Source organism: Budorcas taxicolor, chromosome X (genome assembly GCF_023091745.1).
Source record: "Budorcas taxicolor isolate Tak-1 chromosome X, Takin1.1, whole genome shotgun sequence".
NCBI classification, from domain to species: Eukaryota; Metazoa; Chordata; class Mammalia; order Artiodactyla; family Bovidae; genus Budorcas; species Budorcas taxicolor.
In genome coordinates this window covers 99,033,618-99,105,706 of record NC_068935.1, presented here as the reverse complement: position 1 = coordinate 99,105,706, position 72,089 = coordinate 99,033,618, and the positions used below count along the sequence as shown (strand labels likewise).

The 72,089-nt window shown below is 43.3% G+C and overlaps 1 protein-coding gene across 2 annotated transcripts; it reads right to left on the bottom strand.

Moving 5' to 3' along the window:
- Positions 1-24,492: 24,492 nt before the first annotated feature.
- DIPK2B (divergent protein kinase domain 2B) lies at positions 24,493-66,590 on the bottom strand. 2 transcript variants are annotated; one of them, XM_052663004.1, is made up of 6 exons: positions 66,266-66,590; positions 59,727-59,991; positions 34,881-35,054; positions 31,222-31,510; positions 27,731-29,481; positions 24,493-27,285 (listed from the first exon to the last, which is right to left on the bottom strand). In XM_052663004.1, the coding sequence occupies exons 1-5, from the start codon at positions 66,496-66,498 to the stop codon at positions 29,141-29,143; spliced, it is 1,302 nt and encodes a 433-aa protein (XP_052518964.1). In that variant the 5' UTR covers positions 66,499-66,590; the 3' UTR covers positions 24,493-27,285; positions 27,731-29,140. The 2 variants fall into 2 exon arrangements, with proteins under 2 accessions (XP_052518964.1, XP_052518965.1); XM_052663005.1 differs by lacking the exon at positions 66,266-66,590 and adding an exon at positions 63,229-63,280.
- Between the last annotated feature and the right edge of the window lie 5,499 nt (positions 66,591-72,089).

Genomic DNA, 72,089 nt, shown 5'->3' with positions numbered 1-72,089 from the left:
TTCAGTTGTCTTCACTCACCACTGATAAGTAACCATTTTCAATTTGTTAGCTCATATTTCCTGTTTCTTTTTCCAAAAGTAAATTCGTGTATGTAGTTTTAGTTCCCTTCTTTTTTTACACAAGATGTAGCATGCTGTATACATTATTTGGCACCTTGGTTTTTTGCTGTTGTGGGTTTTTGTAGCAGCTTTATTTGACATAGCAAAAATGAAACAACCCAAATGTTCATCAGCTGATTAATAAATTTTAGAATAACCATATAGAGAAATACTACTAAGTAATTAAAATTTATTGAAGAAAAGATTTTAAAATCTATAGTGCTTTAGAATTTTCAAAAGTTTCACACATGATTTCACATAATCCCATAACCCTTTTTTAAGGAAAAATTATTCATTTTTCCACCATACCTAGCAGTATGTGGGATCTTAGTCCCCCTTGTTGTTCAGTCATTCAGTTGTGTCCAACTCTTTGCGACCCCATGGACTGCAGCACTCCAGGCTTCCCTGTCCTTTAGCATCTCCTGGAGTTTGTGCCAACTCATGTCTATTGAATCAATGGATGCCATCCAACCATCTCACCCTCTGCCGTCCCTTTCTCCTGCCTTCAATCTTTCCCAGCATCAGGGTCTTTTCTAATGAGTCAGCTCTGCACATCAAGTGGCCAAAATACTGGAGCTTCAGCTTCAGCATCAGTCCTTCCAAAGAATATTCAGGGTTGATTTCCTTTAGGATGGACTGGTTTAGTTCCCCTACGAGAGATCAAACCCACACCCCTGGAAGGGAAGTGCTGAGTCTTAACCACTAGACCACCGGCAAAGTCCCACCCATAACCCTTTTCAAAAAATCCCCTACCCCTATGTTGACCCTCCCCCTCTCTCCTGCTAGCCACTAGTTTCCACTAGTTTGTTCTCTATAGCTGGTATATATATATATCATATATCAAGGTATATCTCTATACCTTGGCTTTTTTTTTTTTTTCCCACTGAATATATCCTAAGAATTTTTATCAATTCATGGTACTTCACTGTTCTTTGCATATACCATCTCCTAATGGTGGACATTTGAGGAAATATTCAGTCTTTTCCTGTTTCAATTAATGTCTCAGTGATATTATGCATTTATTTTGTCTTTATGGAGGTATTTATCTTCAGGATAGAGTCCTAGAGGTTTTGATTGCTGGGCCAAAGGTAAGTGCGTATATAGTTGTACTTGGTAATACCCTTCATAGTTAAATTGTGTTGCACTTACCCAGCAATATATGAACATGGCTGTTTTTCCTTCAGTCTTGCCTACAGACTATACTGTGGAACATTCTGATATTTTGCAAATATGGGTGGTGAAAGTGAAATCTTAGGATAGCTTTAATTTATATTTCTTTTATAACTAAGGTTGAGCAATTTTTCATATATTTAGAGACTATTTGCCTGTGTTTTAAACTTGCTTTTTTTTTCTTTTGAGATATGGTTGCATACAGTAAGCTGAACAGCTCTTAAGTGCAGTTTGGTGAGTTTTGACAAATGTATACATTATACCTCAATCCATAATGTATTGCCTTTGCCCTAGAAAATTCCCTTTTGTCCTTTCCATTCTATCACCTCCTCCCTTGCTATTCCCCTGGGAACCACTTTTCTGATTTCCATCCCCATAGATTAATTTTGCTATTCTTAAACTTCATGGGCTTCCCAGGTAGCACTAGTGATAAAGAATCCACCAGCCAATGCAGGAGATGCAAGTGATATGGATTCAATCTCTGGATCAGGAAGATCCCTTGGAGTAGGAAATGGCAACCTTCTTCATTATGCTTGCCTGGGAAATCCTATGGACAGAGGAGCCTGGCAGGATACAGTCCATGGTGTAGCAAAGAGTCAGACCTGACAGCACACACACACAAACTGCATAGAAACAAAAACATGTAAAATGTACTTTTTTTGTGTTTGACTTCTCTCACCAAGCCTAATGTTTTTGAAATTTATGTGTGTCGATGGGTGTATCAGTAGTTCCTTTTTTTTTTATTGCTGAGTATAATCTCAATGTATGAGTAGAATACAATGTATTTATCAATTGTCCTGATATTTGCATTAGGTTGTTTCTGATTTTTGCTTCCAATTTTTGTTTTTCTGAGAATACACATAGCTGGATCCTAAGTAAGTATATATTTAACTTCACAGGAAATTGTTAGATATCTTTTTGAAGTGGTTGTACCAGTTTACACTTCCTCCAGAAATACATGAGAGCTCTAGCTGCTCTGCATCCTTACAGACATTTGGTGGTGTTAGATTTCAGAAGTTTAGCCATTCTAGTCAATGTGTAGTATCTCCTTGAGGATATAATTTGCATTTCTGTGGTAACTAAAAGTTGAGTGGGGCTTCTTGGGTAGCTCAAATGGTAAAGAATCTGCCTGCAATGTGGGAGACCTGGGTTCAATTCCTGGGTTGGGAAGATACCTGGAGGAGGGCATGGCAACCCACTCTAGTATTCTTGGCCTGGAGAAAGTCCATGGACAGAGGAGCCTGGCGGGCTACAGTCCATGGGGTCGCAAAGAGTCCGACACAACTAAGCGACTAACACTTTCACTTTCTTTCAAAAGTTGAATATCCTTTCATGTGTATGTTGATCATTCGTATATCTTTCATGAAGTGTGCAAATCTTTTGCTCATTTTAAATTGGGTTCCTTTTTTTGTTGCTGATTTGTGGAAGGCTCCTTGTATAATCTGATTATAAGATATTTGTCAGACATTTGCGTTACAAATAGTTTTCCCAGTCTGTGATTTGCCTTTTTATTTTCTTAATGGTGTCTTGATGAACTAAAGTCTCAATTTTGATAACGTCTATATTATCCATTTTTATAACGTTTAGGGTTTGTTTTTTTTTTTGTCTCAAAGGTATTCTGCTATATTTTCTACTAGGAGCCTTATAGTTTCAGTTTTTACATTTGAATTCTTTACCTCTGAGCTGTAAAAACTGGGGAAGCCAGTTTTTACATTTAGATCTGTGAGTCATCTCAATTTAGTGTTTGTGTTTTGTGAAGTCTTTCAATCAGCTAGTGTAAATTTTCCAACTATTCTTTTTCAAAATTGTTTCAGCTATTCTGGGTCTTTTCATTTCTTGACGAATTTTAGCTTGCCAATTAAAAAAAAACTCCTTTGGAATTTTGACTGACACTGTATTGAATCTTTAGCTCAATTTGTGGAGAACTGACATCTTGATGGTACTAAGTGTTCAAACTCATGGAAAGCATATTTCTCCATTGATTTAGATCTGTAATTTCTCTCAGCAGTATTTTATAGTTTTCAGTAAACAGATCTTCATATTGCTAAGTTTTTTATATTTTTGAGGCTATTGTAAATTGTGTGCTTTAAAAAATCTAATTTTCAATTGTTTGTTGCTATTTTATAGAACTATAATTGATTATTGAATATTGACCTTATGTCCTGCAACCTTACTTAGCTCATTTATTAGTTCTAGTAGCTTTTCTGTAGATTCCTGACGGTTTTCTACATAAAGAATTATACCACCTGTGAATAAAGTTAGTTTAACTGTTTCCTTCCCAACCTGGGTACCTTTTATTTCTTTTTCTTGCTTTTTTGCACTGGCTAGAACCTCCAGTACAATGTTGAAGTGGTCAGAGCAGACATCCTTGCTTATTCCCAGTTCTAGTTAATGGAAGGTTTTTCATAGATTCCCCTTGAAGATTGAGGACATCCTCTTCTATTGCTGGTTTCCTGAGATTTTAAAAAATCAGAAATATATGTTGAATTTAAATAAAGTGATTTTTCTGCATTGATTGAGATGATTATATGTTTTTTCTTTTTTCTTTTGCTAATATGGTGAATTACATTGATTGATTTTTATTAATAAAAGTTAAGCTAATATTAAAGTCTTGGGATAAAGCCCACTTGTTCATGCTATTTTATTTTATATATTGGTGGATTAAATATTGCCAATTTTTTTGTTGAGATTTTTATATCTGTGTTCATGAGGGATATTGGTCAACAGTTGTATTTTCTGATAATGTTTTTGTTTGGTTTTGTTATCAGGGTAATTTGGCCTCAGAGAATGAGTGGGAAAGTATTTTCTCTCCTCAGTTTTCTTGAGTTTGTATAAAACTAGTGTTATTTCTTCCTAAAATATCTGATAGAATATTGTAACTACAAGATTATTTTCTTTAATATATATATTTCTTCTGGAGTAAGCTTTGGTAGCTTGTGGCTTTCGAGTACTTTATCCTTTTATTATCTGTGGAATCTACAGTTCTTTGTCATTCCTGATATTAGTGAATTTGTCTTTTTTCCTCCCCATCAGTCAGGCTAGAGGTTTATAAATTTTCTTGATCTTCTCAAAAAATCAATTTTTTATTTCACTGTTTTTTCCCTATTGTATTTCTGTTTTTTTGTCCTCAATTTTCCCTCTCATCTTTATTATTCTCCTTCCTTCTGTTTACTTCAGGTTTCTTTAGCTGCTTTTATTTTAGTTTCTTTAGGTGGAAACTGAGATCATTGATTTGAGACATTTTTTAGTACAGTAAATCCCCAACATATGAACAAGTTCTGTTCCACGAGCGCATTAGTAAGTCCAGTTTGAACAAAGTTAGCCTAGGCACCCAACTAACACAATTGGCTGTATAGTACTATACTGTTATAGGTTTATAATACTTTTCACCAAATAAAACATAAAAACAAACACAAAAAATAGAACGTTTTTTGATCTTACAGTACAGTACCTTGAAAAGTACTGTAGTGTGGTATAACAGCTGGCATTCAGGGGCTGGCATCGAGTGAACAGGCAAGAAGAGTTACTGACTGGAGGAGGAAGAGGAGGTGGGAGATGGTAGAGATGAAGGTCTGTCAGCAACAGGAGATGGAGGGCAAGCTGCAGTTTCACTCATGACTGACACTGACTGGACTGGTTCCTTGCTGGATTCAGTTCTATCTACCCTCTTGAAAAAATGATCCAGTGGTGTCTGGGTAGTAGCTTTTTTTTTTTCTCATCATAGATTGCATTCTGAACAGCTACTGCAACCTTTGTGTACCATTCTGTGTTCTGTCTGGATCCTATGCCTCAAAAACTAACAGTGTCTCCTCACATAAAGAAAATCCCCTTGCTATTTCCTATCTCCTAGAAGAAAACCTAGGTAAAACATTCTCTGATATAAATTCCACAAATGTTTTCTTTGCTCAGCCTTCCAAGGAAATGGAAATAAAAATGAAAGTAAACAGTGAAACCTAATCAAACTTACAAGCTTTTGCACAGCAAAGGAAACCATAAACAAAAGACAACCTATAGAATAAGAGAAAATATTTGCAAATGATGTGACTGATGAGGGCTTAATTTTGAAAATATACAAACAGCTCATACAACTCAACAACAAAAAAGCAAACAACCCAATTTAAAAATGAGCAGAAGACCTAAAGAGACATTTCTCCAACATGAAAAGATGCTCAATATCACTAGTTATTAGAGAAGTGCAAATCAAAGCTACAGTGAGGTACTACCTCATGCTGGTCAAATGGCCATCATTAAAAAGTCTACAAAACAAATGCTGGAGAAGGTGTAGAAAAAAGGGAACTGTCCTGCACTGTTGGTGGGAATGTAAGTTGGTGCAGCCACTGTGGAAAACAGTATGGCAGTTTCTCAGAAAAGTAAAAATAGAATTACCATATGATCCAGCAATCCCGCTCCTGGGCACATATCAAGACAAAACCATAATTCAAAAAGATACATATACCCCTATGTTCATAGCAGCACTATTCACAATAGCCAAGAAATGGAAACAATAAATGTCCATCGACATATGAATGGATAAAAGTGTGGTACATATATACAATGGAATAGTACTCAACCATAAAAAGGAATGAAATAATATTTGCAATAACACAGATGCAGCTAGAGATGATAATATTAAGTGGAGTCAGTTAGAAAGAGAAAGACAAATGCCATATGATATCACATATATGGAATCTAAAATATGACACAAATGAACTTATCTATTGAAACAGAAGCAGAATCAGAGACATGGAGAATAGAATGGTGGTTACCAAGGGGGAGGGCAGTGGGAGAGGCTTGACTTGGGAGTTTGAGATTAGCAGATGCAAACTGATATGTATAGAATGGATAAACAAGGTCCTACTATGTAGCACACGGAACTATATTCAATATCCTGTGATAAAAAATAGTGGGAAAGAATATGAAAAAGAATGTATATATATATATATATATATGTCTGTGTGTGTGTGTGTAACTGAGTCACTTTGCTGTAGAGCAGTAATTAATACAACATTGTAATTCAACTATACTTCAATAAAATATAAAGCAGTGAAAAGAATGAGGTGGCTACTGAAAAAAGCTCAGGCCACCAAGATATGGATCTCAAGGTTGGAGGAGGGGGACTGTCATTGGATTCCCTCAGGCGGGTTTGATTATATGGACTTCCAAGAGACCATGATAGGCCATGGTGTCCTTTCTATGTCTGAGTCTAAGGAGGTGTGAAATGACCTTGGAGAAGGAACATTTCCTTCTAGGGCTTCAGCAGGGAACTGGAAGCCTATCTGTTTCTATAGGGAGCCCCTGAGAGATGAGACCATACTGTCTTCTACCACTTTGGGGTCTGCTGCTGCTGCTGCTGCTAAGTCGCTTCAGTTGTGTCCGACTCTGTGCAACCCCAGAGACGGCAGCCCACCAGGCTCCCCCGTCCCTGGGATTCTCCAGGCAAGAACACCGGAGTGGGTTGCCATTTCCTTCTCCAATGCATGAAAGTGAAAAGTGAACGTGAAGTCGCTCAGTCGTGTCCGACTCCTAGCGACCCCATGGACTGCAGCCCACCAGGCTCCTCCATCCATGGGATTTGCCAGGCAAGAGTACCCTCCATATTTTAATAACCAGGCTTCAAGCCCCAAGTAAAACTGACTCATCTAAGAAGTCCCAGAAACTAGAGAAAAGATAATTCAGATCAAGGATAACACACGTCCAGCACAACTTGTTCAAGATAACCATTTGAGTCAAAAAATATGAACATGGGAGGAGTCATTTTCAGTGCAAAATATTTTCTGAGTCAGCATTACTTCCCAAGTGCTCAATTCAGGAGCTGATTAGAGGAAAAGGATGGTTGTTGTTAAGGCACAACATGATGGCTTGCAAACTCAAGTTGAAGAAATACTTTAGTGCATAGCACAAAAACACAAAAATGGAAAATGAGGGACATGTCATAAATTGAGGTGAATGTATGCATGAATTTCTTTAGTATATACCCAAGTAGAACTGCTAGGTCATAGGATATGTGTATCTTCACCTTTGTCATGATATGCTAAAGCATTTTCTAATGAGATGGTACCAATTTGTAACTCATCAGCCATTCTGAGTTACTTTGCTGCACATCCTCCCCAACATGTGGGGTGATCAGACTTTTAAATGTTTGCCAATATGATATGTGTATAGTGTTATATCATCGTGGTATTAATTTGTATTCCTTCTTTAACATGAAGTCAAATAGTTTTTCATAGGCTTATTGGCTTCTTATATTTACTTGTTCAAAATGGCTATTTCAGTGTTTTCCACATTCTTATACTGAGTTGCCTTTCCCCCTTCATTTGTATGTATGTATTCTTTATATATTCTGAATGAATCCTTTTTTCTTTAAAAAAACAATATTTTTGGCAGTGACACTGGTCTTGTGGGATCTTAATTCCCTGAAAGTGAAAGTCACTCAATCATGTCTGACTCTTTGCGACAGTCCATGGAATTCTATACAGTCCACGGAATTCTCCAGGCCAGAATACTGGAGTGGAGCCTTTCCCTTCTCCCGGGGATCTTCCCAACCCAGGGATTGAACCCAGGTCTCCTGCATTGCAGGCAGATTCTTTACCAACTGAGCTATCAGCAAAGCCTTCCGCAACCAGGGATCAAACCTGGGTCTGGCAGTGAAAGTGATGAGTCCTAACCACTGGACCGCCAGGGAACTAACTCCCCGTGAGTCCTTTGTTAATGACTGATTTGCAAATATCTTCCCTCATTTTGTGCCTTCTTTATGTAGTCGTCTAATGAATTAAAATTTGCAAAATTTTAGTGTAGTCAAATGTATCAATCTTTTACTTTGTGATTATTGCTTTTGTGTCTTAAGAAAATGTTCCTTCGTCTCATGTCATGAAGATATTCTTCCATATTCTATTCAAAAGTCTCAAAGTTTTGTCCATATTTAGTTTCATAATCCACCAGAATGCTTATGTAAGCTATAAAGTAGGGATGAATGTTGTTAGCCTCTTCCAATCTCCCAGATATCCTCACATAAGTAGTAATCTTTTATTATCTCCTCCTTGTTCTAATCAAGGACCTCAACTGAACACTCTTTGGCACTTCTCTTCCCCCCCCTGAATTTTCATTAGACCAACATAGCTCAGACCTTCTCTTTCTCTCCTAAAGAAAAATGTCTCATAGAGACAGTGAACAAGATAGTGAACATGAGGCTGATTGTATAATTGATCATGAAGACAAGAAGTGTTTGATAAGAGGGAGACTACTGAGGGGCAGTATATACAGGAAAGACCCCTCCAGGAGCAGGTAAGCTTCAGCTGGGTTTTGAAGGATGGTTAGTCCTAAGAAATCCCAAGCAGGAAAAGGAGCAAATGCAGGGGTGGGCTTGGACTTGGAGTCTGGTGGTACATTTGGGTTGGTAGTCCTTGCCACTGTGATCTGACCTTGTGGCTTGACACTCAGGATCTACCAGGCTGTATCCCATCCCAATGGTTGGTGATAGAACATGAATGTGAGCAGAGGTCTTGATACCATCAAAGCATTATATTATAGCATGATGGTTAAGTACATGGACTCTAGAATCAGACCTAGGCTCAAACCCCAGGTCCACTGCTTACTAGTGTGTGCCATGGACAATTGACTACTATGCACTGAATTGTGCCCTCCTCCCCAATTCATATGTTGAAGCCCTAACCCCCAATGTGATGTATTTGGAGATGGGGCCTTGAGGAAACAAGTAGGTTTATATGAAGTCATAGGGGTGGGGCCTTCCATGATGGAATTAGTATCCTTATAAGCAAAGGCACCAGAGAACTTGCTCCCTCTCCCCGCTGTGTGGGGACATGGCAAAAAGGCTCTGTCTACATGACTGAAGTGACTTAGCACACTACAAGCTAGGAAGAGAGTTCTCACCAGAACCTGACCGTGTCAGCACTCTGATCTTGAGCTTCCAGCCCCTAGAACTGTGAAACCATAAATTTCTGTTGTTTAAGCCACCCAATCTGTAGTATTTTGTTAAGGCAGCCCTAACCTAAAATGTTTATTTTCTCTAAGCCATGGCTTCCTCACCTGTGAAAAGAATAACAGAATATTTACCTCTCAGGGTCTATATAAGAAGTAAATGCATGCAAGAAGCGAACAAGCACACAACAAAATGAAATGATTTGTTTCTGGCACACAGTAAACACTCAATAAATCTGTGAAGTTACCCCTGAGGAGTGGAAATGGGAGGAGGGCATCATTGTGACTGTGGGGAAACTTCTTCAGCAACATAGATTCTGCAAAGGAGATTAGATCAGTTTCCTTGGTCTCCATGGCATGGGTGGAATCAGTAGTCCTTTTTCTGGACCCATGGCTAATACCCTCTCCTGAGTAAAGGGATAGGGCAGGGTCATCTATGAAGAGGTGGGTTCAAACCCTATAGATGAAGTCATTTATGTTAGACTTGCTAGAGTCTGGAGAAATCAGCCAAGCACAAAATTTTAATCAAAAATAAAAACTTGAGCTCAATCACGACTCCCATTCATTGCCGTCAGACACAGCTGCCTTTGAACTGTTAGGAGCATTGGACAGCCTCCTTGAGTGGGAATACCTGGGACACTTCTTTGATGCTCTATATCTATTTGTGAGCCGGGCCTCTGGCCATCCTGCCAATGTCCTGTTGCTCTCAATGAAGATTTTGGACCCAGACCTAACTGCCTTGGTCTTCCCTAGGAGAAATGGATTCCTCTGTACAACAAGAGTGTACGTAAGTCACATGAAGACATGTACAAGAACACTGACAACAGCTTTATTTCTAATAATCTTGAACTGGCAGCAACTCAAATGTCCCTCAATGGATGAATGGATCACGGATAGATGATATCTCCACTCAACAATGAAAAGGCACAAAGAACAGATACACACAACATGGGTACACCTCAAAAATATGTTGAGTGAAAGAAACCGGATGCAAAAGAGTACACAGTGTGCAAATGAGGTGCACTTCAAGAACAGACGAAACGGATCTATGATGGAACCATTTGGAATTATGATGACCTTCATTGTAGGTGAGAGGGGCAGAGTAGTGAATAGGAAGTTACATGGAGGAAATTTCTTGGGAAATGATGGTGCTCACGTGGGTGAAGAAATCTGAAAATTCATCAAACAGTACACTGAAGATGTGTGCCTTTTAGATGTCTAAGTTATACCTCAATTAAAGGAATAAGAAAAAAAGGATGGGAAGTGAGAAATGGAATCATCAATTAAACCAGTAGAGCACAAAAGAAGGCTAGATGGAAGAGTCACATCAGCATGTCCTCTGTGGAGGGGGACAGCCAGCTGCAGTGTGGTCCCGTAAATGGAGCCAGTGTTCCCAGCCACTTCTAGGGGGTAGGAGGGCTGTGCAGAGTCATCCCAAGAGGGGAGGCCTGCCTTTATCTGAGTACAAGGATTGGGGCTACTCAGCCAGAGACGACTCAGCCTCCAGGAACAAGTTATCACACAGTCTTTCTGAGAAGACAGACAATTTGCTAAAAATTACATGAGATTTTGCCAGCCCTATTCAGTCTCTTAACCTCTTGGCAGCTGCTTCAGGCATGTCACAGAGCCAGTTGAGACAGTTTCCAGAGTGGAACAGAGTGGGCGTTAATCCCACAGATTTGCTGCCAAATGGGAAGAAAAATGGCAACTTAAAAAAAAAAAAAAAAGTAATAGTATTTACAGGCCAAGACTGCTTTACTGAAGGGACCGAGTGTCTCCCAGAGCTTCCGCCCAATTCTGGGTTGGATGGAGTTTCCTCCTGTTCTCAGGGGGCCACTCCCACCAACACTGTGGCCTCACTTGCTTGTTCCGTCAACACTGAGCCACTTTCTTCATGAGCAGAGGTCGCTTGTCCCCTTTCACTCAGCCTAGAGTGGCCCCTGCTTCCCTTTCTTTCCTCCCAGAGGTCCTGAGAGTGGCAGGGCAAATTGGATTTCTCTCTCTCTCTTCTTCCATCTCCAACATATAGTTTCCATGCATCTCTCCACAAAAACCTCTATTATGGACACTGCAATGGACAATTACTCTTTGATATGAGTAGCCCAAAATTATGTATGTGCAACCTTACCAAAACTTTTTTAATGTATAAATATTATCCCCCTTTTCTATGAGTACACCAAGGCAATATAAACTGACTCCCATGTGACTCACGACTCTAAGGAGCAGCACAAAACTCAAATGGAAACTGAGAGACAGCAGGCTGGGGGTTTACCCTGAACCACATAAAACAAAAGAAATGGTCAGTGTGAAAATTATTTGTTCCAACTTTCATAGTTAGTCACCCAGTTTCTGAAATTCTTCTGAAACTTTGTGTGGGTGACTTTAGTTTCTAGGACTTAACTGGAAACTCAACATTAAAACTGGTTCAGTTTTTTTTTTTTCAATAAGATTTTATCTTCATTTTTTTTTTTAAAGCAATCTTGGCACTGAAGATTAAGTCTGTCTCAAAGTCAAGGCCAAGTCTTGGAAGCCTTGGTCAAGTCCCGGTTGGCCAGACCATCTTGGACATGGCTGCTCCCAGGCCACTGAGCATATATGAGGGAGAAATCTCTGCTCTTTAATATGTCTGCATTTTTTCATAGTAAAAAAATAATTTTCCATGCCTTTTCTTTTATTCTAGGTTCATGTTAATGCTTTTAATTTTCTATAGTGACCACATATTTAATATTGTTATTAAAATAGTTTTAAAGCTCCAAAAGAATATTTATTAAATTAAAAAATAGAATTGGTTTTGTAAAGAATCCAAAGCCCCTTTATCTAAATCCAACCACTGTTAATATTTTGTTGCCTTTACTTCTAGTCTTATTTATATGCAAAACTTTTTATTGAAAAAGAAACAAAAACCAAAAACAGAAACAGAAAAAGCTCAACATATATAGAGCAGTTTGGTGACCTGTTAGTTTCACTTAGCACTGGAGTCAGAGGCATTTTCTTAGGCATTTTCTTCAGCCATTATAACTTCTCTGTAAATGGTATTTTAATTTACTTACATATATAATTGTGTGGCTGCTGCTACTGCTGCTAAGTCGCTTCAGTCGTGTCCGACTCTGTGCGATCCCATAGACGGCAGCCCACCAGGCTCCCCCGTCCCTGGAATTCTCCAGGCAAGAACACTGGAGTGGGTTGCCATTTCCTTCTCCAAAGCATGAAAGTGAAAAGTGAAAGTGAAGTCGCTGAGTCATGTCCGACTCTTAGCGACCCCATGGACTGCAGCCTACCAGGCCCTCCATCCATGGGATTTTCCAGGCAAGAGTACTGGAGTGGGGTGCCATTGCCATTGTGTGGGTGCAACCCTAAATACAGGCTTCTCTGGTAGCTCAGCTGGTAAAGAATCTGCCTGCAATGCAGGAGACCCTGGTTTGATTCCTGGGTCAGGAAGATCCCCTGGAGAAGGGATAGGCTTGCCCACTCCAGTATTCTTGGGCTTCCCTGGTGGCTCAGATGGTAAAGAATGATAAAGAATCCACCTGCAATGCGGGAGACCTGGGTTCAATCCCTGGGTTGGGAGGAAGGCATGGCAACCCACTCCAGTATTCTTGCCTTGAGAATCCCATGAACAGATGTGCCTGGCAGGCTGCAGTCCATGGGCTCACAGAGAGTTGGACACCACTGAGCAACCAAGCACAGTACAGCAGAACCCTAAATACACGGGCATTTCTCTACTCTTGGGAATTTGAATTACATACAACTCTGCTATTTAAAATAATAGTGTGATTGTATAATTTCAATGCATACATCTTCTGTTTCTTATCTTGAAAATCTTTTAGTGTTGCTTTGGAAAAAAATTTTTGGCAAAGTTATAGATGTATATACTTTGGAGAGTCATATAATGATGCAGGGACTGTTAAAAAAACAACAGCTGCCCCCCCCCCCCCACCTCTTCTTCTCCATTTGCCTTGTCACATGGTGGCAAAAAAATATCTTTTAGCTAATTCTTCAGTCTACTTACTACCGCTTCTCTAAATACCAGGTTTGAATGAAGACGTCTTGTTTTTTTTCTATTGTCTGCATTATCTATTGAATCTCTGCTATGGAAGATAAAGATGTTTTGCTTTATTTTTTTCTTCCTAGCCCTCCCTTCCTATACACACTCTTCCCATTCTCTGAAAATGAATATATCACCATTCTGGCTAAGTCAATATGTAGTGTTACGAAAAGAAAAATTTCCACAGACAACGTGCTATTCCAGTAGGTTTTTATTCAGTGATTCATGAATTAGGCATCATCCAATCTAGCAGACAGAAAGGAGCTCTGCAGAGCTGTACAAGGTGAGAGTTCTTTTTTCTTTCTTTTTTAAAAAATACTTAAATATTTGGCTGTGCCGGGTGTTAGTTGCGGCATATGGGATCTAGTTCCCTGGCCAGGGATGGAACCCAGGCCCCCTGCATTGGGAGTGGAGTCTTAACCACTGGACAGCCAGGAAAGTCCCTAGGTGAGAGATTTTAATGGAATAAAGGGAGCAGGGACAAGGAAGTCATACTAGGCATTTGACACAAAAAAAAGTGTTGGACCAGGTTGGGTACCTTGTGTGGAGCAGACAAACTCTGATTGGTTGGTTGACCTAGGTCTTTTTTCGGGAGAGCGGAGTGTAGAAACTTAGTTAAATTTTGATTTGCTGGCATGTGGCTTAGCATGAATGACTCCATCTTGGGCCTAATCTGGTTGTTGTAACAGTGTTTCAATTATTGTGTCTACGTAAATGCCATTTAAAGCTGAGCCATGTAGTACACAATGCTCATTTTTTCCTTTCCTGCATAATTTTTTTTTCCCCTCAGAAGTTGTTAATTGCATGGTTTATTCCTTTGCTTTGTTTTCTATATATTTACTGTTAATTCAAATCCAAATACTTCGCCAGTGGTCTACATCTTCTCTCAAAGCATTCAGATGCATCAGGTTTATATGAGTTGCATCTTCCCAAAGGTATAACTCTTGAAGCCTTCTGACCTGCTCCCCTGTGGACTACATAGCCCCATGCCTAGTGCACAGCTATGTCCTGGGACCACCCTTTGCCATCATCCAGGGATCTTTTCTCCTTTCTCCTGTGCTGGATCCCTTGTTTTCTATATCTCTGGTCTCTTTTATCTTGGTCTGTGTGTGTGAAGTTGCTTTAGTCATGTCCAACTCTTTGTGACCCCAGAGACTGGAGCCTGCCAAGCTCCTCTATCCATGGGATTATCCTGGCAATAATGCTGGAGTGGGTTGCCATTAACTTCTCAGGGGATCTTCTCAAACCAGGGATTGAACCCAGGTTTCCTGCATTGCAGGCAGATTCTTTACCATCTGAGCCTTCAGGGAAGCCCTTTTCTTGGTCTACTGCCTGCTTTGGGTAGAACACCTCCTCCAATAGTTTCCTAAGACAGAGTGCTTAAAAATGAAAACATTTGAGAACTTGAATGTCTGAGATTGGTAGTTTGAACAGATTTAGAACTGACTGATAATTTGGGTAGAGAACTGAAGGTGAGAAAAAGTTTCTTTCAGAAATTTGAAGTCACTGGCTTCTGGCTTCTAGTGCTGTTGAGAAATATGAGGCTCTTCTGGCTCTTGACCCTTTGTATGTGGTCATCTGCCCTACTCCCCAGCCTCTAGAAACTTTAGGGTCTTTCCTTTGTCCCTAGAGCTCTGACCAGTTATGTATTGTAATGGGCTTTCCAAAAGTTCTTCCAATGTAAACACTTTCATTTTGGGAAATTTAATTTTCTTGTTGATGATTTCTTCCAGTGTGTGTGTCCATGTTTGTGTCTGTATCTGCGTTTGGGTATATGGGTCTGTGTCTCTGTATATGTGTTTGTGTGTGTCCCTATGTCACTGTGTAGTGTCTGTGTGTCTGTGTGTGTGTGTCCTCTTTGGAAGTCCTATTATTGGATGATGGACCTCTTGGACTAATTTAATTAGTTTTTAATTTAAAAATTTTAATTTTTTCTCTCATTTTTAGTCTGACGTTTTGCCCTAGTTCCTGGGAATTTTTCCACTGGTCAAACCTGGAAAAGTTTGGATCACCAAAATCAGTTCAGTCACTCAGTCATGTCTGACTCTTTGTAACCCCATGAACTGCAGCACACCAGGCTTCCGTGTCCATCATCATCTCCCAGAGCTTACTCAAACTCATGTCCATCAAGTCAGTGATGCCATCCAACCATCTCATCCTCTGTCATCCTGTTTCTCCTCCTGCCTTCAATTCTTTCCCAGCATCAGGCAATGACTCAGTTCTTCGCATCAGGTGGCCAAAGATTGGAGGTTGAGCTTCAGCTTTAGCATCAGTCCTTCCAATGAATATTCCGGACTGATTTCCTTTAGGATGGACTGGTCGGATCTCCTTGCAGTCCAAGGGACTCTCAAGAGTCTTCTCCAACACCACAGTTCAAAAGCATCAATTTTTTGGCGCTCAGCTTTCTTTATAGTCCAACTCTTACATCCATACATGACTACTGGAAAACCATAGCTTTGACAAGACAGACTTTTGTTGGCAAAGTAATGTCTCTGCTTTTTAATATGCTGTCTAGGTTCATCATAGCTTTTCTTCCAAGGAGCAAGCGGTTTTTTTAAATTTCATGGCTGCAGTCACCATCTGCAGGGATTTTGGAGCTCCAAAAAATAGTCTGTCACTCTTTCCATTGTTTCCCCACCTATTTGCCACAAAGTGATGGGACCAGATGCCATAATCTTAGTTTTCTGAATGTTGAGTTTTAAGCCAACTTTTTCACTCTCCTCTTTCACTTTCATCAAGAGGCTCTTTAGTTCTTCTTCACTTTCTCTAATAAGGGTGGTGTCATCTGTGTATCTGAGATTATTTATATTTCTCCCAGCAATCTAGATTCCAGCTTGTGCTTCATCCAGAGTTTAGTGTGATGTACTCTGCATATAAGTTATATAAGCACGTTGACAATATACAGCCTTGACATACTCCTTTCCCGATTTGGAACCAGTCTGTTGTTCCATGTCCAGTTCTAACTGTTGCTTCCTGACCTGCATACAGATTTCTCAGGAGGCAGGTCAGGCGGTGGTATTCCCATCTCTTTAAGAATTTTCCACAGTTTGTTGTGATCTACACAGTCAAAGGCTTTGGTGTAGTCGATAAAGCAGAAGTAGATGTTTTCCTGAAACTTTCTTGCTTTTTTGATAATCCAGTGGATGTTGGCAATATGATCTCTGGTTCCTCTGCCTTTTCTAAATCCATCTTGAACATCTGGAAGTTCACGGTTCACATAACCGTTGAAGCCTGGCTTGGAGAATTTTGAGCATACTTTGCTAGTGTGTGAGATGAGTGCAATTGTGCCATAGTTTGAGCATTCTTTGGCATTGTCTTTCTTTGGGATTGGAATGAAAACTGACCTTTTCCAGTCCTGTGGCCACTGCTGAGTTTTCCAGATTTTCTGGCATATTGAGTGTAGCACTTTCACAGCATCATCTTTTAGGATTTGAAATAGCTCAACTGGAATTCCATCACCTCTACTAGCTTTGTTCATAATGATGCTTCCTAAGTCCCACTTGACTTCACATTCCAGGGTATCTAGCTCTAGGTGAGTGATCACACCATCATGGTTATCTGGGTCATGAAGATCTTTTTTGTATAGTTCTTCTGTGTATTCTTGCCACCTCTTCTTAATATCTTTACCAAAATAATATCACCAAAATAAATGATAATAATACACTATAACCATTGAATAAAATAAGAATCTCCAAGTCCATATGTATATAAATGTATTAATAAGTAAGTAGGAGGGAAGAAAAGTTTAAAAAAAAACAATAGAATGCCAGCTAATAAATATGAAAGGAATAATAGAATTTAAAAAATCACCATTTGGGAACTTCTCTGGTGGTCCCGTGGTTGAGTCTGCCTTCCAATGCTAATGACGCTGGTTTGATCCCTGGTTGGGGAGCTAGGATCCCACATGCTGCAGGGTCAGTGAGCACGAGCACCACAAGTAGAGAAGCCCACGTGGTAATGAAGAGCTAGCACAGCAAAAAAAAATCACCACGCGGCAACCATCACAGTAATACTTGATTCAGGCAAGAATCATCAGTGGATGTTAAAATGAGTGCGTGTGAGTTTGATGAATACAGGACATTTACATAGTCTTGAAGTATTTCCTCTCCAATTACAGAGTAAATGTACAGTGGAGAAACCAAGTGAACCCAAAATAGGACAAATTGACCTCTTGTATCTTTTGATAGGCTTCAATGAAGTGAGCACAGCATCACTTCTGAAGCATTTCTGCCCAAGATGAAAAAAAAAAACAAAAAACCTAAACTAAACTGAATCATGAGGGAACAACAGACAAATCCAAATTGATGGAAATTCTACAAAATAAACAGCCTCTTCTCTTCAAAGATGTCAAAGTGATGAAACACATACGCACACAGACGCTGAGAAACTGTTCTAGATTAAAAGAGAGTAGAGAGATGTGCCGATTAAATGCAATATATAAGCCTGGGCCAGAAAATTTTTTTCTGTGAAGGACATTATTGGAGAAACTGACCAAATTTAAATAAGGCCTGTAGGTGGATAATAGTGTTGTATCAATGTTAATCCCCTGGTTTTCAGAATTGTACTGTGGTTATATAAGCATTTACTTTATTTTTAGGATAAAAACTCTGAAGCATTTAGGGGCACATCTGCAGTTTACCTTAAAAGTGTTCAGGAAAAAATGGAGAAAAGGGGTGGTGGGGAGGGAGAAAGAGGAAGAGAGAGACAGAGAGAGGGAGAGAGGGATGATGGAGAGGGAGAAAATGATAAAGCAAACATAGGGAAAAATTTAACAGTTGGGAATATGAACACAGGGTATATGGGAGTTATTTGTAATCTTCTTTCAACTTTTCTGAAAGTCTTAAATGATTTAAAAATAATATTAGAAAAAAAAGAGAAAGAAATGAACAGCCAATGAAGTTCGCCAACTGTGACCTCATGTGGCTGGGTGAGGTGTTTGAGGGGCTTCCAATGTTGGGATCTTTTAGCTTTTTTCCCATGAGGCTTACTCTGCAGTTCTCCTGCCTTGGGGGACGTGCACAGCCACTGTGCACACAATGCCCTTGAGCCCCCTGAAAACTGAGTGACCTGCTGTGCTAGTCTCTCTGCAGCCCCTGAAAACCCTTGGATTGACTCCCTTCAGGGAAGAAGCTTCTGATTTGTTGGCGCTTGGAGCTTGGCCATCACCTGGCCATTACCTGGCTGTGAAGTGTCAGGGTAAGGGTAGAAAACTGGGATCCAATTGCTTCTTAAAATGGCCTTTTACAACTCACCCATATTTCAGCCTTCTCCTTCACTTTCTGAGAGATCTAGAGCCATCAATTCCTCAACCTTTTGAGAGATTTTATGATATAAATTGAGGAGTTTCTCAAGTGGCACTAGTGGTAAAAAACCCACCTGCTATGCAGGAAACCTAAGAGTCATGGGTTCCATCCCTGGGTCAAGAAGCTCTCCTGGAGAGGGAAACGGCAACCCACTCCAGCACCCTTGTCTGGAGAATCTCATGGACGAAGGAGCCTGGTGGGCAGTCCATAGCTTTACAAAGAGTCAGACATGACTGAGCAACTAACACACACTCAAACGAGCCTGTGTGGCAGAGTCGGACATGACTGAGCGACTGAGCACACACACATGCTATAAATTGGGGTGGTCATCAGCATCCTTTGCTGCCAGCTTAGGGTTCTGTTCTTTTGGTCCTGCCTAGTTATTTGCTTTCCAGCTTTCAAAATTTTGTTTCTATTTTTCTCCTCTCTCATTTCCCCCTGTGTGGTAGTTAATACCTATTAAAAGCTCCAGTTAATCTCATTTTAGGAGGGGTTACTTTCCTGTGGCTCAGATGGTAAAGAATCCACCTGTGATGCAGGAAACTCAGGCTTGACCCCTGGGTCAGGAAGATCCCCTGGAGAAGAATATGGCAACCCACTCCAGTATTCTTGCCTGGGAAATCCCATGGACAGAAGAGCCTGGTGGGCAGTCCATAGCTTTACAAAGAGTCGGACATGACTGAGCAACTAACACACACTTACACAAGTGTTTAATCCATGGTTTTTAACAATCTGTGCAGAAATCACTCTGCATTCTTGCTTACTTCCTTTGGATATTGTCCCAGAAGTGAAATTATTGGGTAGACTGTGCAGTCCTTTTGAGGCTCTTGATGAACATTGCCAAATTGCTTTTTGATAGGATTATATTTTCACCAAGTTCCCACTACTTGCCTCTTTTCCCAAAATTTTGCCTCCCTTGGGTAGCATTATTTTAAAAGTACAAGAAACGTGTGATTTTGACATGGGGAATATTAACTCACTTTTGGCACAGTTCCTCCTAAAGAATGATTTTTTTCAGAGAGAAGATGCAGGTAGGGGCATGAAATGGAAAGGTGGGTTCAGGTAAAGGGCTGGGGGCTCAGGGTACTGTGTGTGAGGTTGAGGGGGCAGATTTCAGCTCTCTTCATGAGGCACCAGGGTTTGTATGTAGAAGGAAAGGAATCAGAAGTGAACGTGTGAGCCCCAGGTATCTACTGCCTTCCAGTATGGTAGGGGCAGCCCTACTTCAGTACAGGTGTATTCATTCAGCTGGGCAAACTGAACAACGGAAATGGTGCTTCTACTCAATGTGCATCACCCTGGAGTAAGCCCTAAACGAGAGACCTGAATCTTCTTTTTATTGATTTATTTATTTCTTTTGTTGAAGTATAATTGATTTACAATATTGTGCCAATCTCTGCTGTACAACAAAGTGACTCAGTTATATACACATAGGTAATCTGAATCTTCCTTTTAATCCAACTCAGTTTCCCTTCTTAGTTAGGACCATCTTGTCACACATATAATCCTTTTGTGTTTTGTCTTTTGTGTTATATTACCCAGCCCCAGTATGCAAGGCAGTTTCTTCACCTGGTGCTGAAAAATTTTTGCTTCACACACTGAGTTGCTTTTTTGGTTTTTTATTTTGGAATAATTTTAGACTTACAAAAATGTTCCCAAATCATATACAGAGTTCCCCCATCTGACATCCCTTAATGTTGACACCTTACATAGCCATAGTACTAATGCTTCAACTAGGAAAAGAACACTGATAAAATACTATGTACTGATATAATTCAGTTCAGTTCAATCACTCAGTCGTGTCCTACTCTTTGAGACCCCATGAACCACAGCACTCCAGGCCTCCCTGTCCACCACCAACTCCTGGAGTCTACCCAAACTCATGTCCATCGAGTTGGTGATGCCATCCAACCATCTCATCCTCTGTTGTCCCCTTCTCCTCCTGCCCTCAATCTTTCCCAGTATCAGGGTCTCTTCAAATGAATCAGCTCTTTGCATCAGGTGGCCAAAGTATTGGAGTTTCAGCTCCAACATTAGTCCTTCCAATGAACACCCAGGACTGATCTCCTTTAGGATGGACTGGTTGGATCTCCTTGCAGTCCATGGGACTCTCAAGAGTCTTCTCCAACACCACAGTTCAAAAGCATCAGTTCTTCAGTGCTCAGCTTTCTTTATAGTCCAACTCTCACATCCATACATGACCACTAGAAAAACCATAGCCTTGACTAGACAGACCTTAGTCGGCAAAGTAATGTCTCTGCTTTTGAATATGCTGTCTAGGTTGGTCATAACTTTCCTTCCAAGGAGTAAGCATCTTTTAATTTCATGGCTGCAGTCACCAACTGCAGTGATTTTGGAGCCCAGAAAAATAAAGTCAGCCACTGTTTTCACTGTTTCTCCATCTATTTCCCATGAAGTGATGGGATCAGATGCCATGATCTTCGTTTTCTGAATGTTGAGCTTTAAGCCAACTTTTTCACTCTCCTCTTTCACTTTCATCAAGAGGTTCTTTAGTTCCTCTTCACTTTCTGCCATAAGGGTGGTGTCATCTGCATATCTGAGGTTATTGATATTTCTCCCGGCAGTCTTGATTCCAGCTTGTGTTTCCTCCAGTCCAGCGTTTCTCATGAGGTACTCTGCATAGAAGTTAAATAAGCAGGGTGACAATATACAGCCTTGACGTACTCCTTTTCCTATTTGGAACCAGTCTGTTGTTCCATGTCCAGTTGTAACTGTTGCTTCCTGACCTGCATACAGGTTTCTCAAGAGGCAGGTCAGGTGGTCTGGTATTCCCATCTCTTTCAGAATTTTCCACAGTTTATAATTAGATCCTAGAATTTCACCAGTTGTCCCACTGAGAAAGAGAAACGTGGCTCACAGTAGCTGGGCCTTTGCATTCTCCTTGAACCTAAAGCATTTCTCAGATCACTAACATTAAACAAGGCCACTCTGTGACCATGGTGAATCAAGACAGAAAACAAGGCCATTCAGGTCTGAACACAAACAGCATCATGAGCATTGTTTAAATAAAAATGACCAAATACACCCCGTCCTGGCTACTGTGAGTGACTGCTGCTTTCCTAACTACAGAGTTAACCTGCGCCATTCCTCCTGCTTTTAAAGATAAGATTTACTGAGGTGTACAATTATGGATTTACCCCTGTTACTGACAGCATTCCATCTAAAGCAAAGCTCTTCTTTCTTGAACTCTCCCCCAAAGCACTTAATAAGCCCAAATCTCTAAGTCCTTTCTAACCCCCTCTTACTGAGACGCTTCATGTTGCTCCATGGTGCCCATTCTCCCTTGTTTTGATGAGCGGTAAATTCAACTGGTTCAACTACAGCTCTGTTGCTGTTGAGTTTGGGCTGGTGAGTGTTGTCACTGCTGATGTCCTTTTCCTGCTCCAGGACCCAGCCTAGGCCCCCACGTTGTATGTAGTTCTCCTGTCTCCTTAGGCACCAGCAATCCATGATAATTCCTCACTCTTTCTTTGTTTCTCATGGCTAGTTGTAGGTTGTCCCTCAATTTGTTTGATGTTATCTCATAAGTCAATCAAAGTTTTGCATGTGGGGCAAAAATACCCTTCTCAGCGCATCATATCAGAGCGTACCTGATGTCTATGTGACTTATGACAAGTGACATTGACCTTGATCACTTGGTTACAGTAGTGTCTGCCAGGTTTCTTCAAGCATAAATTTACAATTTTTTTCCTCTTTGTAATTAATGGGTATGTTGTGGCAAGATAACTTTGAGATCATGCAAGCATCCTGTTTCTTCCTACTTTGATCAACCAGTTTCAGCCCCCACTGAGGATTCTTGCCTGCAATCATTATTAATCTGGTGTTTGCCAAGTGGTGATTTTCCACTTGCATCATTTCTTCTGCATTTATTGGAATTCTACTGTAAAGAAGAGCTCTTGCCTTTCCCATTTATTTACTTCTCTGGTTATTCATTTGTATCAGTATGGTCTCATAAGAATTGATTTTATTCTATGGATTATTTGTATCATTACTTATTTAATATTCAAATTGTCCCGAATTTGGCTATGGGAGCCCCTTCAAGTTGGTTCCTGTGTCCTTTTAACATGCCCCCAATTTTTTTAGCACGTCCTCCCTTTCTGGCAGCACAAGAGTATTACAGGCTCATCTTGTACTTTCCCTATCTAGTCTCAGAATCAGCCATTTCTCCAAAGAGCTCTGGTTTCTTTTACTGAAGAAACCAAGACCTAGGCACTATGTACTGGAGTGTCACTTCTTATAGGCCATCTCAGAGAACAAAGCTAGGAAATATATTTCTATACACTTCTCTACACTCACATCTCTATCCCTATATCTCTCCATCTGTGTATATATACCTAAAAAATCCCGAGTTCAGGGACTTCCCTGGTGGTTCAGGGGTTAAAACTCCACACTTGCACTGCAGGGGGGCTTGACTTTGATCCTTGGTTGGGGAAATAAGATCCTACCTGCCTTGAGTTGTGACCAGAAAAAAAAAAAAATCGTGAGTTCATAGTGATACTTCCAATTCCAATCTAACATCACAACATTCAAAATTGGAAGGAGCACAAAATTCTGTGCTTCCTGACTTGTAACTTTTTTCTCCAAGCAATTCTTGCTCAAGACTTAAAGTAATTTCAGAACTGCTAACCCAGATTCTCATAGGAAAAATAATCACTAACTAGAGCAGAGTTTTTGTGAATGGATTTCCCCCACTCTTTTTAAATTGAGGTAGAATTCACATACTATAAAATTAACCATTTTAAAATGTGTGTAGACTTCTTTTTGTTTGTTGTCTTATACTATGTTGTCAAAAGGCTTACTTTCCAAGTTACCCAGGTTAGTTTCTCTGTGTAGTTATTTTATTCTTTTTTTTTTTTTCAATACAGTTGTGTCCATTTGTTATTCTTTGTATTTCATTTTAGTTCAACCCACATCCTGGCTGATCTTGGTTCTTTATTTGTGGATTGTGTGAGGTATTCTCATGATTCTAAAAAAAAGGTACACTCAGAGAAGTTTCACTCCCTCTTCATTCCTTTGGCTCACTCCTATTCCTCTCTTCTTTCCACTCCATTGACATCCATTCCCTGTAGGGAACCAATCTCATTAGCTTCTGGTTTATTCTCTATATAGCTACACACCCACAGACTTGTGTGTGTGTGTGTGTGTGTATATATCTTTTTTTGCATCACAGGTGAGCAGACACATAAATGTTTTCTTGTATCTTTTTTCTTACATGAAAAGTAGCATTCTATAAACACACCTCTGTGTTTTTTTTCTCACTTCATAGTATAACTTGTAAATCACTCCATATCAGTTCCTAGAGATCTTCTTTATTCATTTGTAGAGCTGCATAGCACTCCTTTGTGTGGATGTGTGCTGCAGCGTATTCAATCACTCTCCCATGGCATTGAAATTGTTTTCGATATTTGCAATTATGAACAATGCTGCAATCAATAGCTTTGAGGCACTGAGTTTTGTGAGAGGGGCTGGCACAAGATCTGAAGGCAGATGACTCAGCTTCCAGAACTGCCACTCTGTGGGGCCACACTGCCTCCATAGGTAGCTCAGGGCTGAGATGATGCCCTGATCACCCTAGTGGGCTGGGGCTTCTCCCTCTCCTTGTCTGCTTCTATGATGAGCTCCAATAGGTGGGCCCCTGGTTGCTCAGTTCCCCTTTGCTGGCCTATTCCTCTAAGTTGCCTTCTTGGAGGGTCATTATATCTGCACATTTGGGGCCCCCTGCCTGGGTGTTAACCCTCCCTCACAACCCACAGTCACAACCACTTTTAAACAATGACACAAAGTTGTTGCGGACAGACCAGAGTATACTTGTGTGCATGTGAGCTCAGCTGTGCCAATATTTGTGGACAACAGGCCCGAAGTGGGCAGAAAAGCCATATCACCATGCATAGACAGTGAGCCAGGAGCTTTCAATGGGCCAAGAGGGTACTAGAATTTCCTGAGCATGGATGGACTTCCCAAGGCCCCCCAAATTACCTGCTTGAGGAGGATTCCCTCCTGAGCCTGATGGAGGGCCAGTCTGGGGATGCGAGCGTATTGGCTTCCCAGCTGCCTTTCAAGATCAACCCAGAGTCTGGAGAGTGGAAGGGAAGAAAAATGGCCCCTGTCACACTGTCTGGCAGCCTGCAGCACCCTCATGATTCCTCTGGTCTGAGCAGAGCCTTGGGACAGAGGTCAAGATCCCTCCCAAGAGGCTACAGCACTCACTTTGGCTGTGTGAGGAGCCCTTTCTGCCAGGAAACCCTCTGCCCTTTCCTAAAGAAAGGCCATCAGATACAGAATGCCCACATGTGCCTGGCCCTTGAGAAACGATCAGTCATTTAAATGGGATAATAACCCTATGAAGGTAAATCTTTTCCTCACCATTTTATGGATGAGGAAAGTGAGACTTAGGTTAAGCAACTTGCCCAGGGTTACCCAGTAACCAGCAGAGTCGTGATTTGAAACCGGGTCTGTCTGATTCCAGGGCTCTACTTTTTTCCAAAATGGACACAAATCCCACAGCGTATTTATTTGAACTCTAGAGGAAACATTCAGCCTCCTGCAATTGCTTATCAGCAGAAGTCAGACGCTACACGGGAGGACCAGGAAAGTGGGAGACCTGAAAATTGTTGCCTTGAGCAAATTGCTGAACCAGTTTCCTTGTTTGAAAAGTAGGACTTGCCCACAGGGCTGTGGGGATGCCGACCTGACAACCGCAGCCAATGGGAGTCTGTTCTCCTAGGTCAGTTCCTTTGCCATGATAAGGCTTCCCTGGTGGCTCAGACAGTAAAGAGTCTGCCTACAGTGCAGGAGACCCAGCTTCAATCCCTGGGTCCAGAAGATCCCCTGGAGGAGGAAATGGCAACCCGCTCCAGGATTCTTGCCTGGAGAATCGCATGGATGGAGGAGCCCGGGGGGCTATAGGCCATGGGTACTCGACTGAGCGACTACCACTCGCTCACTTTGCCATGATGGTTAGTAAATATTTTATATTACCTCTGGTTCCACAGATACTCCTTTTGGTTGTGGAAGTCAAGTGAGACCCCAGTAAATCCCAAGAACCCACCACACAGAGGTTAATCAGCATTCTCAGGCAGTCAGAGCTGGCTGCGTGGGCATGCAACATAGAGTTACACAGGACCCGCACTTAGTTTAACGCTCTGCTGATGCCATCTTGCATTTCTCAATGACAGGAGGCCCCATGTTTCCATTTTGCACTGGGCCCCACAAATTATGTAGCTGGTTCTGCAGGCAAAAAGACAGTGGCTGATGAAACCCAGAAAAATACTCTATTGTCTCCAATCAGATTCCACTACAATGATTTTATTCTGACTGAAGTCTCTAGTGTTGACTCACTTGTCTCCTGGCTGTTGAGGGGAAAGAACTGTTCTTGAGGAAGTGGCTATATCCTGTATATGTCCAGCATGCTGTCTTTGTCTGTTCTGGCTGCTATAACAATACCACAGACTGGGTGGTTTATAACCAATAATTATTTCTCACAGTTCCGGTGGTTGGGAAGTCCAAGATCACGGTGCTAGCAGATTTGATGTCTGCTGAGAACAAGCTTCTTGGTTCACAGCCAGGACCGGATCTTCCTGCTGTGTCCCTACAAGGCAGGCGTGATGGAGTTCTCTAGGGTCTCATTTATAAGGGCACTCACCCCATTCATGAAGGCTCTACCCTCATGACCTATTAATAGTTAACTCCCCAAACTCTACTCCCAAATACCATCACATTGGGAGTTAAGATCTCAAGCTATGAATTTTGGAGGGGGACACAAATAATCAGTTTAGAGCACATGGTGTATGAAAAACACCAGGGTTGAAAAACAGTCATTATTCTTAGCAAGAACATTTTCTGAGCACTTGCTCTGTGCTCAGCCTGGTGCTGGTTGTGACAGGGAACACAGAGTTCTGTGCCACTGCCACCTTCAAGGAGTGCCCAGCTGGATGGGAAGGAGGGGCATATATCTCTCTGGAATACCCTTGGGATTAGCCTCATATAGGCACAGACTTGGGGTTCAGGGGTACAGAGGAGGGATTCAGAAAGGGCTTGATGGGGACTGGGCTGTCAGGAAAAGCTTAGGGTCCAGGTAGGACTCAGGTCTAGTTAAGATGCCTGGGGTTTAGTAAGTGGAGGAACAGAACGGTCCAAGCCTCAGACGTGGATATGGACACATAATAACTCCCTCCTGGTGGGTCTGGCTTTTGAATCCATCAGAATAGACTGGAGTTGGGGAGTATTGCAAGTTGGGTTCTCTGCAAGCAGACATTAAGATGAGTTCAAGATATGTGTTTGTCTCCTGTGGCTGCTATAACAATTATTCCAAAGTGGGTGGCTTAAAACAATAGAAATGTATCCTCTGAGAGTTCTGAAAACCAGAAGTTTAAGATCAGTTTCACTGGCTAAAAAAGCAAGGTGTTGGGAAATCACCCTCCAGACCAAGCCAGGAAGTAACTGTCCCAAAAATTCTCAGGCAGCCCAAACCTGCCCTTCCAGAAGCTTGTCTCAGCATTCTCATTGTCATGGTTACCCCAGAGGTAGTCAAAAGGGAGACCCCCAACTGCATTGCAGTGTACAACAAAACATGATTTTCCTTGGCTCATCTTTAAATGTCAACAAAGGGACCAAAGTTGGGCAGGACAGAGGCTGAAGGGGACTTCCCAGGTGGTGCTAGTGGTAAAGGACCTGCCTGCCAATGCAGAAGACCAAGAGGCTTGGGTTCGATCCCTGGGTTGGGAAGATCCCCTGGAGAAGGAAATGGCAACCCACTCCGGCATTCTTGCCTGGAGAATCCCATGGACGGAGGAGTCTGGTGGGATACAGCCCATAGGCTTGCAAAGAGTCGGACACAACAGAAGGCTGAAAGGGAAGGCAAGAGGAACCTGGACTGGTCGCTGGAGTTCTGAAACTATCCTGGCAAGTCACTCTGCCTCCCTGGGCCTCAGTTTCCACATCTGCTGCATGAAGCCTATTACGCCAGGCATTTTATCTTAAAGGTGGTGACTCAGAGGTAGAAAAGTGAAAGTGAAGTCGCTCAGTCATGTTTGACTCTTTGCGACCCCATGGACTGTAGCCTATCAGGGTCCTCTGTCCATGGGATTCTCCAGGCAAGAATACTGGAGTGGGTTGCCATTTCCTTCTCCAGGGGATCTTCCCAACCCAGGGATCGAACCTGGGTCTCCCGCATTGCGGGCGGGCGCTTTATCGTCTGAGCCACCAGGGAAGCCCAAAAGAGGAGGCCAACTGAGAGGTCTCTGAAGGTAGAGGGCAGGCAGGGTGACTGGGCAAAAGTCCAAGGAACCCCCATTAATGTTTGCAGCCTGGGCAAAAGGATGCATGGAAACCCACATACCATGTGGCTAATCATTTGAAAGGTATAAAACACGCAAACTGTTGAATAAAATATATTCTATTGGCTGACCTTGAAAAAGTTTTTTTAGAATGACCCATAAGGCCAAGTTTGAATGAAAATTCTCAGACTCCTTAGAGTCCTGCCCTAGAGGAAGTTATGTAGAGAGACCTGGCCCTGGTCCTCGGCTATGGCTACGAAGAATGTTCTACTCACAGACCTCCTGCCCCAGGGAGCTCAACTGGCTAAGTGCCCTGCACTGTGCTTTGAAATCCATCTTTGTGGCTGGGCTAAGGCCACGCTTCCCATGGGCTGTTCCCTGCAGCAGGAATATAAGAGCCGTCCATCCTTGCTTGGGAAGTTTCTCTGATGACTGGCTTTAGCTCAAGGACACCCTGACAGCCCTGCTGAATCTTATTTTGGTTGAGCAGAGGGGAGTCTGGGATGCTCTCATCTGATCTTCTTGCCTTCACTCAGGGGAGGGGGCGTCAGCCTTCCAGCCTGGCCTTATGATTCTCCCCATGGTCTTCGGCTCCTCCCTCCTTTCCTCCCACACAGCCATCTTCCTCAATACAATCCTTGCCCACTTAATCCTGTCTTGACATCTGGTTGTCAGAGGATGTGGACAAACATGTTGGCCCCCAGCCCAGCACTCTTCTTACCCCTGCCTCCTTCCCACGCCATTAAGTGCCTCCTGTCTCTGTGTCCCCTCGGCCTTCAGTCTCCTCACCCCCTGGCAGTATGGGGAGTGTTCCACGAGGGCTAGCACCGGGGCCAAGTCTTTCCTCCATGTCACTCTTTTGACCTCCATGGCTATGTCTCATTTACCCTGTCTGGGCATGCATGCTTCTGGAACATTCTTTGTAACTGACTGGGTTGGGAGGAGGAAGTGTGTGTCCTGGGCCCTTCACATCTCTGGCATTTTTCACTAACTCAAGAGTCTTGTGGAGAAGAGAGAAAATTGAGGCTCAAAGAGGCTGAGTGTCCACACCCAGGTCTTCCAATGCCCAACCCTGGGCTCTTCCATGATGTCCCAGCTAGGGGTAGAGGGGACAGGTAGCATGGCTGCCCTCTGGCCCAACTGTCCTCTGGTGGTTGGCATGTTCCTCTGTCTCTGGGACACCAAAGTGCCTTTCTCCCAATGGCTAGAAGGGAGCAGCTTCTTTCAACCATGCAGTGAGCCGAGTGGGCAGTGGAAGTTCCAAGGATGTGGGTCGGCAAGGCTCCAGCCCCTCAGAACTTATCGTTATACTTGCAGTCTGGGTAGCGGTAGGCGAATCTGGGGTCACAGGTTCTCAGGGGTCTCAAGATGTCCTTCAGCCGGCCGGCAGCCCCGAGGACCTCCGGGTCTGGCCGGGTTCCGTCTGCACAGCGAGTGAGCTCGGTGTCAATCTCCTCCCGCACTGGGGACGGGAACTTGGCCTGGAGAAGCAGGGGCAACACCTGGCTGCACACCAGCACCAGGTTCTGCTTCTCAGGGATGGTGTCACAGGAGGGTAGCTCAGTCTGGCAGCCAGAGACCAGGCAGCTGAAGATGTCTTTATTGTCTCCTGCGCCGGAGGCTGCTTGGCTGCCTACACAAGAGATGGAAGATGTTATATACCTTACAGCCCCTGTTCCCTGTGGGGAGGTGCCTCTAATGAGAATTGCTGGGCAAAGTGGTGTTAAGCCTCCTAGTATCTCCAGTCCCCAGGAGATTTAGGGTTCAGGGACACGACAGGCCCTGTTGAGAACCCCGGGGTGGGGGGCAGGGAGCTCCTTCTGCTAAAATAAGATGAGCTGGCCAGGGAAATGCACTTCTCCATACCAGAACTTGGCCTTCTAATTATAAGACTCTTGGAAGACTCTTGAGAGTTCTTTGGACTGCAAGAAAATCCAACCAGTCCATCCTAAAGGAAATCGGTCCTGAGTATTCATTGAAGGACTGATGCTGACGCTGAAACTCCAATACTTTGGCCACCTGATGCGAAGAGCTGACTCATTTGAAAAGACCTTGATGCTGGGAAAGATTGAAGGGAGGAGGAGAAGGGGATGGCAGAGGATGAGATGGTTGGATGGCATCATGGACTCAGTGGACATGAATTTGGGCAAGCTCTGGGAGATGGTGAAGGACAGGGAAGCCTGGTGTGCTGCAGTCCCTGGGGATGCAAAGAGTTGGACATGACTGAGTGACTGAACAACAGTTGTAAGGCAGACATACATGCTGTGATTCTCCCATGATTACTACTGAATTCGGGAACACTGAGGAGATTCCTCAGACTGGTTCCATTTGCTCTTTTTAAACACAAAGTTGGGAGAAAGAACAGGTAATCCAGAATATGCCTTCAACTGATTGGAGTGGGACTGACATTCAGTGAGTCACATCTCTGAATATTCTGGAATCACCCTCATTTCTTTTCATTTGATTCTTCTTAATAAAGGCAAATCAGCAAAGGAGTAAGTGTGGCTTAATTGGTCTATCTTTGTAAGCCTTCTCATATAAATAAAATCAGAAATTTGAGATTAAAATCCTCTGTCCTACCACAGGGCTCAGAATATCTGGTCACCATTAAGGACTGGAGTGTTCAAAATGTTCTAGAACCCTGGCTGAACCTGTGCACATCATGAGAAACACAATTCACTTATACACCTCCGTTGGTGCCATGCTTTTCAATTTGAGGACTTTTTGCAACCTCATGGACTGCAGCCCACCAGGCTCCTCTGTCCATGGGATTCTCCAGGCAAGAATACTGGAGTGGGTTGCCATGCACTTCTCCAGGGGATATTTCCTACCCAGGGATCAAACCCAGGTCTCCTGCATGGCAGGCGGATTCTTTACCATCTGAGCCACCATGGAAGCTCTTACACAAACAAAGGGTCCCAAATGGACTGTGAAATGTACCAGCGAATCTGCCAGATTGTTCAGATAAAGGCTAAATGCATTGATGGGAAAGGCTCTGAAGGGGAGCTGGATGTGGGGTGGGGGGTTCTCCATGTGTGAGGAGGGGCTGAGCAGGTCCCCGCACCACACAGACACATTGGGCAATGGCAGTGCCCACAGAGGGTGCTGCTGGGGCCATACCTCCATGATCACCATGCTAATCTTCCTCTCCTGCAGTAACAAGGTCAAGTTCAACTCTGCTTTGGCTCTGGAGCAGAGACTTAAAAGGGGAAAGGGACCCTTCCTCTTCCCAAACCTGGGCTGCTCTCAATATGACACACTGGTCAAGCCCAGTGATGTGATACCCCTACTCCACCGCCCATCACCCCCCCCCCAACTCCTGTCACCCCGACTTTCCCTCTGACAGCTGCTCAGCCAGATCCATGCTGGGTACCTTCCTGCCTGTCGATCACGCCCAGTGCACTGGCATCCCGGATGAACAGATGCCCGTTGTTGAAGATGCCAAACATGCCTGCATCCACGTGGGTGAAGTAGAAGAAGTAGTTCAAATCATTGCTCCTCAGAGATTCCAGGACACCCAGGAGCTGGTAGGCTAGGTCGGCCGCCTGGTCTGGCGGTGCAGCATAGAATTCCTGCAGCGGACTGGTGCTGGTACTGACCAGAAATCTACCACAGGAGCCCAAGTACTTGGGAAGCGGCCAACCCTCAGCACCCGGGAAGATCTGCCAAGCCAAGAGGAGGAAAGATGAGAGGATTAGAGAGAAAAAACTCCTGGAGGCAGCTCTCTCCTCCCTCCTCTCTATTCTCTCTCACCAAGAGCACACAGAAAAATCAGCCTTACATAGGTACCTACTGTTTCAAGACATCAGCAAAGCATCTCTTAACCTTGTTTATACCTCTTGGAACATGGCAATTCCTTGCTCCCCCACCACCCCCGACCAGTTATTATTCTATTCTTGATGGAAGGATTCATAAAAGAAAGTTCTTCTTTCCATACGATGGATTATATGTCAACATAGTTGCCCCAAGCGAGGTAAGAGAGTGCTGATGCACTTGCCATGATTTTAGAGGGCATTCAGGCGTCAGGGGGCTTCCCCAATGGCTCAGTGGTAAAGAACCCGTCTTCAGTGTAGGAGACACAGGATACGTGGGTTTGATCCCTGGGTAAGGAAGATCCCCTGGAGAAGGAAATGGCAACCCACTCCAGTGTTCTTGCCTGGAGAATCCCATGGACAGAGGAGCCTGGTGGGCTACAGTCCATGGGGTCACAAAAGAGTTGGACACGACTGAGTTCGCATGCATGCACTCAGGCGTCAGGGGAATGTGTTTATTTTCAGAGTTGTATATTTGAAAAAATATGACTCATTTCAGATTTCACAGATATGTCTGCTTAGGAAGAGGCTATGGAGGGGAAAAGGGTCAACTTAAGATTAATTTAAAGAAAAATATTTTAAAAAATAACAGTACAGTTAGTAAGTTCTGGGATGGTGCAAAAATTATGAAGATGACCCTTGGGTAAAAAGTTTTGGGAACCACTGCACTGGCCCTTGGTGAATCTGCCTGGCTAGGATAATTACATATTCACAGAGACTCCACAACTGACTGGAATGTTCTGACAGCCTAACACTGGTCCAGGGAAGCACAGAGCTCCAGCCAATTCTGTCTCCTTGTAAGGGCTCCAGGAGTATGAGATTAACATACACACTAGTGTATATATAAAATAGATACCCAACAAGGACTTGCTGTATAGCACAGGGAATGCTACTCAATATTTTGTAATAACATATAAAGGAAAAGGATCTGAAAAAGAAATACGTGTGTGTGTGTGCTCAGTCGTGCATATGTGCGTGTGTGTGTGCACTCAGTCATGTCTGACTCTTTGCAACGCCATAGTCCTTCAGGCTCCTCTGTCTATGGCATTCTCCAGGCAAGAATACTGGAGTGGGTTGCCATTTCCTCCTCCAGGGACCTTCCCAACCCAGGGATCGAACCTGCATGACTTGCATCTCCTGTATTGGCAGGTGGATTATCTACCACTGCGCCACCTGCCCATATATATATATATATATATATATATATATATATATATATGTAACTGAATCTCTTTGCCATATATTTGAAGCTAACACAACATTATAAATTAACTATATCTCAATAAGGAGAAAAAAAGGAGGAGAGAATCCTGGCTTGTCTTTTTTTTTTTTTTTCTGACTATTGAGGCAGCTATATCTAGAATGGTGTTTCTTTATGGGAGAAATGACAGAAACTATAAGTACTTGGCACTTTTCCTCTTATTTTCCTTCTTTAAAAAAACAAAGTCATCCCCCTTCCTGATGATGTTCTGTGGCCTCCTGCCACTTTAGCCCACTTGCCACGTTGTGAAACCTTTTCTTCTCTGTCTACCGGGACCTCTCCCACTGTGTGCCACAGAGGAAGGTCCCCGGTCCCCTGGCAACATCTAAGTGTGTGGCCACGGAGTCATCCCTGTGTTGCAGGCTTGTCAGGAGCTAGGGCTGGAAGTAGTCAGATCATCCGCCTCAGCCACCAACAGTAGGACAACGAGAGAAGACCTCTGAGGGTGCAGGAACCAGCAATTCCTTCTTCTCCTCTAGGATTTGAAATGCCAACATTACCAGGCGGCTTTTAGCAGAACGGGCATGGACTCTGACATCAGACAGCTCTGGGTTTGGGTTTTATTGCTGACACTGCCTAAGGTACTGTGAGCAAGTCACTTCACTGCTCTGAGCTCCACTTACCTCATCTGAAAGAGGGGACAATAATAATATCCCTGTGGGGTTTGTCCTGAGCATTAAATGAGATCATGATGTACAACATTCAACACAATGCTGAGAAGTGACTTGTTATTATGTACTTACCCATCACCCTTTGGCCAATAATATATAATTACTATATCATATATAAAAAGAATATATAATTATCTTATGTAATATCTCATAGCTATAATAACATATATATATTAGTATATTTAATATATACTATATAATAATTTATATAGAATAAATAATTATATTAGTATATTATATACTAATATATACTATATAATAGTATATATTATACTATATTAGTATAACCAGGATAAAATATATTATAAATAATTATAACACAAATCATTATAATATAATAATTAATTATAAGTATTAATATTAATACAATACTATAAATAATTAAAATATAGTAATATAATATCGATCATCATATCAATATAATATAATTATTATAATCATCAATATCACTATGTTATATAATAAATAATTATACTTGATAACAATACTAATCATTATTAATTGTTATGGTGCTTCTTCTTCCTCCACGCCCTCCTCTCCCTGCCCCTTCTCCCTCTCCTCTTCCTTCTCTTCTGTTTCCCCTCCCTCTCCTCCTCTCCCACTGCCTCTTATTCTTCTTCCTTTTTCTTTTCCTCCTCTCCTCTCTCTTCCTCCCTCCTTAATCTGCTACTCCCTCCCATTTCCTAGTTTCCTTTGTGCCCACTGAGTAAGTGTCCTGACTCTTGGGATCGGGGAGAAATGGGTGTCCTATAGATGTTGACTTGTTAAGAACTGTCTCTATCACTGGACCGAAAGCTGCATGAAGGCAGGGCCAGCACACCTGCTTTGTTGACCAGTGTTCTAGAGCATCCTTACCTATTTGACCATTCCCTTTTTGATGGAGGTTTAGGTTACTTCCATCCTTTCATCTTTTCCAAGCACAGCTGCATAGCACACCTCTGACTGGGTCATCCTTTGTTTTTTCCCCACCTTCCGAGCTTGCTCATACCTTTCTAATCTTTAAGACACCTGGTCAAAATTGCCCTCCTCCACAAAGCCCTTCAGGGCTTTCTCTGGCCATGAAATGTCCACTTCTAGCTGTGCCCCCTCCTCCCCAGCTCCCACACTTCTTTCCTCTAAAACAACAACACATTTTTACTGAGTGCCACAGAGGTTCTATTATAACATGGACTGGTGGCCCCAAGGTATCCAGTGATGGGAGAGAAAGCTCAACCCAGGGCCTACCCCCTCAGAGCCTGATGTGAATCCCCTCCCTGGACAGGCTTTCCAGGGCAGGGTGACTGCATACCTGTAGAAGGACAGGATGCGTGTTGACAGCTAGCGTGTAGAGGAGACGCAGCTTGTCCCGGTCCGTGAAGTGGTCCATGAAGATGCTGCCAGCGTCAGCCACCTCTGCATAGCGCCGGACCACGCGATCCAGGAGTCGCTGTGATGGGCAGCGTAAGAGAGGGCTGGACAGGCCCTGCAGCGGGGCAGGAGAGATCCGGGGAGGAGGAAAAGGTGCTGAGTGCTTGCGGGGGGCTGGCAGGACTGGGTATGGGCAGGCTCTGCTGTGGGGGAGATCCCTGGGTTGCAGGGGTCAAGTGGGCCTTGGGGCAGAGTACCCCTAGAAGGTGGAGTGAGAGGGGCCTGAGTGGGGTACATGGGTGAGAGCTGGCATTGAAGAGAAGGGACTGAGAGATCCTGGGGTCATGTAGGAGGGTGCTAGGCAGGCAGTACATCCCTAGCAAACTCCTAGTAAGAGTTTCGGAGCCTCTGTGTCTCCACACACATTTTGCAACTCAGAAATTGGAAGTTTGCAGGTTAGTGTTGGAAGGGTTGGATTCAGGATTTGAACCTGTTATGAACTGCATGTTTGCCCCTCTCTTGCATCTCATTCATGTGTTGAAACCCTAATCCATAATGTGATGGTATTAGGAGGTGAGGCCTTTGAGAGGTAACCAGGTCATGAGGGTGGGGCCCTCATGAATGGGATTAGTGACCTTATAAGAAGAGGCCTGAGAGAACTTGCTCCCTCTCTCTGTTCTCCAGCACCCCAAGGAGACCATGAGGAGATGGCTGTCTGCAAACCAGGAAGAGAGACTTCACCAGGAATCAATTGACTAGCACCTTGAGTTTGGATTTCCCAGCCTCCAGAACTGTGAGAAATACAATTTTGTTTTTAGCTCACCTAGTCTGTGGTCTTCTCTTACAACACCCCAAGCTAGGACAGAACCCAATCTGATAGACGCTAACATCCAGGCCTTTTCCCCTGTGGTAGGCCTTGCCCCTCCTTCAACCTGATAAGCTACCCAGGAGGAGACCATAGAAGATGATTTGAAGCTATGAGACAATCTCTTTGCTTCTGATAATCTTTTCCTACACAGCCTGAAATTCTGCCATTAAAGATAGTCATTGTTGGGGCAGGGGTGGTGGTTAGGGTTGTGTGTGTGCGTGTGTGCTAAGTTGCTTTCAGTCATGTCCAACTCTGTGTGACCCTATGGACTGTAACCCACCAGGCTCCTCTGTCCATGGGATTCTCCAGGCAAGAATACTGGAGCGGGTTGCCACGCCTTCCTCCAGGGAATCTTCCCAATCCAGGGATTGAACCCATGTCTCTTATGTGTCCTGCATTGGCAGGCTGGTTCTTTACCACTGAGCCACCTGAGAAGCCTGGTGGTTAGGGTTAGAGGTAAGTAATTTCTTCTTCTCTTTTCCAAGAGCTGATTCATAAATAAAAAATACCTCTGGGAGAGGTATTGGCCATAAAGCAATGATAATAGTAGGTAATAATTATTGAGTGCTTACTATACAACAGGAGCTGTTCTAAGACCCTCACAGGTAGAGTGTTCTTTCATTTCCTTCTTACAAGAACCTAATAAGGTAGGTACTACTACTGCTCCCATTTTGTGGATGGCAATACTGAGATTTAGAGAGATTAAGTGAGTTTCCTCAGGTCACACATACCTAGTATTTGTACTAAGACAGACAGTACACCAGGTGGGAGGTAGGTAGGTGGAGCCAGGTAGGACCTGCATCCTTATCTTCACTGGGGTTGTAACTCTGTATTTGAGTAAGCTCAGAGCACTCATTCATTCATTCACCTACCAATGTTTGCAGAGAATCCACCAAAGACCAGGCTGTATTCTAGGCACTGCAGATGTAAGGGGGACCACAGCAGACACTGCCCTTCCAGGCCTGTCAACTGGGCAGTTGACAGTTGTTAGTTGCTCAGTCATGTCCTACTCTCTGTGACCCCCATGGACTGTAGCCCACCAGGCTCCTCTGTCCATGGAATTCTCCAGGCAGCAATACTGGAGTGGGTTGCCATTTCTTTCTCCAGGGGATCTTCTTGACTCAGGGATTGAACCCAGGTCTCCTGCATTGCAGGCAGATTTTTTACCATCTGAGCCACCAAGTGGGGGAGACTGTCAAATGCCCAGGAGTTACTATATGGTGCAGGGAGTGCTAATGACTAGCCTGAGGTCAGGGAGCTGTGGGAGCCCATGGATGCAAGGCCACACTAAAGCTTTTGGAAGTGTTGGTACAAAATCCTTTGTTTTCATGGGCCCCTTTCTCCATAAAAAAATGCTCAAAATGATATTTTACAACTGCATTGGTATAAAGATAAATACATTAGTATTATACATTCAAACATGTTCTTAGACCTAAAAGATTATTTTTCTTCTGATTTTGAAAGAAATCAAAACATTTTTGTGGGCCCCTCAAAGGCTTCTTGGAAGACAGTGAAGTCTGAGTGGAGGCCTGAAGCAAGCGTAGAGTGAGCCTGCAAAGAGGGGGGGGAGGGTATCTGTACAGAAGGAATAAGATGTGCAAAAACCTTAGTGATGCTATGAAAGCATGGAATAAAGATTCCATTCTTGGAATTTCTAAGAAATTTCTTTCACACTTTAAAAACTTTATTTATTTAAAGAAATTCATTTGTTTTTTTATAATTTATTTTTTTTAATTGAAAGATAGTTGGTTTATAATATTGGGTTGATTTCTGCCATACAGCAACACGAATTAGCTATAGGTATATGGAGAGAATAGCATGGAAGTATATACACTAACATATGTAAAATAGATAGCCAGTGGAAATTTGCTGTATGAGTCAGGGGACTCAAACTGGGGCTCTGTAACAACCTAGAGGGGTAGGAAAGGGTGGGAGGTGGAGGAAAGAAATTCATTAGCTTTTAAAAGCATTACCAAGAGAGAAAGAAAAACAGAAGAGGTTTGGAGCAGAAGCCAAGTCCCTTAGTAGTGTTTGGTGGGAAGGTGGGATTTTTGGTTCTCTGAAATTGAATGTTATTATTTTTATAAATGAAAAGGAAAAAACAAAACAGTTAAAGTTCTCCCAAAGCCCATGACTGTTCTATTACCCACACTCCACTGACAAAAAAGAGCACCAGGAAAGAGCAGAAGACCAGAGAAACCAAGAGTGGAGCCAGGTCCTGGATGGGGGTGATTTCCCCTGTGCAGAACACTCATAGAGTCACAAAGAGGAAAAGGCTCATTTTTGCCAGAAAAAGAGTAGGAAGGAATATGACGGGGAAAGGGAATAAATGAGGAATTTTAATGCATAGGGGAAAGGGGGTGATGGATTGTACAATAAATAGAAACTTTTGAGAAAGGCCCTTAAAGGGAGTGGGCGTATTTTTCCTAACTCCTTTTTCCTTTCCTGACTGTGGAAGTGATGTCTGGTGCTTGTGCAGCCATCTTGGACCAGGGCATGCTAAGGGTTGTGGAGCATCAAAATGAAAGTAGGCTGGATGCCTGACAATCACAGAGCCATTATATCTGCCCTGGACAGCTATGTATCCATTTCTTTTACATAAAAGAGATGTATATTTTGATCTTGTTTAAGCCACTGTTACTTGGATTTTTCTCACATGCAGCTGAACCTAATCCTACATATCATAGAAGAAAAGAATGGAGGTAGCAAGATCGGTTAAGAATGTGCAGTGGTCCAGTTGTGTGATGAGAGAATGAAAAGATTTGAAGGTATTTGTAGGTAGTAGAATCCACAACTCTTGGTGATTGGCTGAGTGGGAGAGGGAGGCCAAAGAAAAGGGAGGTGTCAGAGTTAGTAGTCAACATGGGGGTGGACACCAGAGGTATTGTTTGTGGAGATAATTTTAGAACATGTTCACAGACTCTTAGACATGCCTCCCATCCAGGTGGAGTCTGGTTCTCCTCCCCTGGAGTATGGACTGGCTTTGGTGACTCACTTCCAGTGACTGGAAGTTTATGGGAGTGATGCTATATGGTTTCTGAGCCTTGGCCATAAAAGGAGATACAACTTCTACTTGGCTCTCTCTTGTACCCAACCACCATGCTGTACAGAAACCCAGGCTACTTGGAGAAAAAGCAAGATCCTTAGCCCTCATTCAGCTGAGTACCTAGTTGACAACCAGCCCAACTTGCCAGACAAGCGACTGAGCCGTGTTGGGAATGGCTCCTCCAATGCTGTATTGAGCGTCCTAGTTGATGCTGTGTGGGGCCTCGGGAGTTTTCCGACCAAGCCCTACCCAAATTGAATATTCATGAGGAAAACTGATGATTGCTGTTGTTTTAAGCCCCTAGTTTTGAAGTGGATCATTATTCAGCAATAAATAACTGATATATTTGCTGAAAAGGTTCAGGGCCACTTCTAGAATTATCATCACCAAAAGAGGCTCTAAAACCATCTGGTACCCCAATCTCCCTTAAAGGTGGAGCCGGCTGCTTCCCAAGGCCCCACTCACAGAGTGGGGCTCTGCAAACTTCTGTTTGTTGTGTGATGGCCAAGTGCAAGCCCACAATGATATTGGCCAACGGCAAACAGAAGTAGGACACTAAATACACACTTTCTATGGATTTCCCATTACTTTGGAGGTTCCAAGTCACTACTCCATTCTCTATACATGGGCAGCAGGGCTAACACATCACCTTCCAGTGAAAGACAAAAAGAAAACCAAACCCTGAGCTTCCATTGCCCCTCCCTCCTCATGCCCAGTTTCCTCATCCTTGTATTTCCTGTTTGGTGCCATTGGTAGGTCAGGGTCTTCATGGTCCAGTGATAGTGACTGGGCTTTTGCTCTGCTGCATTGTCACTTTACAGGGAACTTCAGTGCAAGGTGGTACTGAGTGATTGTCAAGCTTCTCTACCACAGTCCCTAACAGTCTATAAAACAATCAATGAAATAGAATGGGTATATCAGTGTGATGGTCAGTTTTATGTGTCAACTTGGCTAGGCTGTGGTGCCCAGTTATTCAATCAAACACTAATCTAGGTGTTGCTGTGAAGAAACTTTGTATAGGAGGTTAACATCTACAGTCAGTTGACTTAAAGGAGGTGAGATTGTATTTGATAATGTGAATGGGCCTGATCCAAGAAGTTGAAAGGCCTTAAGGGCAAAACTAAGGTTTCCCTGAAAAGGAAGAAATTCCACGTGTGGACTGTAATATCAGGTCATGCACAAGGGTCTCCATCCTGCTGGCCCATCCTATGGATTTTGGACTTGCCAGTCTCCTCAATCTCATAAGCCAATTTCTTAAAATAAATCTGTTTATATGTGTGTGTGTGTGTGTATATGCACAAATATATCATATATGTAATATATAATTATATTACATATAATTATTTCATATAAAATTTATTATATTAATTAATAATTTATACTGTATTAATATTGGTTAACAAATTATTAATATTGTATATTTGTATAATATACTATCATAATGCAATACATGCATTACATACATATAATAGATACACACACATATTATACACTGGTGCCAAGGGAAAAGCACTTGCTCTCTGCGGAAACAATAGCAACTGAGAAGGAAATCTAGATTTGCTTTCACTTTTGAAGCTTCTAGTGAAATCTGAATACACCAGAAGTAACTTCCCCAATGAGCTGTTTGACCTTCAATTGGCTTAAATCCACATCTTTGCCAGTGTTTGCTCAACAAAATCACCAGCAATCAGCGGTGTCCTCATGTAAAGGGTTCTTACCAGAACGAAAGCATGAAAGCGAAATTGCTAGACAAATGACTTTATGACTCTGATGGAGGTCCTTAAAAGGTTAAAAGAGTTGTGCTTGTTGTTCCTCCCTAGGAGCCAGAGATAAGAGAGTCAAGGGAGCAGGAAGGGGGTTTCCTCAAAGCAGGCCACAAACTAGAAGTTATGTGGACCTTCAATAACCTTGCCAGAATTGTCCTAGGATTGAAGTTCCAAGCCATGGTTGGTGGGACACAGTTCGGGAAAGGAGGGTAACATTTTCTGGAAGTTCTAAGTGTCAGGCCATATGGCAAGCCTTTTTGCAGACATTATCCTGGCATACAAGGGCTCTTAGCCTTTAGTTCTCTTTTGTTCTGTGACGCTCCTGGAAATTTAAAGTGATTGATTTTGAAAAGAGCTTAAAGGATTTGTTGGAAATGCAGTAACATTAATTTTTGCACCTTGTGCTGGCCAGTGCAAATGGTTGGCTGCGTTATCAAGGGATCTAGTAAAATATTCCCATTTTTCAGATGAGAATACTCAGGTAAGGAACAAGAAAGGGAAGTAGCTTGTTAAAGACCATGTTGCTTATGGGTGCATATTATCCTCAAGTTCATTTCCCATATTAATGATCTCACTTGGTTCTGGATGGTTTTTAGCTGTTTCTCCAAAGCAAATGCTACTTGAAAAGCAAAGATTTACAAAGCAACCTAAGTGTCCATCAACAGATGAATGGATAAAGTGGTTATACACACACACAATGTAATACTACTCAGCCATAAAAAAAGAATGAAATTTTGCCATTTGCAGCCACATGGAGGAACTTGGATGGCATTGTGTGCTAAGTCCCTTCAGTCGTGTCCGACTCTGTGTGACCCTATGGACTGCAGCCCCCCAGGCTCCTCTGTCCATGGGATTCTCCAGGCGAGAATACTGGAGTGGGTTGCCATGCCCTTCTCCAGGGGATCTTCCTGACCCAGGGATACAACCTGTGTCTCTTACATCTCCTGCATTGGCAAGTGGATTCTTTACCACTAGTGCCACCTGGGAAGCCCTTATACTAAGGGCTTATACTTCCCACCTGGGAAGGCATTATACTAAGTGAAATAAGTCGGTCAGAGAAAGACAGATACTATATGATTTGTCACTTACATGTGGAATCTAAAAATAATTAACAAAATAGTGAATATGAAAAAAGACACAGATAGAGCAAACTAGTGTTTACCAGTGGGGAGAGGGAAGTAGGGAGCGCAATACAGGATTAAGAGGGTACAAACTATTATGCATAAAATAAGCTACAAGGATACATTGTATACGCCACAGGGAATATAGCCGATATTATTTTTTTGAAAAAGACAAAAATTTTACCACCACTGAATACACTTGTTCTGATCGAAATAAACGTGTAGAAGAAAGAACACTAGCTGCTCTTAGAAAGAAAAATCTAAGACAAGAAGTTGGCTTCCCTTTAAGACTGGAAGTCAGCAAGTTATGGTCACAGTGCTAACTAAAGGCACAGTTTAATTCAGGAATCTGAGCTCCTTTCCAAGGACGCATACAACTGACTAATGGAGAGCTTCATGTTAAAATGAGAGTTGATTTTCACTTCTCAGATAGGATCTGTTCTTTGGTCCTAAGGCTTTAAGGAACGTAGAAGTAAGACAAATAAAAATTATGTTTGCAAATTGTGGCACACATCTGAAGATGATATCAGATGTGCTGTCTCCAATCACTTTATTCCCCTCCTTACTCTTTCCAAGGGTAAGGGCTACCACCATCTTCCCCATCAGTGGATCAGAACACAGGCGGTGCCCACGCTGTCTGTAGAGAATGGTCAGCCTGTGTACTTTTTTCCATGCACCAAGACAATAGACATTTCCAAAGTCTGCCATCTTGAGTATGTTCATTGTGAGATACTCAAACACTATGGAAGTATACAGTGTGAAAGTAAAAAAAAAAAAAATCACAGAGGCCACCATTGTTCTGTGTGGGTATGTATGAATACACACATGGAGTGATGCCAGGAAAAAAAAAAAAAGATCTGAAGTTAGCTTTTTCAGTAAGAAGGTTTCTCTGGCCAACTCAGTTTGGAAAGCTGAGGGAAATCTTGAACAAATGAGTTTTTACATTTAGTGAATTTATTTTTGTCAAGCTCCTAGCGCCCAGGGAGAAGAGAAAGTTCTAGGGCTAATAAACGTGTGAGTTGTCTTTCTGGTTGCACGACTCAACACTTTTCACATGATTTAGTTATTAAATATGCTTGTGAAGCAGGGTTAGGTTAATTATGTATCAGAGTTAATCAGTGTGTCTTGATTAGAACAATGACAATTCAATAACTGTATCGGTTGTGGATAATTAAGCCGAAAGTTGCTTGAACATTTCTTCAAGCTTCATTGTATTCAAAACCATGAAAATCCCTGTTTGGTTTATGATATTAAGAGAAATAGCTCATGGTTCTTTTCCTACTCCAGTAGATGGATTTTTTCTCCCACCTTTTATTAAAGAGCTTCCTGTTTTTTTTTTTTTTTTTTTTTAATTTGAAACACAGACCTGATGTGAGGTTTCTTGGTTTGCTAACTTTTCATTCTACAAATGCTGGCCACCACAGTGATTATCTTGGAGAAACCATACGGATGATTAAAGCATCCAAAAATGTCCTCATAAAACAACCTTTTATGTTACTTTATGACACAGCTTGTCTCAGCCGCTGTTATTGGTACTGGAGGAGGGAGGGAATTTTGTACAATAGATGGTCCCCAAATCATTTCAGTTTTGCTTTGAAATCCATAAGCTATGGTAGCTTTACAATAGGCCCCTTTCCCGCTGCCCTCCCACCTCCGCCGTCCCCCACCCAAGAAGCTTCTCTCTGTTACAGATCAGTTTAGGTTCCCTGCAGTTTAGTCCCTGAAGGAAAGCTGGTCACAAACGGTAGAAGCAAGGACAGGGAGGCAGCCAAGAATGAATCCAGAATCTGGAGTTTACCTTAGATCACCTCAGAGTGGATAACATACCTCGGAGGGGTGACTAGTTATTAAAACAGCATTAAATCAAAAACTAAACAGACTTGGTTGGGCGGGGCGAGGGCTATAAAACATTTCCCTTGCACAGGAACGCCTGTCTCTGACAGAGCTCTCATTTCCACATAAAACTGAGCTTCTAGCTGCGCAACATCCTTTCTTTGGGTGGGGTTTCTGTTTGTTTAGATTCCTGATACTCCGCAGAGTTTCTGGGTTGAGCCCTGATGGAATGTTTGAGAAGTTCTGTTTAAATTGATGGAGAGGATTCCCAGGAGAGGAGTAATGCAGATTCCCCGCTGGGACCCCCCTTGGGTGGTTATGTGGCTTCATCCTGTCTCCTGCTTCTAGCAGCACCTCCTGGTTGACCTTCTTCATATCTAACCTCTCCAGGCCACTGCTGGCTCCCCCCTCATTTCATCCTGGAATCCATTGGCCTGGGTAGGGGTCTTTGCCTGGATAGGTGGCAACCCAACTGCAAAGGTGACAAACCAGACTCAGTAGCAACTTTGAGAGGCAGTGGGGCTTCCCAGGTGGCGCTAGTGCTAAAGAACCTGCCTGCCAATTCAGGAGACATAAGAGACGTGGGTTCAATCCCTGGTTTGGGAAGATCCCCTGGAGAAGGGAATGGGCACTCCAGTATTCTTGTTGCCTGGAGAATCCCATGGAGAGAGGAGCCTGGAGGGCTACAGTCCATGGGGTTGCAACGAGTAGGACACAACTGAAGCGACTTAGCACATGCACATGACAAAACAGTTACAAGCATGTCTTTCAGAGGCAAGTTACCTCTAATGCCAACTCTGTCATTTAACAGCCACATGACCTGGAAAAATTTCTTCAAATGATCTATGCCTTAGTTTCCTCTTGTGTAACTGGGGGATAATAATTATGGGGACTTTTTGACTTAACTTCTAAACCTGGATATGTTTGAGATTGAAAGGGATGATACTTGTTATTAGATCAGGACAGCTGGCAAATGCTGGGACTGTCTCTGGCAAACCTGAATGTATGGTTACTCTAATAATTATGGTACCCACCTCATCGGGGTGTTGCTAAGGTCAAGTCTTTGGGAAAAGTGTCTGACACATGGGAAGGGCTCTATGACTATTTGCTATTATTTACCCCAAAGATAGGAACTTTCCCAGTTTTTTCACTTCTGTTAGTGACCCTTCTCCCAGTCTTCCAAGTTAGAATATCTGGAGCTGTTTTTGACTTTCTTATCTTAATAGCTGGTCTCTTCCATCTTTGCTTCACCATGTCAAGTTGTACAATCATCAGTGTGATCTCCAACATGTGTTATGTTGTATCTGTTTGTGATCTCAGTCACCTCTCCCCCAGCTTGTGCTCCCCCTCGGCTTAGCTGGCCCAAGGGTATGCCTTTAGGCAAATTTCTTTCTCTTTCTGAGGCTGTTTCCTCATCTCTCATGAGGGTATGATGGTTGTTGTTGTTCAGACACTAAGTCGTGTCCAATTCTTTGCCACCCCATGAACTGCAGCACACCAGGATTCCCTGTTCTTCACCATCTCCTGAAGTTTGCTCAAACTCATGTTCCTTGAGTTGGTGATGCCATCCAACCATCTCGTCCTTGGTCACCCACTTCTCCTCCTGCCCTCAATCTTTCCCAGCATCAGGGTCTTTTCTAATGAGTCGGTTCTGCTCATCAGGTGGCCAAAGTATTGGAGCTTCAGCTTTAGCATCAGTCCTTCCAGTGAATATTCAGGGTTGATTTCCTTTAGGATTTACTGGTTTGATCTCCTTACAGTCCAAGGGACTCTCAAGACTCTTCTCCTACACCACAGTTCACAAGCATCAATTGCTTGGCACTCAGCTTTCTTTATGGTCCAGATACAGCACTCCATTGCCTGGCTCTAACTGGCTCTCTGGACATTGTAGATACCTTATATGACTTTCCTGAAAGCGTGATAAACATCTCATTTTGTTTTACACACTGTGGAGTGCTTTGTAAACATAAGATAGTGTTATCAGTTCCAGAGATCAACAGGGTCAATGGTAATATTCCCCTTCCCTAAATTTCACAAAAAGTTGGATCTCTGAGCGGGAAACAAGGTAGCCTTTGGAGGGTCAAACAAATGAACTCCATGCTGTGACTATGGTTGACCCAGGACTGTCTTTAAATTTGGAAAAAACAGTTGGGAACCCCAAGAAACTCTGGTGAGGGAGCTATGGAAGGAACTTCAGAGAGAAGGGTTGGGGAATGAGTGTTATCATCTTGTCCCCTATTTGGAGTTGCCAAGCAGATATGTCTTGGCAGATTGGTTACACTGGGCACTCAGACAGGAAATCCAAGGGTCGGGAGTTGGCTTTGTGGTTGGGGGAAGAGGGTGCACAGCCCGTGGCCTCCTGCAGCCCATGGGCAGATGGCCAGGCCACTAAAGCTCACTTAGCTGATTCTCCTCTCAGATCAGCACCCACCTAACAGGCTTCTGACTACGAGCTGTCTTCCACTGAGGAACCCTACTTAGTGGTGGAGTCAGGATTTGAACTCAGGCCTAAGTTCCAGGTCAGGTGGTACTGCTTTCTCACATTGAAACTCAACCTCTCCTCCCTACTTTCTTCACCAGCAGCTGTGTTTTGGGGGTCCTGTCCTATTTCTGCCAGACAGCCTCACTGACCTCACCCCCTTGCCCATCCACCTCACATACCACTTTTAGGTCCCATTCAAGGAAAGAGCCACTGTCTTTAAATCACTTTTCTTTAGAAATGCCAGTTTTCAAACCCTGTACTAGACCTTCTGAGTCAGCAGCTCTGGGGCTAGGACCCAGCAATGCCAGTGTTAACCAGTCCTCCAGGGAATTCTGATGCTTGCTCAAGTGTAGGAACCACTGTCTTACAGAATAAAATGTAGCCTCCCACCCCCCTGCCCCAGACCTACCATTACATCCATCCACTGCTCTTGACACATACTATAATCATGGGTTGTGACATTTGCCACTTTTCACAGTTACATCTTATTCTCACTTTCATGGCTTTGCCCAGACACTCTTCATTTATTCTCTGGCAGATCTGCCCTGGTCAGGGCTACCTCCTCTTGCTTACTGTCCCTTACTGTGTCTCTTACTGTTAAACCTTTGGCAGCCAGAGGCTCCCTTGGTGGAGATCATGGCCTCTTCTTCTATGAGGTAGTCAACACGGTGGAAGCAGTAACTAGCTTTTTCCTCTTATAAGAGTCTATCTCTTTCTTCCCACCTTGTCCTCCATCTTCCTGCATTCCAGGGTCCCAGAGGCTTTGCCACTGAAGTCTTCATGACCTGCTCCAAGATTTCTACTGTGGCAGATGAAATAATCATTGTGGCAGGCAAGTCAGCTGATAGTTGGGACAGGCAGGGCAGCTGACACAGAGTAAAACACATTAGTTCATGGTTTGTCATTTTGATTCAGGTATGCCAAGGTTGGTCATAATTCTCCACTGGGCCATTTCATTTTATAGGTTGCTGGTTTTTCGTTTCTCTCTTTCTTTTTAAATCAAAAGATATGAAGCCAAGTGCTTCTGACAACTCATTTGTGCATGCAAACTTGCAGAAATTTCCACTGAAACTCAGTGGCTTCTGCTGTGCAAAGGTCCAGTGGTTCAGGAAGCCCAGATAGAATTCTAATTATCAGGAAAACCTTCAATCCAGCCTCAAGCTTGCCTGGGGGGAGGGATTACCAGGCTAGTTTTTAGCCCCAGCTGCTCTTCCCAGTGGGGAGAGGTTAATAGAAACTCAATGAAATGGAAGTCCTGGTGTATGTGTGTGTGTGTGTGTGTGTGTGTGTGTGTGCTTAGTCACTCAGTTGTGTCAGACTCCTTGTGACCCCATGGACTGTAGCCTACCAGGCTCCTCTGTCCATGGGGATTCTCCAAGCAAGAATACTGGAGTAGGTTGCCATGCCCTCCTCTAGGTGATCTTCCCAACCCAGGGATAGAACCCAAGTCTCCCACGTTGCAGGCGGATTCTTTACCACCTGAGCCACCAGAAAAGTCCAAGAATATGAATGGGTAGTCTATCCCTTCTCCAGGGAATCTTCCTGACCCAGGAATTGAACTGGGTTCTCCTACATTACAGGAAGATTCACCTCTTCCCAGGTGGTGCTAGTGGTAAAGAACCTGCCTGCCAATGCAGGAGAGGTAAGAGACGCAGGTTTGATTCCTGGGTTTGGAAGATCCCCTGGAGAAGGAAATGGCAACCTACTCCAGTATTCATGCCTAGAGAATCCCCATGGACAGAGGAGCGTGCAATGCAGGAGACCCGGGTTCGATCCTTGGGTCGGGAAGATCCCCTGGAGAAGAGAATGGTAACCCACTCCAGTATTCTTGCCTGGAGAATCCCATGGACAGACCATGGAGTCTCAAAGAGTGGGACATGACTGAACGACTTTTGCTTGGTCATATTGATACATTCCAAAGGCACCACATCACCCTTGGCTTCTTTGCTTCTCTCTTGGTGACTTTTCTTCAACCTGACTGAAGTATTTCACTGGACCCCAACCATCCTAAATGTATTTGGTATATTACCTTCTCTTTGAGGTGCTGTCCTCAGAAGCGCTTGGGCCAGCCTAACAGACAAGCCTCTGGAGGGACCACTCCTCCTCCTTCTCTGCAAGAGGCCCACCATCTATTTCTCCCTTGCATGCTTTGGGTCAAAATGCCTCAGCTGTCTGTCTTCCAAGATAACTGTGGAGAGATCAAACCCTAGAGAAGCTAATAGATAACTGTGTCACCATCCCTCCTCACCCAAATTAGGTAGACATTTTTGGTATCAAGAGTCATATTCCGAGGAGTAGGAACCATGGGACTTTCAGGCTTGTTAACACCTGAGTCATGCCAGGAAAAATGCTCTCTTGGGGAAAGACTTGACTTTCCGAGACTCTGAAATCTGATGGCCTCCAGAGCTGATCGACTGGGGAGTTAGCACAGGTGTGGATTGAGAGTCACCCTGAAGCCATGAATAATGATTGGTGAATGAGGTCTTGTTCATTCACTCATTTAATCACTCCTTCATTCCCCAAAGATTTATGAAGTGTCTACTCCATGTCAGACATGTGTGAGGGAAGACACTGATGAATAAGATGCAGTCCCTACCCTCAGTGGCCCTCTGTCTGGTTGAAGAGGCAAAAACAGAGTGAAAGAGAGAAAGAAGGGGTGGGGGAGGAAAGCAGGAAATAAGGAAGGAAAGAAAAAGAAAGAAAAGAGAAGAAAACCCAATGCCATGTACGCTATAAAAAGTGCTTTTCTGGTCTGGTATAATTGTGTTGTTAAGTCAGATTCTCCACTGGCTCCCGTGACAGGCTTGATTCCTTTCACATGTGCTGGGCTGAAAGCCACAGGTATTCCCCAGGCTTTCTTCAGCCTTGAAATAGTATCCAAAATGCCAAAGGTTTTTAGAATAAGGTGAGATTTTCAAAAGAAAGGAAGATGGCTTTCATAGTTATATTTGGATTTGGATATATGAATGCAATAGCGCTAGCTTTTTCCTCTCCTGGAAATCATCTTGAGATTTCTAGTTCTGGTCATGACAGAGTAAGCGGTATCAGGCTTACCTTTGTGATGGAAATGGCTCTAACACCTGGACAAAATATGTAAGACAACTGCGGGCATTGGACCATGGCCAATATAAGGCAGTGATCCTTGAGAGAAAGGATGCATATGAGCTGGGTCTTTTCCCCTGAGGACACTTGCCAAGCTGCACTGCAGGGTCCTGTTAGGCAGAAAAACCAGCGAGCAGGATTTGAGGCTACTTGAGTAGCTAGAAGCTGGGGGGCAAGGTCCTATACAGGAAAAGTCACAGAGAAGGAGCACCTAAAAAGTATGTGAAAGTTTTCCTTCAGATCTTTGGCCAACTCCTAAACTGCATAAGAGCAGGGTGGGACTCTAGGGCCACATTAGATGGCTGTATCACTGAGCAGAGTTTAGAGGCCACATAGTGCTGGTGAGGTGGGGGTTTGGGCTAGACTTCTCAGTGGGCACCCTGGGCTTTTGACTGGACCTCAAAAAGTCCACATTCTAGTGGTAAGGCTCATGTTCTATCAGCAAGGACTATGTCCTAGGAGTAAGGACGAAACTGAGACAGACCTGCAGTAACAAAGTCCCAAACCCAATCTCAACAGAATTAAGGCAGCAGTTCTTGACTAGGGGCAGTTTTGTTCCCCAGGGGACATTTGACTACATCTGGAAACAATTTGGATTGTCACCGCTGGGAGTTGTGATGCTACTGGTACCAAGTAGGTGAGGGCTGTGGATGTTGCTAAACATCTTACAGTACAGAACAGCCCCCACCCTATCCTCTTAACAAAGAATGATCCAGCCTCAAGAGTCAAGAGTGACAAGATTGGGAAACCCTGGATTTAGGTGATTAATTTCATTGGCTGCTAGAACAAAGCTCAGTAGTCTTTAGGAGAAGATAACATAATTTAGAGCCTCTTCCATGTGTTATCCTTAAAATCCAGCATATACTGAAAAATTACCCAAAAAGAACACTTACTTCACTGTATTACAGTTATTATATACTTCACTTGGCTCAGACGGTAAAGCGTCCGTCTACAATGTGGGAGACCCGGGTTCGATCCCTGGGTTGGGAAGATCCCTTAGAGAAGGAAATGGCAATCCACTCCAGTACTATTGCCTGGAAAACCCCATGGACAGAGGAGCCTGGTAGGCTACAGTCCATGGGGTCGCCAAGAGTTGGACACGACTGAGCGACTTCACTTTCTTTCTTTCTTTCTTTCACTTCTATTAGGCTATGAGATTTAAGAGTAATAAACACATGAGTACTCTGTTCCCCTCCATCCCATTCCAATGGTGAAAGTACAAGTCACTCAGTCGTGTCCAACTCTTTGTGACCCCATGGATTATACAGTCCATGGAATTCGCTAGGCCAGAATACTGGAGTGGGTAGCCTTTCTCCGATAATCAAGAAAGAAGAGGGGCTTCCCTGGTAGTCTAGTGGTTAAGAATCTGCCTTGCAATGCAGGTGACATGAATTCAATCCCTGGTCTGAGAAGATTCCGCATGCCACAGACCAACTCTCAAGCCCTCGAGCTACAACTACTGAGCCCATACGCTGCAACTACTGAAGCCCGAATGCCTAGAGCCTGTGCTCGGCAACGAAAGAATCCGCCGCAAGGAGAAGCCTGTGCACCGCAACAAAGGGGAGCTCGCACTTGCCGCAACTAGAAAAAAGCCCATGCAGCAATGAAGGCCCATCGCGGTTAAAAATAAAACAAAATAAAGAAAGAAGAAAACAACCAATAAAAGCAGAAGTAGAACTAGAGATAAGCCAGATATTAAAGCTAGCAAGTATAGAAGTCAAAGTAACTATGATTAAGATTTCAAGAAAATAGAGGAAAAGACAGACAAAAATAATGAAAGGGAGAGAATTTCAATAGAGAATTGGAATCCATGAAAAAAAGTTAAATTGGTGTTTAGAAATACAAGATACAGTATCTGAAATTACGAAGTTACTGACTGGATTTAACCCCAAACTGGGCAGAGCAGAACATAAAATTAGTGAGCTATGTATGAGAGATAATATGAAAACTTCAGAAGTAAATGGGAGAATATGTTTGTGGCCATAGGATAATTAGGACATTTAAAATAATTAATAAACTGGACTTCATTTAAATTAAGAATGTCAATTTATCAAAAGGTACCATTAGGACAGTGAAAAGGCAAGCCATGGGCTGGGAGAAGATATTTGTAATATATATATCCAACAAAAAGTCTTGTACACAAAATGTAAATGTAACTTTCGCAATGAGACAGACAACCCAATAAAAAATGGACAAACAACATATGCCAACACTTTACAAAAGATGAAATCAGAGTAGCCGATAAGTGTATGAAAAAGATCTATATTGTAAGTTATGAGAAAAATACAAAGTCAGCTCACACAATGAGATATTGGTAGACACTCACCAAGATGACTAAAATGAAAAACTAAAAATATCAAGTGTGATGAAGATGTGGAACCATGGAACTCTGTCTTCCATTGCTTATAGGAAGAAATCAGTACAACTACTTTGGGAAACTGTTGGGCAGTATTGACTAAATCCATAGGTACACAATATAACCCAAAAATATCCTTTCTGTATGCTTGTGTTCACCAACTGACATAGATAAGAATGTTTGCAGAAGTTTTAATTTACAATAACCCAAACTAAATACAACACAGATGTTCATCAACATTAGAATGAATAAACTGACTTCATCATATAATGGGCTAGTCTACTGCAATGGAAAACAAGCTACTGATTCATGCAACAGTATGGTTAAATAGCTTGACAACATGTTGAGGATGTACTGTGTGATTCCATTTAAATGAAGTTCAAAACCAGGTAAAACTGATTTATGGTGATTTAGTTCAGAATGGTTACTGTTGGGAAGGGGTGCGGTGATCGACTGTTCCATTTTTCCTGGTACTGAGGGGTTTCACAGAATGTGAGACTTTCAGGGCTGAAACAAGTTTAGTGTTAAGAAAATCAGATGGTTGGTCACCCGAGAGGCAGTCTTTTTAGGGAAGGGACATGAAAGAGCCTTCTGAGGGGCTGGAAATGTTCAGTATCTTGATGTGGACAGTGGTTACAGGAATGAACACATGTGTAAAAATTTAGCTCTACATGTTACATATGCACGTTTAAGTACATAGGTTATACTTTGATTGAAAAACTTAGAAAAGAACTCTATTTTTCAAAGTATTAAGTGACAGTAAACTACAGACCAGGGCCATGGGGAGAATTTTGGTGGATAACAAAATGAAGGCCCAATGTTCATAATGTTTGCCTGTCTTCTTTGACACGTATTTGGCCTTTGATCTGAAAAGGGTGGAGCAAACCAGTGGTGAACAGGAATGGGGTGCCAGAATGTGTAAAGGAAGCTTTCATTGTTTGGAATGAGTTTTCCCACCTGGAAGATTCACAGAGACCTTGCAAACAATATTGCTGAATCTTGGGCAGTGAAAGGGGAAAACAGAAAAGGCATAAAAATTCATTTCTGATATTCAAAGGAGCAAGAGGATAGATTTTGCAAAGTACTGCATGATAGGAAATATTATTGACAAGGTATTAATAAAATGATTTGTGCACCTCTAAACTGTGGAAAGTTCTGAAAAAGATGGGAATACCAGACCACCTGACCTGCCTCTTGAGAAACCTATATGCAGGTCAGGAAGCAACACTTAGAACTGGACATGGAACAACAGACTGGTTCCAAATAGGAAAAGGAGTACGCCAAGGCTGAATATTGTCACCCTGCTTATTGAACTTATATGCAGAGTACATCATGAGAAACGCTGGGCTGGAAGAAGCACAAGCTGGAATCAAGATTGCCGGGAGAAATATCAATAACCTCAGATATGCAAATGACACCACCCTTATGGCAGAAAGTGAAGAGGAACTAAAGAACCTCTTGATGAAAGTGAAAGAGGAGAGTGAAAAAGTTGGCTTAAAGCTCAACATTCAGAAAACTAAGATCATGGCATCTGGTCCCATCACTTCATGGGAAATAGATGGGGAAACAGTGGAAACAGTGTCAGACTTTATTTTGGGGGGCTCCTGCAGATGGTGGACTGTAGATGGTGACTGTAGATGGTCACTGCAGATGGTGACTGTAGCCATGAAACTAAAAGATGCTTACTCCTTGGGAGGAAAGTTATGACCAATCTAGACAGCATATTCAAAAGCAGAGACATTACTTTGCCAATAAAGGCAAGCCGTCTAGTCAAGGCTATGGTTTTTCCAGTGGTCATGTATGGATGTGAGAGTTGGACTGTGAAGAAAGCTGAGTGCCAAATAATTGATGCTTTTGAACTGTGGTGTTGGAGAAGACTCTTGAGGAGTCCCTTGGACTGCAAGGAGATCCAACCAGTCCATTCTGAAGGAGATCAGTCCTGGGTGTTCATTGGAAGGACTGATGCTAAAGCTGAAACTCCAATACTGTGGCCACCTCATGAGAAGATTTGACTCATTGGAAAGGACCCTGGTGCTGGGAGGGATTGGGGGCAGAGGGAGAAGGGGACGGCAGAGGATGAGATGGCTGGATGGCATCACTGACTCGATGGACATGAGTTTGAGTAGACTCCGGGAGTTGGTGATGGACAGGGAGGCCTGGTGTGCTGCGATTCATGGGGTTGCAAAGAGTCGGACATGACTGAGCGACTGAACTAAACTGAGAACAGGAAGAGATGATCTTAAGTCATTACCAGGGAATCATTTAACAGAATTATTCTAGAATAACTCATTTTTCTTTGATCTGGCCTTTGGCATTTCTACTTTTTAAAATGTATTGAATGTTTCTGTGGCTTAATGAATGGTTTTTAGAATGTAACACACGTATCAATTACATCTACCATTTTTTTCAAGCAAATATCTTTATAGATTATATATTATATACTATGTATATAGTCAATCCCCAGGACTCTGAGACAAGCTACACTCCATCAAAAGCGTTTGCTCTAGAGTAGGTTGCTATAGTGATAGGGATAGCTAGACAGCCAGGAAAGATGTCATAGAAAGAATAAAGGGTGGCTTGATTGATTTAAGAAGGGGCTTGGTTGGCTAACATCTAAGTTCAGGAAAAGCTGAGGGCCCTGGAAAGATGAAGTCTGCTCTGATGGTCTGTCTTGGTGACTGTCCAGCCTTCAGTAATGCTTTTTCTGGGGACTGCCTCTAATCTGCATTTGAGACTCATAGGGAAGGAGCCACTGGCAACTCATGTCTACCTTTCCTGAGTCTTCTCTTGCCTCTGTTTTTCTCTCTGAACCTGTCTGTGTCAAGGGAAACCTTTCACTGTCTCCTTTTCATTCATGAGATCAAGAGTAATTTAGGAGTCATTTTCGAGGATGCGTTGGATAATCTATGAGTCCTGTTTCTTTTTAAAAAAATTATTTATTTTTGACACGTACACACTGCTATATTTATTTATTTATGGCTCACCAGGGCTTCCCTGGTGGCTCAGATGGTAAAGAATCTGCCTGCAGTGTGGGAGGCCTGGGTTCGATCCGTGGGTTGGGATGACCCCCTGGAGAAGGGAATAGCAATCCACTCCAGTATTGTTGCCTGGAAAATTCCATGGACAGAGGAGGCTGATGGGCTACAGTCCACGGGGTCGCAAAGAGTCGGACACAACTGAGCAATGACGCATACACACACTGCTGAATTATCAGACTTCATTGCATATGCTTTGTCTCCCCCACTGGGGTGTTATCTCTCAGAGTGCAGGAGCCTTGTCTAGACAGCCTTATACCCTCCTAGGGTCTAGGATATGTCCTACCCATACCCCTTCAATGTTTTTTTTTTTTTAATAAAATTTAAACAAAAAGAAATTTTTATCATTCATTTAGCAGTTACCTGTAAAACTATATTCTGATTAAATGGTTAATATGCACTTTGGTTACTTTATATTTCTTAATATATGTGTATGGTGGTTTAGTCGTTAAGTCGTGTCCAACTCTTGTGACCCACCAGGCTCCTCCTCTGTCCATGGAATTTTCCAGATAAGAATACTGCCTTTTTTTTCTCTAGGGGATCTTCCGAACCCAGAGATTGAACTTGGGTTGCCTGCACTGCAGGCAGAGTCTTTACTGACTGAACCCCCTGTGCCTTTTGCGTCTCCTGCATTGGCAGGCAGGTTGTTTACCACTAGCGCTACCTGGGAAACCCATCTCTTATTGTATTTATGTAAAAAAAGGAATTGAGACAAAGGAAGTAAAATTGCCAGGCACCTTGCTTTAAACAAAGCTTCCTGACCACTCTATACCACCATCTAGTGGGAGAAAAAACTTCACTTCCCACCTGACAAGAAACAGGGTTAGCATATAGAACAATGTCCAGAGTGGATGGCAGTTGAGGGGATGGGAGGAGGACCCGATGGAGGAACTGTTTTTCCTCTGATTAGCCACGTGCTGCTGAGGGTGGTTACTTCTTGGCACTTGCATAGCAGCAGAGGAAACCTTCTTTGTGGTTTTGTGAACAAGCACATCATGATAAACTCTGGGTGCTGTCCTTGGCCACGGCTCTATTTGTGGGCTAGTAATTTAGGCTGTGGGGTATTCCCGCCAAAACAATGCAGGTTTTGGAGGAGAAAAGTCATGGTTTTATTAGCATAAGTGCCACAGACATACACCCACACACATTGCATTGTTTCACCCTTTTGCTGATTCCTGGTCCAGTCCACCCTCCTTGGCAGCCCTTAGCTGCAGTGTATTGCCTATGGCTCAAGAGAGGGTCCTTGGTATTAATACAAAATTGCACTTGGCATCCGATGGGGAGCACTGGATCTTTTCATCCAAGTCGACTTTTCTAAGCAACACCAACAGTCCAGGTTCTGAGGGCCCTGCACCAGTCAGATCCCTCCTGCCTTCAATTTTCTTTTATTTCTTCATTTCTCCTTCCTTCCCTGCCTTGCCAGTTTTCTGAGCCAACTCATCAGTTTCTTGTGGCTCCTTTTGTCTCCTCCAAACACACATCAGCACATCCTCACTCAAATACGCACACTTGAGGGTCCTGCCTAGATCCCTGGGGGAAAGTGGCTCTTGAGGAATTCAGAGAAAGCACACTGAAGCCATGTGCTGAATGGCCTTGCCAATAGGCAGAGTTGGCATCGGGCCATTTAATATAGAGTTGAAGGATGAGGCAAGTCTCCCTACCATCCATTCTACAATCTCTCTCCACTTGACTCCTAAAACTCCCATGTGAAAAGAGAAATACTATAATTTCTAAATTAGAAATCAGGACTTCATGTCTGACCAATTGTCAGAAAAATAGGATAGAGCTATTTGGCCAAGTCTGGGATGAATTGGCAGTTACATAGATGTCACCTCATAGTCCAGCTGAAATCATGACAGAGGCTGCTTGCATGGAACACTATTGAGGAGAATTCCAGGGCCACATCTGGGTTTTGTGGGGGAAATAATGCATGGAGGTATTAGGAAGGTCTGAGATAGTCATGGGATGGGCTAGTGGGAGCATCTTAATATTGACTTTACACACAAATGGTTTCTCAGAGGGCTACAGTGAAATGCTATTAGCTGTTAACATCCTGGCATGAATTAAATTATTAATGTCACCTGTCACCTGTCAGGGCTCTAAGGGAATGGAGTCAGAGGACTGGTGAAGTTTTGTAAATGGCTTATTTTTCATTTTTTTATTAAGGTAAATTTTATATCATGTAAAATTCATTATTTGGACCATTTTAAGGTGAACAATTCAGTGGCTTTTAGTTGTACAACCATCACCACTATCTAACTCCAGAAATTTTCATCACCCCAAGAGATACTGTGTATCTATTAAAGAGTCACTCTTAACTCTCTTCTCCTCTCAGCCCGTGGCAATGACTACAATATGGATGGGCTTCCCAGGTGGGGATAATGGTAAAGAACCCACCTGCCAATGCAGGAGATGTAACAGACGTGGGTTTGACCCCAGGGTGGGGAAGATCCCCTAGAGAAGAAAATGGCAACCCATTCCAGTATTCTTGCCTGAAGAATTCCATGGACAGAGGAGCCTAGTGGGCTACAGTCTGTGGAGTTGCAAAGAGTTGGACTCAACTGAGCAACTAATACTTTTACTTTCAGGACTCAACCACAGTTTCTAGTCCCCAGGGATCTTCTGCTTTTACCACAGCATCTATACTCATCAAGGTAGGTGACACTAGATGTACCTGGCAGGTTGCTTTGGACTTTTTAGCCCCCCTAGGATAATCTCCACTGCATTATGAAGTGTCTAGAAATGAGGGAAAGAAGGAGTCTTCCTTAGTTCAAAACCCAAGACCAGTTTAGTCACTTTCTGTGAAATCCCAAATGTATCTTACGCATCAGGAAGTTCTTTCCTTTGGTACATGGTCCAGGTCCCAGGTGGAGATAGCCTGAGGCCGGTGGCTTGGGAGAACTGTGCCTGCCAGCAAGGGAGCAGACAACAATGAGAGCAGGAAGAAGTGATGGGATTTTCAAGGGGTTCTGAAACAATTCCTTGTGTATCTTGTTTTACTCTTCCTGGGGACTCCTATTTGTTCTTGAGCACATATTTGAGGCAAAGCCCAGGAGGTCTCATATTAGTCCTTCCCATGTGGCCAGCCTGAGAGTGACAGATGGTGGGTACCCCAGGCCAGTGCAGGGAGGGTGTTTCTGCAGACAGAGGATGTGTCTGCAGGCGTAGAAAGAGGCACAAGGCCATTACATCTAGGGTGTGTACCATGGTGTGGGCTTTGATATCTGCCCTCTGTTTCATGTTTCTGCCCAGTGTTGAGCAGCTCCCATAAGGTTCTTCCCACCTGAGTCTCCAATTCCTATCTCCCACACCAACTCCAAGACCCTTAGGCTGGGTCCTGCCACCACCTCTCCAGCCTGGGAATAGCTTGACTTCCTCTGGCTTATTTCCTCCCCGTTCCAGGCCAGTGAGATTTGTAAAGTACAGAGTACAAAAGGGCCACGTGTAAAGTTCAGTGTCAGATGATGGCCATGTTACCAGCAGCTTGATTCCTCTTGATTTCTAAGCAGTTTCCACACAACCATAAGGCAAAGTCACATGGTCTTGCCACGTGGTTGAGATATCTAGGGACCAGTGATTCTGCTTTGTTCTGGGTGACTCATCTTGAACACACCAAAGGGAAGGTCTATTAGTGCTCAGAATTTACCTGGGCAGCCTTATGTGCCCATTTGAAGTGGCTAGTGGTCTGGGGACTTCGAGAAACAATCTTGGCATGCCCCCAAGGAATGCCAAATCCTCCAGCCTCATCATGGCAGGAAGATTGAGGTGAGTTCTTCTTTCTCATCTTTCCTAAAGGTGAGTGGCTCCTCAATCTTTTGAGGTGGCATTGTCTGCCCTAAGGGGCTGGGCTGGATGTGCGTGGAGGTCCATGACTATGTTGGTTTGGATAAAAATCAGATGATACCAGCAATGACGGTGCAGGAGGGGACAAACACAGGGTAAGATGTCACCAGCAATGTGCCAAAGCTCTGAAGGCAGCCTACTCATGGGAGTGGGTCGGAACTCTTGAATGGGAGGAGGGAGCTGCGTTACTGGAGTCTGCTTTTGCAGTGACTTAGGTTTGGTTCTTCTTTATTGGGGGAGATGAAAAAGGAAGCTGATTTTCAGAGTAGGGTCTCTGGATCATGAAAGAGGATGTATATTGAAGATTCTAAGACAGTCACATGGAGTATAGAGAATAGACTTACGGACATGGGCAGGGGAAGGAAGGAGAAGGTAAGATGAATGGAAAGAGAATCATGGAAGCATATACACTACCATATGTAAGATAGACAACGGAAATTTGCTGTATGACTCAGGGAACTCAAATCAGGGCTCTGTAACAACCTAGAGAAGGAAATGGCAACCCACTCCAGTGTTCTTGACTGGAGAATCCCAGGGACGGGGGAGCCTGGTGGACTGCCGTCTCTGGGGTCACACAGAATCAGACACGACTGAAGTGACTAAGCAGCAACAACCTAGAGGGGTGGGAAAGGATGGAGGTGGGAGGGAGGTTCAAGAGGGAGGGGACATAGGTATACCTGTGGCTAATTCATGTTGATGAATGGCAGAAACCAATGCAATATTGTAAAGCAATTATCCTTGAATTAAAAATAAAATCGTTATGAATATTCCAAAAAAGAACAGTGACAGTTTAGGGGTTAGCAAACATTGTAGGTGAGCTAATCCCTTTTGGGGGAGGGGGCAAGGTTGGTGAGGGTCATCCCGTCAGATGTTCAGACCAGAGATGGCAGCTAGGAACTCTTTCCCAAAGAGTCCCTCAGGGTCACATCAGAGAGAATGGAGAATGACAATGGGAGGAGTCCCTCCAACTAAACCACTTTGTGAAGTTGCTCAGTCGTGTCCGACTCTTTGTGACCCTATGGACTGTAGTCTGCCAGGCTCCTCTGTCCATGGGATTTTCCAGGCAAGAATACTGGAGTGGTTATCGTTTCCTTCTCCAGTGGATCTTCCTGACCCAGGGATCAATCCTGGGTCTCCTGCACTGCAGTCAGACTCTTTATTGTCTGAGCCATCAGGAAACCTCTTTAGTTCCTATCTCGTCACAAGCCATGTTGTTTCATGACACTGTTTTGTCCCACTTTAGACAAACTACAATTCCTTTTGCCCAGACAGACTGAGATGTGAGCTGGCAATGGTACCCTCTGTTCTCCTGCCCCCCACAGCCAGGACACTCACCCGCACCAGGTCTGGTGTGAGTCGCTTGGCCTGCAGCCATTTCTGGAACCTCCCTGTTTTCCGCAGGACACGCTCAATACTGCAGGTCTTGGGGGCAGCTGCGGAGGCACAGATTCTCTCGTCTGAGATCTTGTTTTGCTGTTTGCTGACCAGCCTTGAGATCTCCACTGGGCGCCAGGTTTTGAAATCATCTGAGTAATTTGCAGAGTAAGAAGGCAAGTTGTCAGGAGGTGGTCCGAGGTGTAAGGCCAGCCCGTTGTCAAACCTGAAAAAGGATCGGCCATTTTCAGATCAGCCTGGGAGCTGGAGAGAAGGAACTAGGCAGGGACCAGTCATACTGCCAGAGCCAGCAGAGCCTGGGGACAGGGACATAGGGGCCCACATCTGCCCGGATCCATTTCTTCTCCTTAGCCTGGGGTGCTCCAGGCTCTTTCTGTCAAAGGACTATTTTTGTTTTCTCAGGCTTAAGGAAGTTTATATGTGATGTCAGAAAAGTTGAGGGATCTGCATACCGGACACAAACTTTATCTTCACTTAACTGGCTTTCTGTGAAGGCAGCAGTTTTACACACGCTGGTACCTTTGATTCTCCTCATGTCCCATCCCCACTTTACAGATGTGGAAGCAGGCTTACAGAGCTTAAGTGCCTTGCCCAAGGTCAGATAATATGTGGCTAAGCAGGGGTGCAAACCCAGGGCTCTCTGTCAGCAAAACCCATGATCTTTCTCCTTCGCTACCCTGGTTCTAGCTGCGGCGTGCAGAATCTAGTTCTCTGGACCCTTGCACTGGGGAGAGCACTACCCCCTTCATATCCAACCCCAAACGGCCCCATCAATTTTTCTTTCAGTCCAAAGATTTAAGTTTGCGGTCCAAGCCAAGTGTCAGGGAACAGTGGCTGTTAAAAGGTCAGCAGACTCAAAGCTATCTGGGATCCAGGAGGTGTGTGATTCCACACAATGGGGGAGAGGCACTGGCCTATTACCATTTGCTGATTTTCTACGCCCAACCCACAGTGACCCTTTTCTCCAGTCATCTCTCTAGCTGTGTGCCAACATTTCCATCAAGAAAGAATGCTAGATCTTCTTCTCATTCATATATGAAAAATTACTAAGAAAATTGTATATCTTCATTATTATTGAGGGTTATACTGCAAATGAAAATTAGGTATATATGTTATATATTTAATTTCTTTTTTTAAAAATAAATAATTTTATGGAAGTATAGTTGAATTACAATGTGCTAATTTCTACTGTATAGCAAAGTGATTCAGTTACATGTGTATATACATTGTTTTCCATATTCTTTTCCAGTGTGATTTATCACAGGATATTGAATATAGTTCCCTGTGCCATACAGAAGGACCTCATTTTTAACTTAATTTCAATAAGAATCTTTAAATTCTTATTATTGGGCATTACTGGGCAACCTCATGATAATGAGTTTTCGAGGAACTAGCTCCACACCCTACATTGTATTTTTTTCTCGCTTACATGACACAGTTACCCTAAGAGACTGCAAGCTTTTCTAAGAAGATGCTCTAAGAAACTGTCAGTCAATACCTTCTGTGATACTGGACTGTTCAAACTTCAATGGAAATAGGCACAAAGAATTCTATTCCAGGACATTGCCACAAATCTGTTTAAAAAGACCAAACGCCAAAAACTTGCAAGGAATCAATTTTACTGGCATTTTTCGGACAATCATGGGAATTGATCCTCCACACTGGGAGGATAAAGGAAGAGAAGGCAATGGCAACCCACTCCAGTGCTTTTGCCTGGAATATCCCATGGATGGAGGAGCCTGGAGGGCTGCAGTCCATGGGGACGCTAAGGGTCGGACACGACTGAGCGACTTCACTTTCACTTTTCACTTTCATTCATTGGAGAAGGAAATGGCAACCCACTCCAGTGTTCTTGCCTGGAGAATCCCAGGGACGAGGGAGCCTGGTGGGCTGCCGTCTATGGGGTCGCACAGAGTCGGACACAACTAAAGCGACTTAGCAGCAGTAGCAGGGCCCTGAGGCAGGCCTGTCTGTTTCCTGTAGCTGCTCTTGTTCATGCGGGTTCAAACCACTTCTCCCCAAGGGCCTGTAACTAAGGATCTACAACCAAGTGGCTCTTTTAGATAACAATAACAGGAACACACATTTATGAATCACTTTAGCAATCTCTTTGCTAAACACTTTATGTGCCATAATTCAGTTATACCTTTCAACAAACCTATGAGGTCAGCGCTGCTGTTATCATGCAGATAAGGAAACTGAGGCACAGAAATGTTAAGTGCTTTACTCCAAGTCACACAGCCAGGAAATGGAGGAAGTAGCCTTCAGGGCTCCAGAGCTTGTACTCTGAACCGCTTTGCTGCTACTTAGTCCTTTATCATCCATTTTATGACTTAGCTCTTGGGAACAGACTGGTAACATTATTAGGGGTTATAGCTGTGTGCTAAGTCCCTTCAGTCATGTCTGACTCTTAGTGACCCCATGGACTGTAGCCTACCAGGCTCCTCTGTCCACGGGATTCTCCAGGCAAGAATACTGAAGTGGATAGCCATGCCCTCCTCCAGGAGATCTTCCCTACCCAGGGATAGAACCCAGATCTCCTGCATTGCAGATGGATTCTTTACTGTCTGAGCCACCAGGAAAGCCCATGAATACTGGAGTGGGTAGCTTATCCCTTCTCCAGGGGATCTTCCTGACCCAGGAATCAATAGGGAACAGATAGGGAAAGAAGGAAAGGTGACATCATCCACCAATCATGTGTCTTCAGCCTACCCAGTCAGCCTCAGGAGCTCACTCTCTGTTGCTGAACAACAAGCATTGTCCAGTTCTTAATGAGGACAGGTCCTGGAGTGCTAATGCTTGTCTGGCAACAGCATTTCAGCTTACCATCTGAAAGCCTGGGATGGGTTTTCTCATAAGGTAGCATCATGATCATTTTTCAAAGTGGAGAAATGTTTGGAGATGAACAAGAACAAGATGAGCAAACACACCTTTGGAAAGAGAGGCGAAGGATGTGAATTTGCAGACTATTTAACAAAGAAGAAATACAAAAGGCCAAAAAGTCTGAAAAAAGGGCTCAACTCAGAAGAATATACAAAGCAAAAATAATAGTAATAGTAAACATTTCTGAGTATGCAAGAAGTAAACTCTATAGGAAGAAGTCTCCATTTGGATATGTATATATATATGTCTCAAAATTCTAAAAAGTCACTATATTTTTTGACCCAGAAATTTTACCTTTTAGAATTTGTTATAGGAATTAATTACTGATATGCATATCACATAGGAGGAGGTTCAACATAGCACTGTTTTTAATAACATAAAGTGCAAAAAACCCTAGTTGTCCTACCACAGTGATTTAGCTAAATAAATTAGGATTGACTGATGCAATCGAATACCATGAAACTGCTAAAAATCAAATTGTGGGGAATAGTGAATGTGGAAAAATCTTCCCGATATATTGTTAAATAAAAGTTTCCAAAAGAGTGCATAATATGCTCACATTTTTGTTGAAAAAACTTTAATCCACACTTAGCAAAAAGCCAGTAAGGGTCATACACCAAAATGTTAATGAAGCGGTGATCCTTGGTGAGGAATTGTCTGAGATCTTTATTTTGTGTTTTCTTTAATCGATATTTCCTGAAGATTCTAAAATAAAGATATATCACTTTTAAAATAAGGAAATAACTATTTACAATGTAGAGAAAAGGACTATAAACAAGGCTACATTTCCAGACCCATTCACTGGCCTCAGTTTCCTTGCACTGAGAATGTGACTTCTCAACGTGAAGCGTTCCAGACCCCAACCTGCCCTGCCTGGTGATTTCCTGCTTGGATCTGCACACTTCCCTTTCAGGCAGGCACATGTGGAAAATGAATTCTGAGGGAGCTGAAGTAATATCCTGAACTCAAACTGGAACACAAACCTATTTGGGGAAATGCTTCCTGAATTTGGCCATTACTTGCCTGATGAGAAAAGCCTCATTTCTTTCCACTTGGTGAAGAGTTGACTGTAAGATTAATATATTCTTATTTACTTATCTGGAGGGGGAGGTGAATCTGGAGCTCCTCCTCAGGTGAATCCCTTAATTTCCCTCCCTCCTATCTTAAAATCTGTCCCTATTTTCACTGCCTTCTTTCTCTAAGGAATCAGTCCCACCCACTTCCCCTGTGTTACTGGTTTTATTCGTCCCATTTCATAGGTGGGAATTCTTGAGTTCATTTTCCACATCGCCATCTTTTTTTCCTCTCACATTGAGTTGATCGACAAAATAAGTCTCCAGCTAAATTGACTTGCATCCTTCCTGCCCAGCTTTGTTCTCAATGATCTTTCTCCTCGACGAGGAGAACTGGTCTGCATCACCTGGCCATTCTGCACACTGCTTTCCAGAAGATCTTTGCAAAATACTGGCCTCATCTTGTCCCCACCCTATGTAACACCCTCACCATTTCCTGCTGCAGAACTCCTATAAGTGGAAGTCTTTCAATTTTTCAACATTCAAAATGCCTTAAAAATGATAATAGAATATATATATATATGATCTTCCCTGGTGGCTCAGACGGTAAAGAGTCTGCCTGCAATGCAGGAGACCTGGGTTCGATTCCTGGGTCGGGAAGATCCCCTGGAGAAGGAAATGACAATTCACTCCAGCACTCTTGCCTGGAAAATCCCATAGATGGAGGAGCCTAATAGGCTACAGGCCATGGGGTCGCAAAGAGTTGGACACGACTGAGCGACTTCACTTTCACTTTCATATATATATGTACGTGTGTGTGTGCTCAGTCGTGTCTGACTCTTGGTGACCCCATGGACTGTAGCCTGCCAGGCTCCTCTGTCCATGGGATTTTTCCAAGCAAAAATACTGGAGTGGGTTGCCATTTCCTCCTCCAGTGAATCTTTCCAATGCAGGGCTCGAACCTGCATCTCCTGTGTCTCCTGCTTGGCAGGCATTTTCATTACCACTGAGCCACCTGGGAAACCCATATATATGCACTACCATATATAAAATAGATCACTAATAAGGATCTGCTGTGTAGCACAAGGAATTCTACTCAGTATTCTGTAATAACCTATAAAGGAAAAGAATCTAAAAAAGAATGAATATATGTGTATAGAGAACTGATTCACTTTTCTATATACCTGAAACTAACATTACATTGTAAATCAGCTACACTCCAATAAAAATTTTTAAAAAACAGTCTGCTAGGAAAAGTTCATTTCAACTCCCTGTGATATCTACCATCTCACAAAAGTTCAACATTTTGATTGGTATTTTCTGTTTGTTATTTCTGTTTAGTAACTCAGTGGAATACTCAAGTTTTGGTTAATATAGATAATAAAATTATTGTCAGTTAATGCCCTCTGCCTGGTCACCAAACCTTACAAGCCAGGGGCAGAGCCTTGAGGGAGGGCATAAGAGAAGAGGTCTATTACAAAGTGTCTTTGATATTGAGAAGGCTGGAGACCACTGGCTCACAGATTAGGGTCCCAATTCCTTGATACGGCATTCAAGGCCCCCTACCCCTTGCAACGTCCTCCTTGTGCCATGCTTCCACATGGGCCCCATGCTCCAGCCACGAAGGCACACCTCTGGGCCTTTGCTTAAGCCGATCCTTCTGCTTTAAGCTGCTCTCCTCCCACTTAATTTCAGCTCATCATCCTTCATGGCTGTGCTCAGAAGCCCTTCTCTAGTCCGCATTTGGAATTAATATTCTCTCCCTGGAATTCCCCGAGGTCCTTTACACTTCACTTCTGGCCTGCCTCAGATCAGGCCTTATTGCTATTTGTAACACTGTTCCCTACCTCCTGAACCCCTGGAGGGCAAGGACCAGAGTTATAGCAATGTCATTATAGCACGTCCTAGGCCTTGGCCATAGTAAAGGTTCATTGAACATGAGTTGACAGGGTTGATTCCAGAGCATGGTACCATTCTCTGGGGAGAGCCATGTGCATGAGATTTATTAAACTTAGGTTTTCCTCTGATCAAGGTAACAGTTCACAACAGAAAACTCATTCAGAAACTTTGGAGCAAACTGCTTTGGTTTGAGTCTCAGATATGCCACTTATTAGGTGGTGACCTTGAGCCAGTCACTGAACCTTGCTAGGTTTCCGTTCACTATCTGAATAATGGGTGCGAATCACTAACTCCCAGGATTGTTGTGAGGCGAAAATAACAATAGCTTAAAAACGTTCGTCACAAAGTAAGCTTTCTATAAATTTTATTTCCCTGCTACTATGAGAAATGAACTTGGTAAACCCAATAGTCCCGGGCTACTTCATTCATGGAAAAGAAAACTTTAAAACTTTATGCTCCCACTTCCAAAGGAAGTGTTGGATTTAGCATTTAGAGCTGGAATTAGACTTCACACCTTCCCTCCTCTCCATCCCAACCTTAACCTATTACCACTATAATTAAATGGCTTTGCTTTAGCTCGCACCCAAAAACTACACCCTGACTTATTTTCAAGAAATTCCTGGACCTCATCACATGAAGGGAACAACATTTTGCCCCTCAGAGTTATCCAACTGAGATTCTGACCTTATTTCTTCTTTAAAGAACTTCTTGCAAATAGATGTCCCGATGCAGGCGTTACATTTATCAAGACCGAGGAAAGTCCTTCCCAAACTGTAGCTCGTTCGGACTCGGGACACCGGAGAAGGAGAGGGAGAAGCCGGTGAAGAGACAGAGTAGCTCAGGCTGGAGACCCACAGCAGCAAGAACGGCCAGCCCAGGTGGAGGGCGGCAGCTTTGGGCCCCAGCCGGGGCTCCATCGCAGGCTCAGGATTCCAGCTGTACCCACTTAGGGCTGTGCAGAGGCAGGTCTTGGCAAAAGAGAAGGGGCTGGCTTTAGGGCGCTGACCCCATCCCAGCTTCACAGGTTTCTGCTGGAGGATGCTAAGGACCTTGGGGCTAATGAGGCTGGGGAGGAGGTGAGGAAGTCCGTGGAGGATGCTGATAAAACTGTTTCCAGAGTTACTCTTCCTCTGCCCCGGGGCGGCTGCTAAAGGCTGGGGAGGGGCTGAAGGGCAGATTTCGGGATGGACAATGGCCAGGGCCTCCCTATGCAGTCCTTTTGACAAACACAGGATATCCTGGCTGTGCAGGAAAGGTCCAGGCAGGATGCATGTCCGACCTGGTTTCCACCTGGGAGTTTTAAAGGATCCTGAAGGCCTCCACCCTCCACTGTTTTAATTCTGGGTGTATCTGTCCCTATGGATCACACACACACACACACACACACACACACCCCGACCCCTTCCCAGCGCCCTGCCGTGGATAATTTGGCGTGCCCCTTCACCAGCCATATTTGGCTATGAAAGAACTAGAAGTCAGTTCACCAACCATTAAGCAGCACATTTTGATTTGAAAGGTGAAGCCTTTTCACCGCTTAGGGCAGGGGTCCTCAAACTTTTTGGCAACAGGGACTGTTTCGTGGAAGACAAATTTCCCGTGGACAACGGGGGTCGAGGGATGGTTTGGGGATGATTCAAGCACATCACATTTATTGTGCAATTTATTTCTATTAGTATTACATTGTGCTACATAATGAAATAATTATACAGCTCACTGTAATGGGAGCCCTGAACTTGTTTTCCGAACTTAGGTGGTGACAAGAGTGATGGGGAGTAGCTGTAAATATGGGTGAAGCTTTGCTCGCTCACCCGCTGCTCACCTCCTGCTGGGCAGCCCAGGTTCTAACAGACCATGGACCAGTTCTGGTCAATGGCTGAGGGTTGGGGACCTCTGGCTTAGGAAACAGAAAAAGTCAATAGAGTTTATGCTTCAGCTCCTCTTGCCTGTCTGAGAAGGAAGGAGGGGAAAGGACCCGATGGCTTCTGGTGTGATGGGGAAAGCACCAGAAAGATCCTTGTGCCTGCATCCAGCTGTGTCTACCCTTCTCCCCACTTACCTGAAAATCCCTCTTCCTTTAGCTCAGTTGGTAAAGAATCCACCTGCAATGCAGGAGACCCTGGTTCAATTCCTGGGTAGGGAAGATCCACTGGAGAAGGGATAGGCTACCTACTCCAGTATTCTTGGGCTTCCCTTGTGGCTCAGCTGGTAAAGAATCTGCCTGTAGTGCAGGAGACCTAGGTTCGATCCTGGGTTGGGAATATTCCCTGGCAAAGAGTATGTCAAACCACTCCAGTATCCTGGCCTGGAGAATTCCATGGACTGTATAGTCCATGGGGTCGCAAAGAGTCGGACATAATTGAGCAACTTTCATTCCCTTCTTAGTGGCCAGGCTGACTTGGTGGGACTGGATGCCCCAGGATGGCCTTCCTCCTGACACCAAGATAAGGTCCAGAGCATGACGTGGATAGCCATGCTAATTAAGGCAGGCTTGGGTTGAGAGAGGGGAAAAAGCGAGTCAAGAGGAGGCTGGGGACGGCCTCTGAAGAACTGGGGAGTTTTGCTAAAGATTGGTAGGAAGAGCAGGATAAGAGCAGTTCTCTGATGGTTAAGCATGTGCTTATTAGCTAACTGTATATCCTCCTCAATGAAATGCCATTTTGTTGTTGTTGTTGTTGTGAAGTTGTGAGAATTCTTTATATATTCTAGACACTAGTTCTGTGTTGGTTAGGTGGCTTGCAAATATTTTGGCCCAGGTGGTAACTTGTCTTTCATCTTCTTAACAGGGTCTTTTGCATTTATAAAAGGTACAGAAATACCAAACATGGTACAGGGCTAAGTACAGATCCCTGGAGAAAGTGCTAGAAATGATGTTCTAGATTCAATGTGATTTAACAAAATATATCTTACACCAGGTTTCTCTGGTGGTTCAGTGGTAAAGAATCCACCTGCAATGCAGGAGTCATGGGTTTGATCCCTGGGTGGGGAAGATCCCCTGGAGAAGGGAATGGCTACCCACTTCAGTGTTCTTGCTGGGATAATCCCATGGACAGAGGAGCCTGATGGGCTACAGTCCATGGGGTTGCAAAGACACGGGCAACTGAGTGCACATTCATATTGTACTTACTGTTACCTCAAGGCTTTAGTTTAGGTCCTGCAGATGGTATCAGTAGCAGGGGGACCAAGAGCTCAGGAAAGTTGGTCATGGCTAGTACAGCAGTAGCTTGCTACACCAGGGGCTTGATTCAGCTCCTGTTATCAGGCACTGGTTAGAGTTGCCAGCTGTTCCAGTGTGCCCAGGGCTGTCCTGATATTAGTCCTGAAATCTCAGGTAACCCATTAATCTTGGGAAAACTCAAATGATTGATCACCCTAGTACTGGTAGACATCCCATACGAGGTATATGAGATGACGTTTCAGGTGTGCCATTTGGCTATTGGACTAAAAGATAACATTAAAAGTTGGAGGTCTTGAGAGACACTTTGGAAGCAGACCTATAGGTATCACACACACACACATACACACACAGAGGTTTTTAAAAATTTAGTTAACTTTAACATTTTCTCACTCATTAAATATTCTTCTATGAGACCATTTATAAATACTCTATTCCACTATATAGATATAGCACAATTATTTAACAAATCCCTTGTTTTTGACACTTTGGTTGCTGATGGGTAGGATTTTGACAGCAGAAATTCCTCAGAATGATGAAAAACAGATTTTTTTCCTCCCTTCGAAAATGCCATGAATTGTAATATCCAGTATCAATTGAAGTAGCATCTTTTTAGAGGAAAAATATAAGAAACATGATATCAAGTATCCATTTAAAAATGATCGAGATTATCCTTATAACTTTAAATATCTGCTACATCCTTTTTTCAAATCCTGACCAAATTTTGAAAGTGTTTTTCACATTTGGAGTCTGAACATTTTCCTGAGTTGCTGTTTCCATGGACTCACTGCTGTTCATAATGTTCACATGATTCTCGGTCTCTTTGGTACATTTAATTCAGTGACATGGCAAGTATAGCAGGTAAGATTTTCAGTCTATTTGTTCAGATGTGAAGACATACAACTTTACATTTTATAATTCAACCTGATTTCTACTTTGAGCTTTCCATTCTGGATTGCTGGAAAAACTTAGCATGGTTATTTCTTCAGTTTTTCCCTTCTCTGGAATTTCTCTGTGGCTCTGTGGGATTTACTCAACATTCAGCCACTGGATGGAGATATTTGGTACCACTCTCTCTTCTTAATCCCTTCAAACTCTACTTGGGACACATGCTTTAGCCTGCAAGACTGCCCATCACGCCTTTAGATGTACCTTGAGTGTCACTTTCTTTCTGGAATTTTGCCACTCCCTTACTCGGGTTCAATCCCTGGGTCAGGAAGATCCCTTAGAGAAGGGAATGGCTACCCACTCCAGTATTCTTGCCTGGAGAATTCCATGGACAGAGGAGCCTGGAGGGCTACAGTCCATGCGGACACAAAGAGTCAAATACTACTGAGCAACTAACAGTTTCACTTTTTCACTTTACCCTTTTGTTCCTAGTACCACCAGGAAGCAGAGCCAAGATTCCCTCTCTTTTAGGCCATATTTGCTTTCTTCCCTGCCATATTCTCCCTCCAAGTAAATGAGAAAGGGACTAACTCTCTGCTTGAACTGGTGGGAGGGGAAGAAAGAGGAAAGGACAAGGGTAACAAAACACAAGTTACTGTCTACAAATGATTTTCTGTCACACAAAGTATAACAGATTGTGCTTTCATGACTTATTTGGTGGAACCATAGTTTCACTTTTTCCCCTAATTGAGTTATTTGTCACTAGTAGTTAAAGATCTTCTCTTAAAAGTCCACCAGATCCTGTGACAGAGTCTTCAGAACCTGGCAACAGTTCTTCATGACATATGCTCCACCAGGGCAGAGATCTTCCCTTCTTTTGCCTCAAGTATCCAGAGCAGTTTATAGCATATGCTGCCTCATTTTAAGTAAAAATTAGCTATCCAAAGTTAATATACAGCTGCAATGACAATTAGATGAACCGATCCCTTTTACATATTCTGAAATTCTCAGTCACAGGCAGCAAGGAGCCTGTCATCACTTCTGCCTTAATTCGGAGGCTGACAGTTTTGTATGATCTTGAATATAAGGTGCTTCCTAATTTCAGAAATGTTGATGATTTTTTCTTTTTTTTAAAATGTGTGACTCAGGATTGAAGAAATCTGCAAGGCAGCTGACAGCCAGCAGGAGGCACAGTAAGAGCAGTACTTTGATTTGTTTAATCCCAGGGGTGGGAGTGAGTGAGTGAAAGTCACTCAGTCATGTCCGCCTCTTTGCGACCCCATGGACCCCATGGACCCCATGGACTGAATTCTCCAGGCCAGAATACTGGAGTGGGTAGCTGTTCCCTTCTCTAGGGGATCTTCCCAACCCAGGGATGGAAACCAGGTCTCCCGCATTGCAGGCGGATTCTTTACCAGCTGAGCCATTAGGGGGTGTGACACATGGGCAAATGGTAAGATGGGAAGCATAAATGAAGGACCCCACTGAAGGGGCCCTGGCTAGCAAGCCAATGATTTGGAGTGGCATGGAAGGTCAGTGTGAATGGTGTGGGATGGATTAATGTGTGAAGAACACTGGGCAGGCCATGACATGGAGTTGATTTGAAGAAATGGTGCTCAAGGCCAAGGAATGAAAGCAAAAGGATGAATGTGAGAGGTCATAAGAGATATAGTCTTCATGACTTGGAAACTGAGTCAATGAAGAGAACAAGGGAGAAGGAAGAAGTCACGGAATTTCAGAGTTTTCATACATGGATGTCTGGGAAAATATAATATTCTTGACAGATGTCACGATTGAGGAAGAAGAGTTGGTGTTGGAAGACAAAAATCCTGGTTTGGGATCTTTGAATTTAAAACATTAACTGCTTATGTATGTGTTATTAATTGATCTCAATGGGCATGATTGCTTTAGAATATCAGAATGTGCCCAACTAAATTATTACCCAGTTCCCCTATTTCCATCTTGATGATAAAGCTATGGCTTTAGATTTCAGTAAATATCTTTCTGAAATCTGGTTATACTATATTATTAACATTCTCCTGATGTATGTGTATCAGACTAGTGATGTAAAAAACAGTAAATGAGGGGATTTCCCGGCATTCCAGTGATGAGGACCCTGTGCTTTCACTTCCGAGGACCTGAGTTCCATCCTTGGTAAGAGAACTAAGTTTCTGCAAGCTGTGTAGCACTGCCAAAAAATCAAAAAACAACCCAATAAAAGAAAAAAAAACCCAAAGCATTGTATATGTGCACCACATCTTCTTTATCCATTCCTCTGTCAATGGACATTTAGGTTGCTTTCATGTCTTGGCTGTGGTAAACAGTGCTACAATGAACATTGGGGTGCGTGTATCTTTTCAGGCCAGGGTTTCCCCTGGGTATATGCCCAGGAGAGGGATTGCAGGATCATATGGCAACTCTATTTTTATTTTTTAAAGTAACCTCCAT

Bases quoted from the DNA above. Each gene is read 5' to 3' on its own strand.
- DIPK2B (XM_052663004.1), bottom strand. From the start codon at position 66,498: ATGGAGCCCCGGCTGGGGCCCAAAGCTGCCGCCCTCCACCTGGGCTGG. The intron at 31,511-34,880 runs GTATGCAGTCAC...TTGGCTTGGCAG, and splicing joins CGCATCCTGTCCTTCTACAG to ATCTTCCCGGGTGCTGAGGG. The intron at 29,482-31,221 runs GTACCCAGCATG...TCTCTTGTGTAG, and splicing joins CGTGATCGACAGGCAGGAAG to GCAGCCAAGCAGCCTCCGGC.